This window comes from Numenius arquata, chromosome 15, assembly GCF_964106895.1.
Source record: "Numenius arquata chromosome 15, bNumArq3.hap1.1, whole genome shotgun sequence".
NCBI lineage: Eukaryota > Metazoa > Chordata > Aves > Charadriiformes > Scolopacidae > Numenius > Numenius arquata.
The window spans coordinates 13,134,604-13,206,692 of record NC_133590.1 but is presented as its reverse complement, the minus strand read 5'-3'; positions in this window follow the sequence as shown (position 1 = coordinate 13,206,692).

Genomic DNA, 72,089 nt, shown 5'->3' with positions numbered 1-72,089 from the left:
TTATTCACCAGATAAAATGAGAATACGGCTACGATTGTCTGGTGCAATCCCAGAGATATTTTCTGTCAGTCTGTTCATCATTTCTTTTATAATCAAAAGTTATTTTCTTTCAGTAAGGCAGAAATGTGAAAAAATCTAAAAAGACTTATTTTGAGACATATCCAAAAAAAATCTTTCATCATTTTCTATAATACATAAATACTTCTGTTTTCAGATCTACACACTTTTGGTCTATCCATTGGTAGATTGAGTGTCAAATACAGATTGATTGTTTGAGTGTGAAATAGAGCCAAATTTTATTTTGTTCTGAATATCGGAAATATTCTCAGCATGTAGGCAAATCACAAAAACACTCTTCTGCAAAGCAGATTTTAACCGTGGGCATTTATGGCTTGGTTGAGGAGCTTAGTATCCTCTCAGAAACCAAATTCTTAGGAACATACTCAACTATAGGCACAGAAAGAGTCCCACTGCCTGAAATTCTGGTTATTAAAAAAGGGATAACTCTTAGCTGCTAAACACTGTAATACACTTACTTGGGTGGGTGCAATCTCCATGCTCATGATTTACCATTTAAAATGTCTTTCTCCACAGGTTAAGAGATTGCAGGGCAAATCTTTAGCAATGATGAGCTCAACGGGACTATGACCATTTACGCTATGTAAAGATCAGCCTAACAAATACGTACTGGTGCTAATGGCTAATGGAATAAACATATTGTCCCTTCTGAAAGCATGAGGAACAGTTACACACTCATATTGAAGCACGTGTGCTCTTTGGGATTAAAGTTTGCATTTCTTTCATAGCACAAACACATTCCAAAACCATTTCCCAGGCAGTCGTCCAATGTTCGGTAAAGGGTACAAGAGGTTACATTTCTTCAGCAATAATTGGCATCCCTTAAAATTAACAAACCAAAACTGTTGTGATTATGGCACTGGTTACCATGATACCAAATTTTAGGAGCAGAGGCATTTTAACACCTTTTTCAAAATGGCTTTTGTTCATTTGGGCAGGTTTTTATCTGCAGTAAGCTTGGTGTCCTGTCCGTACACAGCTGCATGTGCACAAATGTCAGAGTTTATCTACCCCAGTCCATTTACACAGAGAAACTGAGTGAAGAAGTCAGGCAACATTTAGAGACCATCAGTAAAGTGATGTATATATGTACATACATCATGCATATGTACATATGCCCATTTACACACTCACTACAGCACCAGTTCAGCAAAACAGATGAGCTGATGGGAGCTGATGGAGGCGGTGGCAGCTGGAGCAACTATCGCTGACCCCAGGACATTGGCATTGCTGAAGTCGGAATGAAGATTATACTGTGAGAGATCTGCCACCCCTCGCCATGTCCCTATAAGATTAGGAAATAACATAAATAAATGCTGGGGTTTTTTCCTTTCATCAGCTAAGCAGTTGGTTGGATTTTCTCCAGCCCATTTATGATCAGAATTAAAACCTTCTATTTGGTCAGTCCATAAATATGCTCTAACACACTCCACTCCGACCTTTAGAAATGCCAATGTTAACTGGAGCACTCAGGGACATCTGAAGGATATTTGTTTTCATGGGTTGACTTGCAAAAGAGCTCGCCTTCGTTTTTTAGCAGTTTTCCCAATATACACATGCAAACCAGCCCAGATCTCATCACATGTAATTTAAAATGTACAGTTTTGTGCTTCCATAGTAAAGTGAACAAGCAAAACAACAAGCTGCTATTGAGAGCTGGTTGAGAAGCCGGCTCTGCCGTGTCTCGCTGGCTGCTCCCTAACAAGCCCTTCATTCATTGCGGTTTCGTGCAGCTGAGCTGTTTCTACCTGAGCCAGTGTTACAGACCTTTAATCAAACAAATGTACAAGGAAGCTCAACTGCTTAACTGCCGTGCTTGTTCTGCGGGCTGAGATAGCCAAATACAACAAAAAGAATTTTATCCCACTCAAAGACGAGTACATTTCCTTGCCGTTGATCCCAACAAAGGGCAGCAGGTACAAATGGCCCCACTATCTGTGTCACTGAGAAGTGGAGAGCAATTTGTTTCTATTAAACAGGATGGTTCTATTTTTTATTTTGTTGGCTTAGCCTCTCCGCAGCCTGTGCCAATCATGGTCTTTAATCTGAACTGCCCTTGACCGTTTCTGCTATGCCACAGAAGAATTTGCTTTTCTTTTTTTTCCCCCCCTTCTTCTTGCACAGGTAATTGTGAGAAAGCAAGTGAAAGCCCTGGGGTATTGGATTCAAAATACAATCCTGCCATTCTCAGACCCATACAAAGAATAAACTTGAATGCGACATTGAGTCCTCCCAGACTGCACCTGCTGGAGATCTCCCAGCCCCTCCAGTTCATGGTGGGGTCATCGCAGGCTCCCCTTTACTCCGGTGGCAGTGGAGCTACTATGTTTTCAGTTCACAGTGAGATTAGATCTACAATGTTTGACCCGTCTAATTTATTTTTTGTTTGATGAAGCAAGGAGAGCCAGGCACATGGTTAAATGCCTGCCGACTTGTTCCCCTGGAGAATCCTGCTGGTGTCTTTCAAGGACCATTGACGTGGTGGCATTTTGAAAGGTTGTAGATTTGGGTTGGTATAATTTAATGTGACCTCAGTGTACAAGGCTAAACTTTTCTACATCTCTACAGACTGGCCTGGATTCTCTCTTCTCAGGGGTGTAAGAGGAAAATCCAGCACAACCTATCCCATGTGCAAGTTCTGATTTACATGGTGGTTTGTTTTCTCTTTTTTTGATGTAGGTTCCTTCGGATTTGAAACCCGTCCTGAAAGCACTGCTAAGAGTCATTTTTCTCGCTGTCTGAATTGCACCGTCTCATTTCCCTGCTTTGGTAGGGGCAGCTATGGTTGCATGGTATAAAGAAGTCAGAAAAGCACAAGCTCAAACTAGTTGTTACTGCAGCAGCCTTACATGAAATATTGCTGAACAGGGAGCCGTGTCATACTTGTCTCATCCATACAAGGTTCATCTTGAATAGTCAGAGCAGAATCCCAAGTACTTCATATTTCTATAAGTTTTTGATACACGAACACAAGCCTACCAGATTCCTCAATGTTCCAGCATCTGCCTACATCTAGAAAGATCCTCTATTCATTCTTGTACAGAAAAGACTTTTCTCGAGTATTTTTTCTCTTTCTTATTTTATAGCAGACAAAAATGTTGATTTGGTTCAATACAGAGTATAAAACCTGTTTCTACTGGTCTCCCTCAGGCTTTTTTTCTGCTCTTGTTATTGATACCGGGAATTATGTAAACTGATGCCCCTCTAATGTCATTTCTGCTGTCTTTTCTTGCTTCCTTTTCTGGATATAAATCTTCAAAATCCATAGGACACTCACCAGTTTGGCACAGAAAAGCTGCAGATGCAACTACTGTTTGTTGACTTGTCAAATAAACCTCCTATTTCACAGACTTCTACAGTGATGCAAACACATTCAAAAGCTCAGGATATGCGGGCTTGAGACAGCCACAGCTCCCTTTGGAGACAGAACATGGACGAGAATAAAATCAGAATTTTGAGCAGTCACCAAAAAAATTCCATAATTCTTCACTTTGTTCTGGAGGTCTCACAATAAACCAAGTCTTCTGGAAGGTATTGCTGCAACCCTTGGGGACCTGGAATTAGATCTGCTCTTTCTTGATCACATTGTCTCTGATTTTGAGATAAAAATCAGAAGTCTTTGACATAAAATCAGCTTTCTGTGGAAGGCGAATAAAAGCTGCAGTTGAACAAGCTTCTTGGCTTTAAAAATCCTGTGGAAGGACATGTTCCAGTTTGAATTTTTTAGGGAAAAAATCAGGTTAGTTATAATTTTTTCTGAGTATTTTTATCTACCCCTAAGGCAAGAGATAAATGAAGTGTGATAGTACTTTGGAGAGCTTAGGAACTATTTGTGGTGAATAATTTATTCGACAAATTTTGCCCTTATTTCAGTTCATGAATTATCTGTGAACTGACTGGTACTTTCACGAATTTATTCATAATTCAAAATTATTCGAGAAGTGTTTCTGTCCAAACACATTTTGCTGTACAGTTTGCCTATGAACAGATTATTGATTCAGCTATTTCTTATCTGCGATGTATTACTTGGGGGGTGAGGGGAAATTACTCCTTTTCAGAGGGCCTGTAACTCATCCTTAAACTGCATTTCAAAGGTTTCAGGAGAGCTAACCTTTCTGTTTGCTGCCTTCATGGGGTCTCAATTCACTTCTGCTAATTTTTGTCATCGTTAGCTATTCAGGCTGCTGTCTAATTGGATGTTTGATACTGATTTAAATAAACTGGCTTTAGTACATGGTTTGTGACTCTAATCAAAACAAATATCAAATTTATAAAAGAAAAGCAAGCATTCTGTTGATATAAATAAGACAGCTAACAGAATAGGTATTGTCCTATGTCTAGGTGTGATTTACATATGATTTACATGATTTACATACCTAGACATAGGACAGTTAAAATCTCTTCTTAACCTATAGCAGTGTCCATGCCTTTGAGCTTGTTTTAAGAAGAAAAGTGTATTAAAAAGGAAAATAGAAAGAAATTTAGTGCAACTATCTTCCTCTAACTTCAACTTAGTTTTCTATGGATCTAATGCCCTGATTTAATTTGATACAATTACAATAAAATCCACAATCTAAGGCGAGTAAATGAATTTTGTGTCAAGAGTGAAATACAATCTGTTAAAATTGGTTTGAAAATACAATTTTAGGTCTAGTACAGCAAGTCCTGACATTTCAGATTAATCTGTCCTATAACAAAATTAATGACACTCAAAGTTGTTTAAGAATGGCTGTTAACTATACTTACCCTATTCATCACCGGCTCTATCAGTCTAATCCAAGAAGTCACCAGGCTATTAAGTACAGTACATCAGTTCACTTTAAGGACATTCAGATTGTGATTGTTTCAGGAATCAAATTGCCTAGTAATAGAAATAGAAGGTACCGCAGTAAATAAAAAGAGAAATACCCCTGGAAGTTTGTCCATGCAATTCTTGCGCATACATGGCACTACAGCAGATCTTTCTACTAAAAAAAAAGATAAAAATATTAAAAACCAGAGGTCATTTCTGGTAGGCACATCTGGATGATCTTATCTGGATGATCTAACCTTTTAGGACTTCAAATGGGGCAGCATGTCTCATGAGGGTGGCTTCTCCTGCATCACAGCTTGAAGTTCCTGCCTCTGGCCATGCAAAAGTCATGTCAAAGAGAGGTTCTTGCTGCTCCTGTCCCACTTCTGTCCCAGTTGGAGCCTGGAAGGAGACAAGCTCAGGTTTCATCTTGTACATCAGATGGGAGAGCTGAAGGGCTGTCCATTACTCTTTGCTTTGTTCCTCTTGTTAGCCTCAAGCGTGCAGCAGTGATTACAATTTGGGGTCCATTTGGGGCCCAAACTGGCCATAAAAACCTTTGTGAGCAATTAAGGCAGTGCAGATCGCGGGTGCGTATGGGGTGATTTGCTGAACTAGAACTGAGAAGAGCCGGAGCAAGCATTGTACTCTCCTTTCTATTCTTTTTTTCTAACTAAAAATAAGAATAAACCAAGAAATATTCTGTTTCTCTGTAAACTGAAACAGTTTACTTGAGCCATGATGGTTTCGGTATACCTTCATGATAGGCTGCTTCTTTTTTTTTAAGGAAAAGGTAAAACTAGACCTTTTCACTGAAGATGCAGGGCGTAATATTCTCCTTTGGACAAGTATTTAAGATCTGGGAGATGAGGGTGCAGCTTGGCTGCCCAGCGCAGCTGGCTAATTGAATTTGAACCCCAATCCCAGAGTTTCACTGGAGACTGTTCTTCCCAGTGAATGAACAAGCATCTTGCTGGCTGTATGGCTCAGTGTGTGTTTAAATATTGTCATGCAGAAAGGAATGTTATGCTCCAGTGTTATGGTCAGAGAAGACATTGTCCCCAGCATGGATTCACCAGAACATGTCTATGAAAGGTGGAAAATGTTGGTTCAAAAACTAGAATATAAATTTTCCCCTCTACAGGGGAGACTACACTCTCCAGGTGGGATAAAAAATGATGCTGTTCTTACTCCAGTTATTTAGTGACTCTGTCCCTGCCATCCCATTTGACAAAAGCTACCTGAATCTGTTAATTGTCACAGATAACTGAAGCTGTTTTCTTCAGAAAGTGGAGAATTCACCTCACCCAAAGAGATACCTCATGCTATGAATATTAAAATTCCTATTATAGTTCTGAAGAACTGGCTTGTTGTGAAACATACCTTTCATCTGGTGATGAAAATGGCACTCATACTTCATTTGGCTTTGTATCTCTTTTGATCAGAATTACTCAGTTTTGCATAAATAATAGATTCTCTTTTCTTGCTGTCGTGAATCTGGAATAACTTCACCGAGGTGGCTGGAATCGATAGATACGACTGTCTCTGCCCGTGTCTTTTGTGCTGAGCACATGCCACGCTCAGACACCACCTTCTCCTCCCCTCCCCACGGAGTGAGACCATTCTAGGATTTCCCACTGAAAAGTTTCATAGCTCCCATAGCTGAATTGATTCTTCTTTACTTTTGACACCGAAGGTGATATCCATTCCTCCAGGATAAAGTGCTACATTTGCTCACCTAATAGCCATACTTTTTGCCCAAATGTTGCCATTAAAAACTCAGGGATGGCCATTAGGCTCTCCCTAGAGTAAGGCTGAAGAAAATTCAGGACTAAACCTGAGCTGTAATTACCTAACTGAATGTTCGTCCACTCACACATTTTTCATCCACTTTGAAATTGCATTCCCCTATACGTCTCCTGTATTCTAATGCCTCTCCTGCAGCTTTTAGCTTGAATCACCCCAGTAATCGGTGTCCTTCGTTACAGTCTAGGCAAGACTAAATGCAGAGCTAACATCCCATACTGAAGTGGTATGAATCACATCACCACAAAAAGCCTGACATATGGGTTTACCACATAGGCATGTGGAAAAGAAAAATTGCTTTTGATGCCTCTCTCTGTTATTTTTATTTAAAAAGAAAAAAAAAAAAGAAAGAAAGAAAAAAAAAAGAAAAAAGAAAAAGAAATGAGAGTATGACCATTAGACAGAGATTTTCTTTTAAAATCGAGAAGGATGAAGTGAAGAAATGCCAGCATGGTATCTGCCTGGGTATTACACATATTACAGACAGAAGCAAATGCAAGCTTTCAAAGGGCAAGTGTGAGTTTTGATGCTACAGAAAACACATAGAAATGATAACATCTCTTTTCTAAGTGAGCAGTGTAATCGCCCTTGAAAGACCATAGCAAATCCAGAGCCCATGGGGATCCAGCTTGCATGTTTTTTCTTCTGTTTTAATAAGTACAAAATACAAATATGCATCTATTATTCAGGCATAGGAGGAAGAAAGCAAGCAGGAGTTGCATGCTCAAATCCATTTTGTGCCGTACCAGGAGTTAGGAAAGGGCTAGTAAAGGCCAACAACTGGCGTGCACCACTGAAGGGTTTACTGGTATGAATTTGGCTTTTCAAGTGATAGTCGCGATAGCTGCCTCTACAGTACCAATGAGTCTTATCTTACTGTATTGATTTCTGTCCCCTGCAAAACAAGCAGGAGGTAGGGACTGGTGTATCCACGATGCTCCCTCAACAGTATAAGCCAGGGAACACCTCTGAATCTAAATAGCATATACAAACACAAACCAGCCCTTAACAAACGAATATTTGTTTCCTGTTAGATAGTCTATCCATCAACAGTTTTAAGATGACAGTAGGGGCAATTCAAATGCTAGAAAATAAATAAATCCCATTTATTAGCGGTTGAATTTTTCATGACTATATGGTATTAAATATTAACTATATAGAATGTTTCTATATCAGTTTCTAAGAGAGTATGGAAATTGGTTTGCAAGAAAATTGTTCTTAGTTAGACATACTCCTAAGTCACAGAGACTTCAGGATCTTTTATTACCGTCTTAAAGTACAAAGACGCATGGAGATAAATTTACCTCAAAGGCAAGCGTGCATCAAATGAAAGGGCAGACAATAATATTTATTAACATAGTAAAATCCTATTTTCTGTTAGGTCTGTGTCAAACTAAATTTACAATTTTTTTTTTTTTTTATATTTTACTTTTATTATTTTAAAAGAGGTAAACATGATTAACAAACACGTTGTAGAGGAAGAGGTGAATTCAATTACATGGGACTATAGATACAGATATAGTAACAGCTTTCTGCCAAACAGGTTGCTCCAAAGAACTTGGAAGACATGGAATACATTTGAGTTCAGGAAAAAAGGGTGATCTTTTGACACTTCCAAAAGTTTGAGGGGAGAATGTGTAAACCTTTCCACCGAAATTTATGAACATGGGTTGTGAGAAACTGCTGGTGTTCTCAAGAAAAACTGAGCCTTTTTGATGTGGTGCTGGGTAAAGCTCTTCTACCTCTTGAACGGGGATGAGACAAGTGCTTGCTCATGGAGAGAAAGCAGCTCTACCTGAAAGCAGTGGAAAAGTGAAAGTGAAAGCAGTATCGATTTGGTTGTGCCAGTCACAGAGAGAGAAGGACCGCAGTCAGAAAAGGAGGGAATGCCACCAGGCAGGGTGAGGAGCCCAGCTGGGGAGGAGAGGGCTACCTGGTGCCCCTAAGTGATTGAAGACAGACATGAATAAAGGGCCACCTTGCATCACAAAAATCCATTTCAGCTACCAAAAGCACAAGTTATGGGGCAAAATCAGTTTCTGAGTACTGACGCGAGCATTCTTAAGGCAATTCCTATTGCTTTTCCCACACATAAGAGGTAACCAAAGTGACTGCACGTGCCAAGCAACACTCAGCATCAAGGTTGGGCTACTTGCTTCCATGGGACCCATCTCAAATGTCTGTAACTGCTGCTGTACTGCAAATGTGACATTGAATTATGCAAAAGACGAAGACTGGTGTTACATTAAGCATAAAGTTACAATCCAAAAGCAGAAGGGTGATCATAAAACCCCTGATGACAACCTTTGGTGCCGGTCGCCATTGGGTCACTTCTCTGGGCCAAAGGAGCTCTCCCTTCCTCTGCAGAGATGTGAGTAATTCGATAACCGTTCTACCTTCTCCTGCCAGTTCCCATCGAGGTTTTTCATTAGACGGCACATGAACCTTGTGAGCTATAAATTAAGCATGAGAACAGCTTGGCTGGCAGCGTGCAGTGATCTTGGGACAGCCAGGGCCAGGGCTGTGCCCTGAAATAAAACCAGGTATAATTTCTCTGCTGTCACGACACCTCTGCCTTTGTTTTCCTCCCAGTGTAAATCGCACCTGTCTGCCTCTTCATCCTTTTACAATCCTCAGCCACTGCCGGATTTGCATTTTTAGCTTCCCTTCATCAGAAGAGACAAATAGAGCTGCTGATTTAAGTTTTGATAACTCCCTTCGCTTTAACGCTTCCACAATAATTTTCACGAGGCAAGTGCATTCCCCAAAGAAAAGAAGAAAAAGCATAGAAGTGTTTTGCTGGATCACCATGTGACAACTCGCCGTGGCTCTTTATTTGAAAGCAGATGACATTTGTGGCTCTGACCGTAAGGCTGGAGGTACAAGAGGCAAGTGTCTTAGTGGCTCACACGTGAGTCTATTGATGCAAAGGAGCTTTGTCAGCCAACAAGATTTCAGGAAAAACCTTTTGGACTTAATTCATGATCCATCACACCAGTTTCACACCGGTCTGACTGCGCCCATGCAAGTGCCAGTGCCAGGGAACCAGGCAGCCTGCAAGAAGAGCAAATCCAGCCTTCTGCGTGAAGCATCCTTTGGCTGCTGATTTTTGTGCCATAACATGCAATTCCACCTCGCTGTATCCTTAACCTAAAGTATATGCTTCTACATGTTTGTGCTAAATTCTGAAATTTGGGCAGGAGCCAGGCTGAATTCTTTACGAGGAAATCATGATAAACTGGTTATCTTAAAAGTGGCCCAGCATAAAATGTTTGTCCGGCTGTAATTTGGACACAGCTGCTGTACTGGATTGCCTGCTGCATCTCCTGTTATGAGATAATGGAAAGAAAGCTTAAATCCATTTCACTAAATTTTCAAACTGCTTTAATGAAGCCTTTAAAAATGTCATACGCTAATTTTAAAAGCTATGAAGGTGATCAAAAAAGCTGACCCCGATATCAAAGAAACAGGAGTTTGATGGAAATCTGTTTTCATTAAAGCTCATACAAATTTAGTTAATATTGAAAACACTGAAAATCTAGCTGCATGATCACCTTGGTGACAGGGTCCCTCTCACAATAATTCAAATCAGATCTCAATTTGAAAACACAAAATCAAATAAAAGCAGAACATAAAATCTTGAAATTAATTTGAGGAATCGCAGTTACAATGTCTGAGCCCAGATTTTAAAATGCAAGTATTGATGTCAGACATACAGAAATGGCACTGAGTTATTGCTAACACATAAGAACAATACATTTTAAGTCAGGCTTAAAATAGTCTCATTTTAACAGTATTCTTATTCTAATATCAGGCTTCACAATGAATTACTGTGATGTGTCATTTTTCTTACTCCACAGAAATGTTCTTTTCCTTGAAGAGGAAACAAAGGCCTTTGCTTTTTCAAGTTATACACGTCAAAAACATCGAAACTTCATAAAACATGTGGTTCTCTCTGTTTCGCAGGATTCTTATTTGGTCACTGACTGAACTCTTATGGTCCAATTAATTAAATTAATGGCTATCTCATAAATTTAAAATATATATATCCCATGTCCTTAAATCTCTGAATCCCAGCTGGGAACCTGAAAGGCGTGAAATACACAGTAATCATCTCACATCAACAGAAACTGATCTTAAAGCTGTAATTACATGATAAATGTCTTTATGACACATGCCCACTATTTGGTCATGCCCTAGAGACAAATGCTAAGAGCCAAGAGGATGGGGAGGGGGGAGGAAAGGTAGCTGATATCCAATCCCTTCAGCCTGTTTGCAATTTCATTGGCTTTCTTTCAATGACCTGAGACTTCCAAGAGCATGATAGATATTTCCTAAATATTTTACATTCAGGTAATTACAGTAGTATATGGATTTGCTAGTCAGCTTAGAGGAGACCAATTAATTGCTGCAAATCATGGTATAAGGGATGAGCTTGCAGCAGGAGAAGGGTCACATCTTAATAAAATAGGCAGAGCTGGATGCATATGACTAAAGTCAGTCTCATGCAAGTTTACTGCAGCCTGGTAACCTCTACAACCTTTGCTTAAGCAAAATCTTTGTATATTTGAGGCTCTGCCTGATTTAGGACCATAGGTTTAGGCTTTAAATTTCTCCAGTTTGCTCCTAGCCAAGCACTAGAGTAGAACAATTTTACATCAGCTTTTATTTTAGCACAACATCCTTTATTTCATAATGTTTTACACATGACTCAAATTTGATTTTATTATTTTTTACTGTTCTGCTGTGGGCTTTTTCTCTCCCAAGATACTAAGTTGACACAAACCTTTAAAAACACCAACCAAGGCAGATTTGGGGCCGTATTCTCGACATCTCTCTCGTCCCTTAATGCATATATAGTATGCAGAAAGAGCATCAGCAAAACCTCTGCAATGATCTGAAACGTACTTGGCTTACAAAGAAAATTGTAGATTCCTAATATTTGAGTCTACTGGAACTCGCTAGGACAGACCATGCCCTGCAAAATGTTATTATCCGCTTGGGAAACAGATGGACAAGGTGTCCAAAGAGCTTTCTTTTATTTCTAACTTCTTTATTTCTGATGTCTCTGATGAAGGCAAAGTAGGCCAGATACTTATTTAATCTTGGAAAGCCTTAAATTGAGTCAGAGCACAGTTCCCTTTGTTAAAAATGCATTATCGTGTATAATACATATTGAGAAAATTGAAAGAAAGGCAGTTCCACCAGTTAAAGTTTAAACATGCAAGTCCTTGATGGTGCAGAGGCTCTGAATGCATAATCCCCTGCAGAAGCCAGTTTTGTACTTCCCAAACACTCCTTCAAAAAGACTCGAATGACTGATGTTTTATCTGCTGGAGAAGTAACATCAATAGTTCTAAGAACTGCTGTTGATACAGGCAGCTAAAGTTATCAAGGCTTGCAAAGCCCTTTCAAGCCGAAAAGTGGGATGGAAATCTCTTTGGAAGTACATTTTGATATCTCCCAGGCCCACAGAAAACACATGTGTATATCTTTTTCCCTGTCATGTTGTAAGCATGGTCACATTTTCAAATACACCTGAGTTACAAAGGAGCTTAAGTGAACCGTGCAGCACGGTAGTGGTCACTTTGATGATTACAATGATCTTGTTAGAGCATCAGCATTGCACTCACATGGCTCTCTACTTCTATTAATTTTTGCATCATAGGAAGATGCTAATTTTGACTGGAAAACAAGGCAACATGGTGATTTTTACCTTCTTTATAGCTAGCTGAACCGCATTACAAAGCTATTCTGAGCTAGCTGTACCAAATCATATCAATGACATTATTTTTGTAGCTTCATCTAACTCATTGTCAAATATGCCTTGAAAATTGTTTTTGAAGCAGTTGTTTCTCTAAAACCATTAGATCTTACTTACTGCCAGTAATCGATGATGCTTCTCAAGGTTAATGACAAAGATAACTTCCGTATTTTGACATACACATGACTTCTCCTATTGACTTCAAAGGTAATCTATCTGAAGACTGAAGCTGGCATTCAGAAAGGAATACTAAAGAGTCAGGTTAATCATTAATCAGCATGGAGATGTAATTATTTTGATGTGAAATGCTATTCCATATAAAACTCCATTAAGAGCTCCCGCCTACTGCGTAACTTGAATCCTAGCTCCCTTTTAACCTGGCTTGCTTAAAAATAAACCAGCTACTTGTTTAAAAGAAACAGATGTTAGTACAGCTTTTTAGATTAAGGCTTTAAAAACAATTGGCTTGTGCACCATGCTTATTCACACCAAACAGACAATAAAAAAAGAGAGAACCTCAGTGCGCAGATCACATTTTATAGTTTTATTGTGTGTCAAACGCAGCAATGATAGACATAAAGTAGCATGCAAAGTATCCTGGAATTATCAACCTGTTTTTCAACAACCCCTTGGGTACTTGCATTCTACTACGTAAGGAAAGCATGACCACAACCATTGCAATGGGCGCTGCCCAGGCTGTGCAGGTGGGAGCCCATCTTCTCTCTGCTGCGAGCATCCTTGGTGCAGAATGTGCTTTGGGGGAGTTATTGCCCGCCCTGCCCTTACATAAAGTTAAAGCGTGACTGTGAGTTTCCCAGACTTGAGCAAACAATAATCATTTATTCAGTAAAATGTATCCTCCCCTTAGTTTTTTCATTTCTAAAAAGTATCTCACGACATTAGGAATGGCATTCCCAGAACCAAAGAACAAGGAGGGTACCGGAGATAACGCAGAGGAGCTTCAGGTACTCAGGCAAGATTGACTGAATGCCTGAAATGCCGCTTCACGTAAGCTCTCGCTTAATGTTAAGCCTGTGAGGAGTTTTGCATGCTCAAGGTTAAAATAAGTGACAAATAGCTTTGCAGAATGGGAGCTGGAATTCAGGGAAGAAACCGAGTGTGACAAAGGGATCTATAATACAGTTATAAAAATACATAGGTGCAATAAAATGCAAATTTGAGGCATACAACAAACGGAGTATCTGTACCGTTTTTCTCAGCTGGGTATTCTTTGTGGAAAGACGAGTATGTAGAGTGGAATCAGTTTTCATACAACCTTAATCTCAAAGAGCTTTCCTAATATTAAATGCATAAATGAGGGCTTTTTTTTCACTAACAGTCTCTGGAAAAGCTGCAGTTTTAATGCAAATGAGTCCCAAAGAGACAAAGAGAAAATAAATATTTGTTTTTCATTCAATGATCCTGTTGGGTTTTATCTGCTGTGACCCTCCCCTAGCCTTACCATCAGATATCCATGCAAACAGGGTCATTAGAAACGAGCAGCTTGCTTTGAAATTAAATATAGATTTGCCTGAAAATTTCCTTATCTCTTTACATTTACATTTCTAACAATACCCGTGTATTATTGCTAGGCTCACTAGTAAAATTCAAAAAGGTCATTAATAAAAGCTTGTTCACATAAAGGATTTTAGTGACTTGTTTTGCAAAGGAAAGTCTGCTTGTTTAGCACACAGCATAATTGCTTCCTTTGGCCATCTGCTAAGCAAAGCCTTGAGTTCACGGAAGTATTTTTTCATTTACAAACTACTGCAAACACTAAAAAAGAGTATCTTGTATATATTATCTGTGCCATCCTCAGAGGTGAAGATGTAATATAGGCTTATCTGCATTTTACTGGCATTATCCTAAGTAATGAAGCGTACAAGTCTATTTCTCCAGGCCTGTCCCTGCTGATGGTTGTGCCTGACCATCAGTCTCTGTACCTTCCTCAGACCTGCTCTGCTGTACATCCTCTTTGCCCTGCCCCTGTTGAGCAGCGGGGATACAAATTCTCCTTCTGATTTCCTACTAGTCCCTTCAGGGGGCACAAGATTTGACGTTTATCAAGGACAGGGTGTTTCCAGCAAAGAGGAAATTTGACCAAGCTGGATGGGGCTTTGAGCAACCTGATCTAGTGGGAGGTGTCCTTGCCCAGGGCAGGGGCGGTGGAACTGGATGGTCTTCAAGGTCCCTTCCAACCCAAATCATTCTATGATTCTATGAAATTGGATGCCGCCTTCAAATAAACGCAGCCCTGCAAACATTTATATATTTTTCAGCTTTTATATGTGTTTAAATACAAATGTGTTTGAGATCAGATACGAAGTCCATTAAGACAGCTTCTGTCTGGGACTGTACGTATGACTGTGAGTTAAAGGTGTACTTGTGACTGCAAATACTAATGAACAGTACGTAGAGGGTGAAAATCTTTCCAGGGATGTTTCAGTGAGTCAAGGAGTACAAACACCTGAAGTGTAGAACTAGGGTTAAAAGTGAAAGAAATAAATAATTTTAAAATGTTAGAAATAGTCCAATAAAGACAACAATGTAATTGAGTAACAGCTCATGTTTTTCTGTATGGCATTTTCATAGTCCATGGAACATTTTTTAATCATCTGTGCACAAGATTCCAGTGACTTTTAACCACCTGGAAATTTAGAAAAATTACAATGGTTACAAGAATGAGTTAATGGAGTGACTAAAAAGACCTGAGAGCATGTACGGAAATTATTTAAGATCCAATTTTGTATTAAACTAGATCACAAAGTAATTAACTGACATCCTTTAAAGTTCCCATATACTCATTTTAGGCTCAAGGAGAATATAATTTCAAAGACGGCCCACTGTCTCTTTTCACAGATGAAGTGGCTGAATCATGTCATTCTCACACGAAGTGAGAAAGCAATAGAGATTTTTGCTGCACTGATGCGCCGTGCTTATACGTGGCGTACAGCTTTGTGCCAGCGGAGATGCAGCGAAAGAGGCCTCTGCCAAAGACTCTTTGGCTTTGACTCTGCCATCTTCAGAGCAATTTTCCATTGGGAGCCTGATAACATTAAATGAGATTGCCATTTCTTTTAGTGGGTTTTGGATGGCCCACAGAAGAGACGAAACGTTTTCAAATCACTGCCAACTTTTCGAAGTATCCTTTCTGAGCACAAGGCAAGCACTTACAAAAGGGCTGCAGACTATTCTAGGACTTGACCTTTCATTGCGAGGAGAAATTTGGCTTGCTGCAGCAAAGCCCAGAAGCATCTATTTTGTTGAGCACTAGATAGGCTGCCTGTGTGCTAGTCACCTTGGAAGCTTGAGGCTTTCATAAGTAAAGGGTTGGGTTTTATATGTCTCCTGAAATTATAAGGACATGGAGCCCGCTCCTGCCACTATTGAAGCCAAGGAGGGACACCTCCTTGACTTGATTGGGAACGCGTTCAAGTAATGAATCAGGTGGGTTTGGTGGAAATTTGCAATTCAAAAGCTGCCATTAGAAAAGTAGCGTTTGAAACTGTGTTGCTGTGTTATGCTTCATGTAGATCAGTATCAAATTAAATTTCCCTATTGTACCTCTTGTGTTGTTAACACAATGCAGGGAGTGTTGTTTGCCTCATCTCCATCCTCCTAACTGCAACATCCTTTTCAGTTTAAACTATACAGAAGTGAATAATTATTGAGGCCTTCTGTTTACCATCTTTAGAAGATTTAATTTATCCCAATAAACATTGTGAAGCAGACCTTTTGCATTTGCAATGACATATAATTTACTTGGAACAAATGCTTTGGGTTCAGTATAAAGACCATTCATCAGGCAAATCTGAATCAGAGGCAGCTTAGAAAAAGAATCCTTTGTCTAATTGTTTTCCATCACAAACAACATGTGGGAAAGAGATTTAGGCAATATTTTCAAACATTATAAGCTACATAATTATTGTCCTCTGCAAACCTGATGATAGTTTTTGCAATCACAATTGCACTTTATCTGTCTAATCACCTATTCACTGTGACCAATTACAGACTTGGCATTGATGAGGAGGCGTTTAATAATATTAAATACAAAACCCTAGATTTGAATAATGTTGAGTTTATGACACAAACTAACAAAAGCCAGGAAATTCAAAGGCAAGGTTTACGCTCCATCCTTAATTCATGGCATTCTGCCTAGGCATAAGAGCACATATGAGCACTGCGGAGATCTCCCCTACACAAAGATCGTTGCAGTGCTGAGTTACAAAGGAATAATAAAGTCTTGAGATTAATTTTTAATGCTTAGGTCTTTTGCACATTTACCATGTAACCGCAACAATATTCCTGTGATGTGTTATGTTTGCAGCTCTTTTTTACTGTACAAACCTTTGGGGAGAAGGAGTTAGAGCCTGGTATTTTCTACATCCATTCAATACCACTGTCCTGGTGTGAAAGAAAAGGTGAATAAAAACTGGGAGTTCCCCCTCATTTTTTCCCTGGTTGCTTCTATTGATGCAGGCTTCTCGCTGCAAAACTGTAGTGAACATTGCTGTCAAAGAGAAGAATGGAACAGATACACAGAAAGTCCTGTTCACTCACATAAATTAGAGGAATTTTGAGGCTGCTCTAAATTTAACCAAGCTGATATTAATTTCTGGGTACCCTGAGCAAGAGTGATGGAAGGAGAGTGTAGAGTAGCATCCCCTTTCCATCTTCCTGTTACAGATTCAATCCAGTTTGGCTACACCTAAAAATAGGTCATAATATTATTCCAAGCTTTCTGAGATCGCTATTGAATACAATATGCCAAAGTAATGTAGGAAACACATTTTTGGGTTTTTTTGTCAATAAAGGTGCATCTTATTTATAGCTATTTATAGTGAACAGACTGATCTTTTCTGTTTTCAGTTTCCTTCAAAGAAATACAGTGGCTCTTAGGGAGATATTCTGAAGAATCAAGTAAAATACCTATTATGATCCTGTTACTAATTTTGATGCCATATATTTGTTATGCTGTAATGAATGGCAGCTTCACAGGCAGCAAGATCTCTCACATAAATACGTACATTACCATAGCTTTAAAACTAGATTTTGTCTTGTAAAATGTAATGGCTCCAAAACAGCTGTTATGGTCTATCATGTAAATCCTTCTTAGTTTGTTCATTATTGACCCAGTGGACTCTAATGGGAGTTCTTTGGAGATGTTCAATCTATTGTATCCGTCCAGCTGCATCTGATGTGCTTGTTATTTGCCCTTTACAGCTTTAGGGCTATTATGTGAGTCCAGCTGCTGACAATAGATGCAAAAAATTCTTATAAACTATGGGAAAGTTAACCCTTCATTTGCTTTTAAACGGGCATTTTTGTGACTTTTTCCTCTAGCCACAATCGTTACTGTTTTGACAGACACTTTGGCAGAAAAGAGAGGAAAAAAGGCAGGAGCAGTTATTGATTTTTCTGAGCCTTCAGCTTGGGAAGCATGAAATAGGAGGAGCCTCCCATAGAGAAGGAGAAGCCACAAAGAAGCCTGTCCTTGTCTATCTCTTGCAGCTCTTCTGGGAACGGCAGCAAAAGGGAATCGCCTTCATTGTTCAGTGACATTGCAGAAGTGGATCAGTTATTCCAGAAACGGAGGCAGAAGGGTGAGCAAAGAACCTCACAGAAGTAACTCAAGTGATGGAGATAAAGTTACTGGCCTACACCAAAGGAGCTGGGGGCTACCAAGCCCCTGGAGAAGTGGCTAAAAATACCCCAGGAGCAGGAGAGGCAGCACAGCCTGTCCCTTTCATTGCCCCTGCTCCTGTTTTAGTCCTAAAGCACAGGAAAAGGAGTGAGTCACTGCTCTACAAGAAAAAAGTGACTAACATGCTCAGGTCTTGCAGCAAGAGAAAAAAAATAGTTGAAAGCTGCATAAAGCATGAAACTTCACTAGCAACGTTTCAGTGAGCAAGGGGAGAGAGGGAGGAGGCCCCGCTGGGTTCATGATGGGAAGTAATCACCATTTTTATATGAGAAAATAAATTTAATTACATTTTTAAAAATAATGACTGGGAATAGCTCTCACTAAAATATTATTTTTTCTTGAGGTTATTTATAGAGGCTCCTCTCTATTTGATATAGCCTAAATTCTAGATGACAACAGAGCTTGAAAGTCATAAATACGAATATATTGGCATGGTACATATTTATGCCAAAATATGTTAAAGAAGCCTTTATTTTCTTCTGAATATTATGCTCATTTTAAAGACAGACCAAAAAAAAACCCTAGAGAAATCACAGATGACTTTTCATTCATGAGGCATGATTTACCATGGCTGTAATTCTTGACCTACAATTTCTGCAGACATTTTAGAGCTATCAAACAACAGAAAAAGCAGTCCTGCACTTCTGGTGAATCAGTAGCAAAAGGGGAGAATTTTGCTTCCTCAAGAAAGAAAAATCAAAACACAAATCACCCCATTGCATAAGACATACAATTAAATTAACAAAAATAATCTATCTTAAAAAAATACATTCAAACATTTAATTTGCATAGAAACAGGCAGTGCTATTCATTTTGAGACAAGAAAATCAAAAGTCATAGCTAGCAGCCACTCTTCTAAACCAGATTTTGAGCACAACCCCCCCAGGGCTGTTTCTACCAATTTTCCAATAAATCATGTAATGACTTTTAGAAAAGACAGATATTTAATTCTTGAATTAGAACTATAGGACCATAACCAAAGACTGACAGCCCTCTTATTCTGCCATACTCCCATACAAACCTTTTCAGCTGATTGGCTGTGAAATAATGCAATAATTAGGCAATTAGATATTTGGGAGAATGTAGAATGAAGCACTGAGCGCTGACCTTTATTACATAGATCAAAATACACTGGAAGAACAGCCAAATATATCTTGTTTACAAGCCCTTATCAATTTTTTCAACATTTCAAAATTAAAAATAAGGGGTCATGCCTCCACAGCTACACATACATTTGCAGCTGATATTAGATACAAAGGAGAAAAGTCACATTATTTGTGCATAGAAAGCACCCGTTCTTTAATTTCTACTTCTTTAGTTACACATATTGATTTAAACCTGTAACATATAATGAGTAGCAATAAGATAAACATTGCAAACCAAAATGGTGTTACTTGGTAGAGTGAGGAAAAAAAATGAAAATTAATTATAAACAAAATCAGCCAGTTCTGGAGATCCTCTCTTCTCTGAGTCCTTGCTCATCAGTAGAGGGAAGCATCTCTGGACACCCAGACTTACAAAGGAGCTTTAATTCATTTTTACTCTTAATGGTGAAAAGTGTGAGCATTCCATGAGGCTGCTAAGGTGAGCTTGGGCCTAACAAAGCCCACTGAGAAATCGGAATAAATCCTTTGAAATAAGGCTGTAGGAACAAGGCAGCATTCAGGGAGAAGTACAGCTTAACAGGTAGATTATCTGAAATTCATGTATTTCAGCCGTGGGGAGAGCCAAGGACTATATCTGTTGACCAAAACCTCAACCCCACCCAAGGTAGGGGTTTTTTCCAGACGAATTCTGATAAATGTTGATGGCAGAGTGATGCTTCTGGAGCATCTGCTGATGTAGATGGACTGTACAATGGATGGCTCGTGTTTCCATGGGCTTACGTGAGTTAGGGAGCACGTGGATTTGGAAAATGAGTTTGGGCATAATGTCTCTATGGTTTCTACATTGGCATCCATCCAGGGGGGCGGTTATTTGTAGTAACCCATAGGCACTGGGTGTAAGCAAACAAGGGAAACCTTCATTGATGGAGATGGGAACTATCAAAGGAGGAAAGAAAAGCACATCACTGCAAACCTCTTGTTTTCTTCACTTCAGTGGTTGTTGGGATTTATGTGTTTAACTTTTATCTTGACTGGAAGGAGAAGAATTTGTAAATTTTTCAATTAGTTGGTCAGAAGTTTCCAATTTTCCCCCTCAGTGGCACTATGCTTGTCATCAGGGACAAAGAGCTAATTAGAAGGTGCTAGAGCTTGCCCCTTAGTGGCAGCTCCTTTCAGCCAGTCTAACTGTGGAGAAACTCCTTCTCAGTCTGTAAAAGTTATGGCATAAAAATTTTATAGCTTGCACAGCTGGAATCTGCGAACATAGAAGTTCCCTCTGAGCAAGACATATAGTGAGATACAAAGTCTCTTTAATGCATAATTTGTGAGTGAAGCTAATTTTCTAATTTAAGTTGCATATTGCTTCTTTGGGATTTTAAAAGAATATTCTGGCTCTAAAAGCAAGAAATGTGATTATCTGTGTGTATGCCTGTGGAAGCCAAGGAGAAAGGCTGGAAGAAGCAGATGCACTTAAAATATATCTATTTAAAATAAAAAGCTGGTGTCAGAAATTACAGCCCATACCATCTCCTTCCCCCACCCCCAAATAAAAATACAGTTACTTATGCAATTAGAGACCATCCTCTAACTCGTAGCTAGTGCTACTGGAACCCCTCCAGTGCTGCTGCAGACCTTGGAAAATTAAACCGTTTTTGCAGAGGTGAATTTTCATAGGCTTACATCAGTTAGAGATCATCTTGAATGTAAATAAAAATATTCAGACATCATTTGTTTAAATTTGTATTGTATACTGCTATACAATACTCCACAATCTAATACTTTTTCTAATACTCCACAAGTAGCTGAAAACAGTCAGTGGCATTCATGTGGCCAATGACAATTTAAGAATTCCATTTAGAAAAGTCATTCTATGGCTTCTAGACATTCTACACGTTCTACATCTTGTCCATCAAGACTTTTAAAATGAATACACTCTAATGTTTAAACACATAAGTATATACATATATATGTGTCTACACATTTTAGATATTATACGTATTAATGTATTATAGACATATTTTGTATATTATATAAATCTCAACTCAAAATTGACCTTCTGTATTCTCCACACCGATCCCAAGGTACTAAAGACTTGGAGAACTTCTGAGTTAACTTCACTAGGATTTAAGTTTTGTAACATTCTTAAGAGGAGGAAAAATCTGAGGTATTAACAGGTCTGTGCAACTATTAAAACTTTTACAAGTGGAACTTTGCTGTTTTCATACACACACATGAGCTGTGTCCTTCTCTCCTGCACATGTAGCTCATCCAGATGTCAAAGGACTTTTGTATCTCCCTTGTTTTCATATCATGAATATGGCTTTTAAAAAGTATACACCTCCAGATGACTCATTTGAAAATAGTGTATTGATCATATTGAACTGTTTTGTTCACTTACATTCATATTAGAGGACAAAATTAGTCAAAACTACAGATGCAGAAAATGTTCACTTATAAAAGTTTGCTAATAGACCTGGGAATTCTTCTTTCTAGAGACCTGGGATACCTAATTAGGATATCTGTAGTTATCAGTCCATCATTTTCCACGGGATGTGACCAAGTGATCTGTCCCATGGTTTTAGACCTGATGCAGTGGGAGTGACTGAGGACTGGGAGAGAACGGGACTGTCCCTTTGGGGACAGCATGAAGTCACATTGACCTAAGGTAAAATTTTACACTACCTTTAATGATTCAGAGCCTTACATAAGTCCAGGGCTTCAAAATTTCCACGTGGATTTGCAGAGAGATGGCACTGAAAGATCAGTAGTGTCTGCAGGGGAAAATACACGGTCACCTTCCCAGTCCCATGCATGTGGGGGACTGTGGGGATCAGGGGTACCGCATTTTGGGGGCTGAAGTGATTATTTATCCCTTGCTGCTCCATAGACCTTCTAATGGTAAGGCCAGGACTGTATGGCAAGGTTTTACCATCAAATGTGAAGGTTAAGAACAAATTCCAATTGTAGATTACATGTGTACAGAGTCTTCTTGGTTTGATGTCTTGTCAAGAAACTTTTTAGAATATAAACTAGATAAAAGAGGAATGTTCATTATCCCTTTTTTGAGGGTGTAGACATAATGGAAATCTCCAAGTGTGCTTTAAGGAGAGAAGTTTTCCTGGAGTTTTAGCTTCTAGACTCAGGATTTTAGTTTTATGCCCAAATGTGACAGTGCAAACTTAAGAAGGCACATTAAAAATTTAAAATAATATATCTCTGTACCAGTGTAGGCAGAGGCTGTGTTACCAAAATATCCATCACTTTCATTTCTAATTAGTATCAGGAACACAATAAAATTAAATAAATCAAGTGAACAAGTCAGGAGAAAGTATGCCCAGTTTAAGCTAAACCTGCCATAAAAACCCTTTTCCAGTATAGTACAAACAGCAAAATTATTGATTAACTTGTATTACTCCACAAGAAGAACAAATTATTGCTGATTAAAGCCATGCAGGTGATAAAGGAACTTAACCAACAAAAGCTGCCAGCTTTAGGTTAGGAAACAGCTGTGTCCCTAATTATGCAGTCTGATTTATACTCTATTAAATCAGTATATAAGTAACCCATTTCTCTGAAAGCATTTAAACCTCTTATATTCTACCAAACACAGCAATTTTATTTGAAATAAATGTATCCAGCTCTTTTGGGAACATATGGTATATTTCTCTCTTATTAATAATTCAGTTCAAATGAGCAAAAATTAGTTGGTGCAGTTACAGCTGATTTTGTCCTGAAAAGATCTGCATTAATTTTAGACGTTTTGTAAATTGGGCTATTAAATAAAAGCATTATATGTGAATTACCCTTTAAATTTTAAGCAAGTTGGTAGTTTAATGGTATTTTCTAGTCAGATTCATTTTCGATCTCTAAAAAATTATAGTCATTATAGTAAGACAAATTTTTGAAACCTGCTACTTCCATCCAATTACATATTGTACTAATAAGTAAACTAGAAAACTTTTGTGCCTCATTTTCTCTATTTTGTCTTTTCTGTCAGGTGATAATTTCTCTCTCGTTATCTCCTGTGTAAATAAGCCTCCCTCACTGGTGAGGTCCACCTCAAAGCCTCTGGGTGGCTTCTGCTTCTCATCAGTTAAACTTCTGCTAGTTCCTGTTTCCACCCATCATTTCTGGTACGTACATGTGTGTGTTTCTGGGCTGGCAGTGATATGCATCAGGGAATTAGGAGGAAAGTGAATACATATTTTGTATGAGAGAAATTTCAGTATGCTACTGTGTTAGTCTAAGATGATCATCAGCTCTTTGTGATATATTTGCCTCTCAATGCAAGTGCATAACTTCTATTAGCGTTAATGGGAGTTCTGCTCATGAATCAAGAGGGTATGACCCCGTAAGTTTAAGTTCCGCTTCTATTGCAGTGACCAAAGTGGTTTAAAAACGTGTGGGTAAAGTGGAATACGATGTGATATAATGATGTTCCCTGCTAACTACTTACTAAGCAGGAAGCCTTCAACTTCTCAAAGGATGTAGAGAAGCATAAACACGTTTATAGGGTACAATTAATTCACAAGTGTGAAACCTAAATAGATTTCTAGACAGCTATTTTTAGTGTAGGTTTTTGATCCCTTCAGAAGGTTTGTGGTCTCTGACATGCTGCCACATAGAAGTTTGTTGCTAAACATTTTATATTCATGTTTTGCATGCGAGTCTGGAACAAAGAAGCTTAACTCTTTGATTTTATTAACAAATTTGGACCTTGGAGCCAATGGCATTATCCAATACATTGTAGCATATCAAAGGGTTGGTTTTTTTTCTTTCCTGTTGCCCTGTATTTATTTTTGTAGTTTGGGTTAGTTTATCTACTGAGTGCCCCACAATTAGCAGTTACTTGTGCAAATTAGAGAACAGCCATTTAGATTTCCACATGTAAGATACCTCAGAACATTACAGCATAAATCATTCTAATTTTAATAACTGCTTTGCTCACATATCTTCATTCATGTCTGTTCCTTTTTTGTTATATTATCTACCATTTTAGAAAGCTATCTAGCTTACTTACAGAGTTAAATTCAAATAGTCTAAAGGTTAATGTGAAACACTGGCAAGACATTATGAGCACAGCAGTATATTTTAAAGGCACTGAGCTGTTGGAATTGCTGGGAGTGAATGCTCAGTGTAACTCCTCACTTCTGCACCCAGGAGGCTTACCAAAAAATCCCCTTTTCTGCATGCCGATAAGATTCTGCACTAGAGCTGTGAGATACCATCATGATCAGTCTCAAAGAGAAATATCTTGTCTTCTTTGTTTCATAAGAACCCAGTTTAAGTCAGATTTGCATCTCATTTGATCCCAAAGAGTATGCTGATGGGAATACCCCATAGCTTTCATTTACACCCAGACCTGGGTGTAAACTTGACTCACAAGTTCAGGGACTCACAGGTGGTTTTGACTTGGCACCGTTGGATCCTGTATCCCTCTGGCACCCCTGTCTAGGTGTCCTTCCAGCAGCAGAGGACAGTCTTGGGAGGGGCTACTCAGGAACAATTGTTGCTTTCAGTGGGTGAAGTGGTGATGAAGGATGTAGAGAAGGAAAAGTTACCCAATCTGTGACAGATAGGTGGTCTCCTGTCATAGGACATGGCTCCATCTTGACCCCATCCAGCAGGTCATCCCCATAAAAGTCTGTATATTGATAAGGAGCAGGGAGAGATACACCATGGAATGGGAGGGGGCATCACAGTGCTGGCATGGATGGCCACATGCTTCTGGTGTTTTAAAGATCATCCATTCTCCATCCCCCAAGTTCTTGGGGCTGGCATTTGTCTGTTGAGCTGCTTGGAGGCCACCACAGTCCTGGATTTTGTCTACTCTGGTGAAAGGTCATGAGGCAATCTTGGCAGGAGCTGGGGAGAAAAATAGTCCAGGTACCAGATACTAATGAAACTGTCCCTGACACTAAATTGTGTAAAGAAATAGCCACACGGCATCAAGAGCCAGTTGGGAGACTGAGTCTGATCTTCTGTGTGCTTTACGCTGTTTTATCTACAATTGATTCCATTGAACAAGTCCCACTTTAACAGCACTCTGAATACAACAAGAATCAAAATTGTCTTTGCTGGATGTTTACATTAATTAAGCAACTGACTTAAAAAAAATTTTCAGAATTTTTTTTTGAGAGTACAATGAAGAAAATCCTTATATTGGAAAAGAACACCTTATGTTGGACAAGAACAACAGTTTTACCTGTGCTGCCAAGTTCATAGATCAAGGGGAATAATTCCAAGTGCCACTTAAAGAGCCATATTTTTTTCTGAAAAAAAAAATAAAGCAGAAAAATTTCCATAAAATGCAGAGAGAACATACATATTTATCTTATTCTAGAAAACTTAATACCATTGAATGAAAAAAGACATCTGGCATACAATTATACCCAAACCAGCTGCGCTGGGTGTTTAAATCCACTGACGGGTACTTCTTTTTTTTTCTCCTTTAAACTGAGGAGGCAATATTTTTCCATTACACATTAAAAGCTCTTCGCAGTGATCCAGACCTATTTTCCATTGCATAGTCAGCTCCCTCCTCGCAGTGCAAGGCAAAGGCAAGCGGAGGGATAACATCAGGCTGTGCTGTTTCTTTCATATGCTCTCAGGTCGCCGTCAGCGCCGTTGGTTGTGCAGATCCCTGGCTCGGCGCCGTTTGCTGTTTTTCTTTAAAAGACACAAACAGGACTTTTATGTGACTTTTATCGGGATATTTATATGAGCACCTGTAATGTGTATGGGTGAGAGGGAAGAGTGCATCATCTTATCTCTTCCATACCTTACCTGTTCTCCTGCTGCCACTGCTTCCCCCCTGATATCCCCTGCCTCTATAGCCCACTCAGAGAGAAACCCTCAGGTTAATTATGGTAAGTACTGATAAGATGAAAAAGGCAATAAAGTGTGTTCAAAGGGGTGCTCTTTGATCTTTCGGCAATATTCTACTTCCACTGATCTTGAGCACCGTCAATACTTTAATGACATGAACAACCTGGCCCAGAGGGTGAAAAGCTGGTAGAGCTCCATCACTTTACGCTCGCTCTCAGCTAACAAACCAAAGGAACGTGGCAGATTTCCCTCTACCAAGTTTCGTGAGCAATACATCGAGATTCATGGTCCTTTTCAGTGAAATGAAATTCACATCCCCTCAGCCTCTGGCTATTCCTTCAGTAGAAAGATTGCACTTAGATAATATTGTAGTTGGTTTTATTTTTTTAACCTTTATTTGCATGGGATAAATAAGCAACGAGTGAATAGGTCCTAGTGGCATGTGTAGCTGGACACAGCCTTCTCTCTGTTCAGCTATTCCTGCAAGATCTTTCAAGTGCTTAGGGGTGTAGGGATTTTTGTCTGAGCAAGCAGAGCCTGATGGAAGAGCTGTGTAGGGCAGACTCCAAGGCGGTGAGAGGCATGAGCAGAGCTATCACCCTTAGACCCCATCTGCCCTGGGATGTCTCTGATCCCACACAAGGTGCTGTAAGGAAGAAGCATAGGTTGCTTCTGGGCTGGTTTGGAAGCCCTCCCCAGGCCACCCAGAAGGTTGGGTGCTGCTGACAGTAGTACCTGATGGGGGGAACCTCTCACCTGCACCTCCATCGTCACCCAAACATGTGAACAGTCACTGCTAGGAACTTCTCAGAGTTTCCACTGTCCTTTCCTTTACTTTCCATATCAGTAGGTTTTAGGATAATCTGGCTTCGAGGATGAAGAGGCAAAGTTTGTAACAGAAAATTCTTTGGGTTTCAGATGCTTTCCCAGGGAGGAATTTTCTTCTAATTGCACATTTTCCATTGTGAGAATATATCCAGTCTGGTGAGAGTCTAATTGCTTCATTCATAATTAGACTATCTTCACCTCCTTGTCCTTCTGCCGGCTGCTGCTAGTAATGCAAACCCATGTGAAGTGGGTGAGATGAGAGCCAGATTTTTCCCATCAAAAGGAATTTTTCTTCTGAGATAAAGAGACACAAGCGCACACTTTTATAGGAGTTAGATTATTAAGATCATTAAATCATTACAATTTTGAAATAATACATCCCCGGAAATGTTAAGATATGCATGAGAGGAAGTAACTTTCTTTCCTCATATTCCCCATCATGCCCTGAAATTAGCTATATTATTCCATTAAAAGTTACTTTTTTCATAGTCTTTCTATAATTCACTTTGCAAGTCGTCAGTTTGGGGGAGCACAGTTGTTTCATCTAACTCATCATCCCATCAGTGTGAATTCACTGTGAAAATACAAATAAATCCACAACCAGTCTGATGCTAACCTGTCCCTGACAGAGGAAATTCCCTGTTTACAACTATGGCTGCTGGTCTAGGAAAGCGTGAATACGTACATCTTCATCTCGGAGTCAACACCATAATTTGTATCAAGATTTAATGTAATAATTGAGAAAATAAGACATGTATTAATGTATTTTTTAAATGGGGAAACAATTAAGAAATACAAAATATTGTTCATGGTAGCTAATTTCTGGACATCCCCAATATTTTTTATCTAACAATTAATTTCCTTAAATGTAACTTAAGCTAGTTAAAAATAAGGAATCTCAAATACTTTTTTGGCAGATTTAAAAGCAAGTTAGAGGAGTATCAGCAAACAATTAAACTGCAGTTTTATGACGACACAGAATTTAGTAATGAGGCTTCATATTTGTCTCCAACATGCAATAGATTTAAAATAAACCCCATTCCATGTCAGAAAAAAGCAAAGCCTGAATTGACAGTGCAGCAGAGAATTTATTTTTTCCCTTTTCTCCTTAGCTGAAGTTATTATCACAACTGCTAGAGAATTTGTGAGATTGGGAGATAAGAATCATTATGATCCATTGGGGACTCGTCAATCACAGCAAACTGCTACCAGAATCGAAATTGCATCTGCATTTGAATTAGCAACATTACTCGCCAATTTAGTTCAGAGTGAACATTTTTCCATTGAAGATGGAATTAAATTAGAAAATGAGTGAGTCTTTAATTTCCAGATTATAAATCACTGAAAATAATTCAACTCCTGTACCTTAAGGCCAATTACATTATCCTAAGCGACATTTTATCTCACAACCTTCCAAGTGATTTCATGATGGGGAACCATCACACAAATCAGTTTTGCTCTAGTAGCAAGAAATATATCTACCCACAGAGTTACACATAAAATACTAGGAACAGTTTTAATGTTGGAGCTTATTTTACATGAAATTTGATTGTCTGTTTGATAGCATATTTTCATGTATTAATGAACTGATGCATATACAAGAAATAGTCAGTTTAGGTGTCCAAATCTGATACAAAATATAAAAACTTAGTAGCTGGTTTAATTTTTGCCACTACCGTGTCACAAACCTCAAAAAGAGCATACCATGGTACTTTGGGTACAAATAACATGAAGACTTAAACTCATTGGGGCAAAAAAGCTTTTTTTTTTTTTCTTTTTTTTTCCCCATGAGCCCAAAGATATTGATACCACAAGAACTTGATGAAAATGAGAATTATTTAGTTTTGGCAAAGAATAGACAGATTGTTAATTGTTCTTGCAGGAGAAATAAATTGTTCCTAAGTGCAGATATTTTTCTCTTTTTTCCCTTGATAAGGGCACAAGACAGGACACCAGCTTGCCATTTTCACTGACCTGGTGGTACATGGTTTCCACTAAAAAGGATGCAGTATTAAATGAGAGTGTTTGTGGATGTAAATGGGCATATCTGCATGTTTGCTGAGTCCACACCTATTGTGAGCTCGCCTTCCTTATATTTGCAGCCTGGCCCTGACAAATTCAGGAAATTCCTTTCCAAAATGTAAAGATCTTGGTTTCTTCTCCTTGAGAAGTCTAAAAAAAACTCCTGATGGGGTTGTGGCATCTTCCCATTGCAGCTCTTTGGATCCTGGCCTGGCTTCCTCGTGCCACCACAACTCTCTCAGGACCCGTGTCATCAGCACTTTGTCATCATTCATGAGGCCAAGAGGCATCCATGGAGCTTATCATTCACAAGATCCCACCTTCGTGACAGACCACATTTGCTGCTGAGCTGACTAACTACCCCACCCTCAAGGGCAGGCTATTTCCCTGATCATCCCAGTAGTCCTTTTCTGCACCTGAACCTGTAGGACTTCATCTTTTCTGGCCAGTTATCATTCAAGTGTGTTTAGACTGTTCAGGATTGTGAATGAGCAATTGTATTTGTTTCCTAGACAGAAACCTATTGGCAGGTGATATCTCTCTGAAGAGCAAATTACTTCTGGCTACTGAACATCCTATAGTCCCAGAAAAATGTCTTGTATACTCACACAGGCAACAGCTACTTCTTTATGTGTTGTGTGGGCCAAAGGAAAGCTAAATCATAATATTGCTCGTGGAAATTTCTGTCCCATTTCTCTGAAAACTCTGACAACAAAGACTTCATTTTCTCACCATTGTCCTCCTCCTTGACCTCCTGAAAGGCTTCTGCATCTTGTCCCGTACTGGCTTTTGCTATCTTGGTCACTGTTCTTTCTCCTCTTTCATTTGTTTCTTTCCTCTTTCTTCTGCATCTTCTTCAATGGACTGCTTCATCTCATCCCACCATACTTGGTCATTTTCATCTGCCCATGCTTTTCTGTATTTACATTTCATTTTTGTCATGATGCCAGAGAGAACGAGCTTAAATAGTAGTCAGCAGACAGTCATGAATAAAACATATGATACTCATTTTTGTGTATATAATATAAAATATATTTTATCTAGACATACACTGTATATATAAAATAGCAAATTCACTTTTTGGTAATTAGCCATCTGAGCTGAAATTTAGCTTATTCTCATTGCTAATTACTAAATCCTAATTAGGTTCATTCATTTCATCTAATTGTTCACTTCATTGACTTGTTGCATTTTATCTTTATTAACCTCTGTTCCAAATAGATTCATCTATCTTTAAACATTTTATAGTATAAAATCATGACACATATGCCCTACCATAAAATATATGGTGTAGATGACTAATGTACTTTTTCTTACCGAAAGCTACCTGACCACTCCTGACTTGTCATGTGTACCTACAACTTGTATTGCAAAATCACTATCGTGCAATACAGAAATGCTGCTGTATTTTTACTTTATATGACTTGCATAATTATATATAACCTGTATTTTTTTCATGTTCTGGAACAAACATACAATGGAGCTCACTCAATAAAATTGTGTGTCTAAAGATAGTTATTTCAGAGGTCCTAAATAGGGGCCTTTTTAGTTTGTTAACTTGGATATTTAACCAACTAGACCTGGGCTGTGAAAGATGATAAATTGATTGCAGATGACAGACTGCACTGTCTATTTGATCTAGGTCGGGTAGAGTCAGTATCAGACTTCATGATAGTAAATGGATAAATATCCTGCGTTTCTCATTTTTCAATTCATGTCAGCTATCACCGGGTCACTATTGATGTCCAAAGTATTCAAACAGAACCGATAAGGAGCCCATCTGCAAAAAACCTTCTGATATCCTGCCATCAAGAGGAACCTAGAGCAGTTCATTGGACATCCAAGCAAGCTTTCTGTACAATTAGAAAATACATTATCTGACTGGCATCTACAAAAACCACCTGCAGAACAGGAAGGTGTCATCAAGTAGGACACACAGAGCTTATTCCTTATTCATCCTATAGATTTAAGTTCCTTTCCCTGTGCAAGGTCCACATCCATGAGCTCTGTCCTGAAGTTGGGCACTTGAGCAAGCTGCTTCCCACAACGCATGAGAGAAAAGGGATAGATATTGGGCATCGTGATAGGCCTGCAAGGCCCTGATTCAGACGTGTCCTCTTGCTGAAACAACTTGAACTCCTGCTTCACCTCCAAGATGTTGCCCTCAGTGTCAACATTTTCAGTTCTGTCCTCCTAAATTGCTCTGTCAGTGAATAAAGAAGTTCTCTCTATTATTCAGGGAGATCCAGATTGGTGTCTTCTCAGCAATGAGATGACTTTTCACATAAACTGAAGTGAACATGTCCCTATCATCACCGTTACAGTCACTTGCCGTTTCCAATGTTTATACAAAACTTCTTGCATAAGGCATGCTCGGATCATACCAGCAGACTCCCATATCCCACACAAATTCAGTGGGATGCTACTTATTTTATTGATCTTCCCTGAGCTTAAAGGCAATGCTGGGCTTTTAGTGATGCTGGGTGTTTCGTCCTGGGCGGTTGGGTGCCTGGAGAAAGCATGAGTTTCCAGGGTGAGCCAAGCACCAAGAAACACTTTGATGATCCATATTTTGGAGCTGGAATTGTGACAATTTATGGGTTTGACATTATCTCATACCTCTTCCCTTTGAGCCGAGAGTCTTCCAAGGCTACTTAAAGTCTGTCCTGATGCACTGAAAAGTGGACCCCTACAACCTGAACCCCAGAGTCCCATAGTGAAGAGAGAAGTCCATCCATGTGATGGATTAATCTTTTTCCTTGTAAATGAAGATATAGTCCTGTGGACAGATAATTTTCAGACAAAATGAATTGAACCATCTTTCTGTTATATTTAGCCTCTAATCCCCTACAAACGCATTTTTGACCAATCTTTTTTTCGTTTTGTCATGCTCTACAGATTGTACCCAGAATTCAGCAATGCCACAGTAATTGAAAACTGAATAAAATTTCCCATCTAGATTTATTTGAGTTTTGTTCTGCAATACCATTCTATTATTCTATTCATTTAACTTCTGGAAGGTAGCGAAATAACAATAAATATGGAATTGTTGCACTTAATTGAACATATAACACAAAGTTGCTGTTTCTCAAGGTATTTTGTACCCTTTGCTTCTAGCACATTTAATTATGTATGAACTCTTCAAAAAAAAAAAAAAACACCTCTCAAATAATGTGAGTCGTCTACTAGGAGAGAAGATTTAAAGATGATAAATGTTATTTAGAATCACTATGATATGATTCATATTGTGATGCGATTGGGAACAATATTAAAACCCACCAAGGCTATTATACCTAAATTTTTGTTTCAATTCATGCAATATTGCTGCTGCTTAATATGATTTCTATTTACTTCTTTCCATTGTTAGTGTTTTATTGAGGTTGTGTCTGCTTTATCAAGCTAATCTCTGCTGCAAATGGAGGTCAGCAGAGCCAAAGCACTGGCAAAAAGCCTGTCTCCATTATATTCTACTTCGTATGAATTTACTTGAAAATCCTCTCTCTAATATAAACTCTTTTTTCACCATTCTTCAATTATAATATTTCTACCTGCACAAACCCTGACAGCTTGATATTTAAAAGCTATATAAACTCTCATAATCTAATTTTATATTCTTTTTTTTATAAAGAGGTACTGTACCTCATTTAAAGTAACAGTGAATGTGTTCATTGAAAGGTTTAAAATCAGGCAATCTTGGCCATCAATAAAAGCTTGAATTTCAGGTAATTTGAATTATAACTTAAAAACATGCAATGCTACTCTTAATGACAATGACAGCGAGCCATTAATTTGTGTTCTTCTGGTGTCAAGGATGAGGTAAGTAATCCTGTCATGCCCTTGCTAGAACACAATTTGGTAAAACAGGATATTGTAGAAGCTTTATAAATCTTATATCTCTATTTCTGCTTGTCCTGGTCTAGGGAATAATGAAAAAGAGCAACACATAAATTTACCTACCAAATGGGGTATGCTCTTTCCCTTGAATACCCACACATAACTTCCATTAACATTAGTATAAAATATACATGCATACCAAGAGGAAGAATAGCCTACCAGATATCCAGAGGTCTAGAATATGAGCAGAACTATATTCCCTTTAGTAGCTGCTGATCCATCCCAGGTCACAAGGATATATTTTCTTTCAATTTGAGTTAAACATTGAACCTAAAACATTTGCATAAAAATAACTACAGCTAAACTGCAAAAGAATAAACTGTACATCAGAGACAGTCTTAAATCTTTTTTTGTCCAAGGTTTTATGTTTGCGTAGTTCTAGTCACAGTTTAAAGTCAAAGAACCCCAATAAAAAGCAAACAAAAACCTTCAAAGATGGGGTTTTTTGGGACTCTTTGCAGTAAGTTTCTAAATATGTTATTGGATAGATGATTGAAATCTGACAAAAAAACACGTTTTATAATAATGTCCTGCAGCAAAAGTATGGCACCAATAACTAAACAATACTTTATCACCCTTGCCACTCTCAACAGCTCCCATTAATACCGAGATCATAGTGTTAGGCCTTCTATTCCCCTGCTGACCATGTTAGTGACAGCCAGGGCTTAGGCAATGACATTGAAAAATATTTGCAGTGACACGGCCACAAATCACTACGAGACAAGTTTAAAACTCAATATTCACTAAACTTGCATCTGTTCTTTTCTTGTTAGAACATCTACAACACATTTATTATAGGCTGAATTCCTCAAAGAGTCAAAACATTGATGGAAAGTGATAAAAATTATTGGTTGATAAAACTAGAAGCACAGAGGGGCCTTTGTCAAGTCATTTATTCATATGAGGTTGTTGTTTGAGATGCAATCAGCTAGGACACCTGATGAAGAGATGTTTTCCTAAGATTAGTGTTTGTGTAAAATGCACCCAGTGAATGAACACAAGTACCTGAAAGTCAAATTTTCTTAGCGGTCTCATCATACATGTATTGATTTTTATTTTCATCTCTCCCAGGGAACCTAAGCAGACATTTGACTACTTAGGAACAGCCACGGGACATTCTCTCTTCCACGTGGTTCAGATCCTCTCTGAATGAGCTGTGTCTGTAGATTCCTGTTTTCTGGGCATGGTGGTTGGCAGATGTCCTACATACATCTCCATTCTCATATTTTAGCTTGAAATCTTATGCCTCTTTCTGAGAGCACGCAGAACACTATTTTTCCTGTTTTTTTTCACAGACCTGTGTTGCTAAATCACTTAAGGAGGACACAGAAGCTTCTGAAGGCTAGCGATGAACTTCTGCTCAAGTCCTACTCCCACCCCTTCAGGAGAAGGGACAAAGTAGACTTGGTGACAAAGTCACAGCATTACCATACCCTGTCCTCGTTCACTGCCTTGCCTGTTTCTACCCTGTCCTTGGACTCGTGAAACAAAAGATAGCCAGACCAGAGCATTCCCAGAGCTTCTACACCAGGCCTGTCCCCTTGCCTTGTTAAAACATCCACTTGTGCTAATCCCAATAGGTCAAATGTCCTTGTAGGACATGTGGAAGGAGAGAGCTATGTAAGAGAGGAGATGGAGAGAGGCCTATCATGTCTGTAAGGATTTGATGGTGGCAGGACGACTGAAGTTTGCAAAATCATGAAGGCAATGGGTAGGGTGAGTGCACAATGGATAGTTATCAAATCTCATGGCTCCAGGAGAGGGAATTCTTTAAAACTAGTAGATCTGTTTAAATAGAATATAAGACAGTCTGCATTGGGTAGTCACCTTCTGGCATTCCTCCCTATAGGAGATTGTGGAGAAAGAGAGCACCAGCAGAATCAGAAAGGCACTAGGCAAACTGATGGATGACAAACTCATACATAGACACATGATGAAAGTTGGTAGTGGTGTATTTTGTGACATCTATAACCAAATGGGTTTAAAAGTGGGGTAAATAGGAGGGCAGTGGACTGCAGATAGTGGCCGAACCTCCATAGCCTCCCCTGAGGAGCGTCTCCTATTGCTGCTGTCTAATTACTGGGCAAAGCTGATCACTGGTCTGATGTAGCAAGGACTCTCCAAGGTTGTCACGGGGCAAAAGTTGTTTCTAAGGCATGCTGAACTCCGTATTAATATTCTGTAATTAGTTTTCTTCTGACCCAGACCCTACTAGAGCAGATGATTTTCCTGACTGGGAATATTTTCAGAAATGTCAACTTTTTGGAGTGCATTGAAGAGACTGCTCAAGAAGGGGAATGATTAATTCTTAATACCAAGTTTTGCAGCATATTGAATGACAGATTCTTACATTATATATTGATATATAACACACTGGTCCTATGCCATGCTGACTAGTAGTTCATTTCCAACAAGGCATAGTTTATAGATAATGCAATACGTAAGGGACAGAGCCATAAAACTCTGGCTCTTTCAGTTGTACCAAAATCTTTTGGAACTTCATTTTGGTTTGAGTGATGACTGTCTTGGATGTTGATATTAAGCAGAAGCAGCAATAAATGTGTGCAATGCCAATCCTGTCCCCGCTTCCCTGAGGCAAGAGGCACAGCCCAATAGACTTAAATTTAGATGAACCACAGAAAGTCAGACACCTGTCTGAGGATTAATCAAACTACTTTGTTGAGAACTTTCTTACTCTTTAGTGTGCCTTACTTTTGTTTCAATTTCTTTTGTGTAAATTTAAATTTGTAACGAGTGTATTAGTGTTTTTTGCATTTACCAATCCTCATAAGGCCTCGAACCTAAAGTAAAGTTTGAAAATCCAAGGGTTGCTGTTTCCATGCTATACACCCAAATCTGTACAGCCGCTTCAAAAACACACTTTCACGGAATACTTAAAATGTTTACATCGTCTTTCTCATTTTCTCATCACAAATATTTGCCCATTTCTTCTTATGATCTGTCTTCTTTGAAACCTGGATTGTTTGGATAGGCTGGAAAAGTGCGTTACTCTCTTACTCTGTTTGCATGATGCCTCTTCATTTGCGTGGTGCTGAGCTTTTCATGATCTCTGTAATTCTTCCACATAATTCTTCTAGTGATTGTTTGGAACTGAGGTAAATCAAATAGTACAGTAAGACAATGAAATGCAATGTAATAATGAATAAAATATTTGTAAATGTATTTGAAGTATTTCTAAATACCAGTGGCAGTTCCATGTCTGTCTATATTTTAGTTTATCTATTCAGGGCATCTCAGCTATTTCCTCCCTGGTGGTCCCTGGGTGAGGTATCCTGTTATGGGGTAACGCTGGAGACAGCATTCCCCCCAGTAAGACTCCTTTCACTGCAGGGGTGGAGTCCACACTGCTGGAGAGTATTAGATAGAGCAGCTCTTCATTTGGTTTTCTACCCTCTGAGCTCTTCTGTCAAGATAGGCAGCCCCAAAAGGGGAAATGGAAGAGGACATCCAGATATTCTGTTAGAAGAAATGTTTGTATGAAGCCTTAGTTGAAAAACAAAGCTGCCACCTCTTCTGTTGTAGCTCCCTGCCTACGTTGGGCAGGCTGGGGGGGTGCTCTTCCAAACATGGCCCCAGCCCCAATGGTCGGGGTGCCAAGGAGGACTGGGGCTCTACTTTAATTGCTCTCCCCCATCATACAGCCCTCAGAGGATCGCAGAAAAGTTCGAGACAGTTTACAGAGAGAGGCAGCAAGAGGCTACATGTCAAAGAAGTGGTTTTGTTTCCTTTTTTGTGCCAAAACAGTATCCAGTAAGTTCCATAGAGTAGTTTGATACATCTATGCACGTATAAAGTTATTTCCATGCTTCTTAGTCCCTTTGCTAAAATCAAGCGCAGTGTTCTTTTCAAACTTGTAACTATATCTTGCCTTGCCAGTGGGGTGACCCAGAGACCTAATTGACATTTCCACCCATTTTACAGATGTCTCCAACCCTTCAAAGCCTTCATGAAATTTCTAAAGGAAATACCTGAAAAGTTCAGCCTTCTGTGAGCTTTGCAATGAAATAGCCCAAATATTTTGTTACCTATTTTGAGGAACAAATCTTCAGCTTTTCTCAGTTAGGTAATAAAGCATTTTGTTCTTTTGCCTTTCATCTAAAATCAAGACAAAAGATACATTTTTAGAGATGATATGAAATGAAATTGAAATGAGTGAGTACTTGGGAGAAAAGAAACCTTTAGTGCTAGAAATGTTTTGTTACGACTGAATAAACTAAATATGCTTAATATGAAAGGTAATGATGCGACTGATTGAATAGTTTGACATTACTGCGCATGAAATATCATTAACAGGTTCACGATGGTTTTATATCAATACCACATCTCAGAATAAAATAAATGGAAATATGGGACTACAATGATTTGTCACTGGAGCCTTTCAGTGTCATTTAAGAAAATATTTTCAGTGAAAGACTAGTCAGCATGAGCTGGAGCAGCAGAAGAAATTACAGCCTTGTGTAAATTTGAGAATGAGCCCAGTTAAACAATTTAGGGCAGCTGCAATGTGTCTATACCTGTGAGAGGACAAGTAAGTGCCTGTCAGCGCTGGTGTCTTTGACTTCACTGGGCATCACCAATTGGTACCGCTGCCAGTTCTCATCATGTGAGTTCTCAGCATAACTTCTGCAAGAGATGCCTGTGTGGATGTTGTCTCCCAAGCGTACCTTGATGGTGCCAGGCTCACTGTATGATTTGCCGGGTGGGCATACAAGCAAAATATTACACCTCAAACTCATTCAAAATCTGAGATGCACAGCCTGCGTTAGCATTTTACGGAGTCACTATGAGGATTAGCTTGCGTGATAAGGATCCCTTGGATTTTGGCATAGATATGGTTTTCCCTGTCACCTTACAGAGACATTGGAGGCAGAACTTCTGTATCCACCCACGGGACACAGATGCTCATAGCTATCTCCATCAGCATAGGCCATTGCCTTGCATAAAAGCATACAATACCAAAGGTTAGCAAGCTGTAAATCAGGACAGTAAATCTGACCTGGCGTTTCACGGCTACTACGTGAGTTTCAGTTGCTGTGCGATCCTTTGGTTGCTCTCCCACTGCTGACAGTAAGAGAGGTCATAACAACTCTCCCTATACATTGAGATGTACAGCCTCAAGATGCTAATCACCGTTTCTGTCCTCTTTCTATTAGGAAATTTCCTTCTGACAGCTCTGTGTTGGATGGTGAGTACTTAACGTGCCCTATACCTAACTTCCAGGTTCCTGTTACACCTCTTTGTGGGCGCACACCTCACCCTTCATGGGGATTTGGTCTCAAAGCTGAACCAAAGACAGGAAGAAGCTTTAAAATATTATAAGCCACTTAATTCAATCACCTCCATCTTCTGTTTAAGACTAGCTAGCCAGATGCAGATGTTGCCTACCACAGCTTCACTGACTATCACTCTTTTCTTACCAATTTATGTCATTAATAGATGACTACTGAAACACAATGTTTTTTCCTATTGAGGAAGCCACTGATAAAACCTGAGGCTGACAAGAAGACACAGAATATGATGATAACTCTCCAAGTTTCTTGTGCTTTAATTTGGGAAGTTAATTTGATCGGATCTCGTTATAACTGAAGTATATTTTCATTTACCCATACACTTTTGAAGTGGCGGCCATTGGGAGCAACAGAGTACTGGATTTCACTTGCTCTTTTCAGAAATCAAAATCAAAAATAAAAAAAGCAAATACAATAATACATAAATAAACTGAAATAAATTAACTGTTGAGCAGTGCAAGCCTGGTTTTACAAGCATTGGGAAGAAGTATACTCTGGTTATCTGCATTTTTATAAAATTTCCATATATAGCACTGACTGTTTTCCCTATTTGCATTTTTCTGATATTTGCAAGGATGAAAAAGAACAAAACCTAGGACAAACATCTTAAAATCCCAATGCTCTACACGTTCTTACATTCTTATGCAAGTATCCAAATAGAAGGGTACATTTTTTCACATTTTAAAGTAATATCACAGATTTACATGAAAATAAAAGGGTGTAGAGAAAGTAATAGATAAGCTATTGACGTTCATAATATTGTATTTAATACAGCTACATATTGTCAAGTATATTTGACAGCCAAACCTTCTCTTTGGTAGGAAGTGGCATAACATTGAGTATAATGTTAGTGTCAAGCCTCAGTATATTTATGAAAACATCAAGATTTGGAGGGACAAAAACAACGTCAAGTTTTATAATTAGTTTCAACTTCCCTACCCAAATGACAGACTTCTTTAAAAAATATTTCATTCTCATGGTTTCCAAATCAAAGTTTTTAATTTCAAAATGGCATATTCCTTAATTGAAGAGGTAGCATGATGAAGATTTAAAATAAAAATTTAAATTGATTCCCTGCCCTTATTTATTTTTTTATTGTTTGTCATGCTGAAAACTTGGGAGACCAAAGAGTTTGTATTTTCTTCTTCCAAAGCAAAATATACTGTTTTTCCCAGCTATTTTCATGCATATGTTATTTTTAGGCAATTTAAGGATACTTCTTTTTGCTAAATCATGAGAAGTAGGAAATTTTGCTTAATTAAAAATCAGAAGCCCTAATGTCATTCCACTGGGGAAAAAAAAAAAAAATGTAACAAGTTGTCACACGTGCACAGGATTAATGTGGAAAAGTTGTTAACTCTGTGTGTATTTTTTACTACCGAGTCCTTCTTTTCTTCGATTTCTTTGACAATCCTTAAAACTTTATAAGCTGCATTTATGTTAAGCTGTTCCTGATATGCTCCAATAAGTGTGCTTTAGACACATTGTTAACATAAGGCCAAATCTGTAATACAGCATGGACAATTAAGTGCACAATTTTTGTATAAATGCAAAATCCCTCACTGTGAATTATTTAATTAATGCTCTACAGTTCATTTAATAGCGCTCTTTCAAAGGCCATTTCACTCACAGAAAACTAATTTCATTCTTCGGGTTGATTTAATTAGATTGTATGATATATGGTATTGCTAATTCAGTGGCTCTCTTTGCAGTGTCTAGCCCGTTGCTCCTATTGTCGGCAATCTGTCAGCCCCATTTTTAACAGTATTGAAAAATTCAAGCTTTATTATTGCTCGCTCACTCTTTCTCTCCCATCAGGAGGAAAGTAATGAGCTTTTCTTCTTATGAGAGCAAGCAGAGAGTGTGGTGCCCTTAGCGCTTCAGGCACCGAGCAGTATTAACAGCCTGATTCATGAGTTAAGTTTCTAACTGCCCGTGGCTATTAGCACTCAGTCCTTTGGCTGTCATTTAGTTAAAAAGACTCTTCGGTTAATTCACTCTTTTAATGAGACTGTGCTATTCAACTAATGTATTTTACTGTATGAAAGGTCACACCAGGAAGCAAAACAGATTGGAGGGAATGTAGCGGGAAGCCTGGCTGTCAAGAAACAGTTCAAGCCTCGCAGGCATTTCGCCATCGCGGCGCCCGTAATAGGCTATGGAACTGATGGGCCAGCGCTCACCTCAACAGTTGAGCACCATAAATCACGGCTAAATAGAAAGCAGATTAATCAGAGCCACAGACAAAAAGAGCACGTGTTTCATTACCCATATAATCACTAACATGATTGCCAGACAAGCCGGGGGAACTGTACACAGGGCTGACAAAATGCAGCGCGGTGGCAAGTGGGGGAACTCGGCTCCGCCGAGCTGCGGCCACTAAATCTTTTCATTAAGTAGCTGCTCTGTGAGACCCTCTCGTTGGAGGGCTGCTCACTCGGAGGGTGGTGCGGGGGGGGTGGGGGACAGGCATAAAACAGGACTATAAGGGGTTGTGTTTGAGTGAGAAGGGTCAGAGGCAGCAGTGGTGAGGCTTTTCCTCCCCATAGTTCGGTTCCCGCATCATCCCCTGCCTCACCACGGCTGGGAGAAGCACGTGGGATGATGGGATGACCCGCTCCTCTTCCTCCCATCTTCAGATAAACCCACAGCGAGCTGGACCCAGCTCCCCACTGTTTTCTGGTTCAATGTGCTGTGCCCGTAGCTGCGTGACACATGCCAAGTCTTAAGATGCAAAAGAACATCTCATTTTAATTTATTCTGTGCTTCTCCAACGTCATTTCCTTAGTGCACCCCCTCCTCCTCCTCCCTCGTGCTCTTTGCGTCATCGGGAGTTGTGTGGAACACACGTGTCCACATCCCATAGCTTCTCCCTGCTGAGCTTCAGAAGAAAGGTGTGGTTGAAAATCTGCTTTATTTCAGCCTCTTTGCTTGGGACATCCAATTAAAAATGTTTTCCTGAGTGTTGCTCGTTAATTTACAAAAGGAGAAAATGAGAAGAACCTCTGTTTTTAATAGCTTTGCATCTGTCTACCGAGGTGTTAAACATCTGAATTATTGTGAGGGTATGTGTGTGTTTTGCTCATTTTTAATTAGTGTCATTGGGGGGAAAACTCCAGCACTTTAGGGGCAAAAGTATATTATTTTTTAGAAATTGTAATTCCCTCAAACTATGGTAAACAAATCATTCTGATTTAAATTTCCCGAGCAACATCCAAACAGGGAAACCGTATGTTTAATTACTAAACATCTGTTGCAAAGAATACCCCTAGCTTTTGCAGCACTAATATCACTGTATGAATTTTAAAATCTGTCAGCAAGGGATCACGAAAGCTTTGGGAGCAAAGAGCTGCTCACTTTAACCCCTGAACCAGATAATCTAACAGTAATCCATTCAAAACTAATCAAACATTTACAGAAACGCACCAGCACTGAGGAAAACAATTCATCATCTTCATATGCTCATTACACTTCCAACATCTCAATCTACCTATGTAAATGAGACCGGGGATCTGACATCAGGTCCATGTACAGAAATTATAAACAAATATTCATCCATTATGCTGCTGAAATTTAACAGCTGGAGCACTAACAGTAGCTGAACTCCAAGCCCCGAGTATCAATTATTTATGAACCTAAAACTGACAAGACTGTCTAGGTGAATTAGCTGCATATGTCAAGCTTTGTTATAAATCCCAGCCTACTGTAAAACTCATTTTCATAGAATGTATGTACAAGGCTGACAATATATCAACAGTACGGCATTAATAATTTAGAAGAATGGTACCATAAGGGAGCACCTAGAAACTCTGCTCTGCAATATAGTTGATATTACAAATAAAAAAGTCAAATAAAATGAATTTCCCATAAACAGAGAATCAAATAAAGCATTTCTCTATGATTTTATATTCAATTTTCAAAAAACTTACCAGTTGATACTTGCATTTTTAGGAACCGTAAGCGTCACCTGAAGTTGTTTAATTTTTTTTTTCCATTGCTAAAAATGCCTTTGAATTTTTAGGCCCATTGAAGTACACTGCATTGCATTTATTTTATTTTTACAGACTGAGAACTAAAAGTGAGGTGAGGGTAAGAGGTGGAAGGAAAGCATTGTTTGCAGCAAGCACTACTGCACGCTGTGGTTCAAGACTCTGTAATAAAGTGTAAGACTACCTGCAAATAAATGCAGTTAATTATAGGCTAAACTCTGCCCTTTAATATATGGATGGGACAACACAAATTGAGGTAAAGGCTGCTCTGCTCTGATAGTGGAGTTTGATTTCATATCTTAACCATTGATCCCATTACAGACATCATGAAATTTCTTTGTGTGAGAAGTCAATACAAAAGCTGTTGGACACCCTACATATGACCACCTACATTTCATAAGCCAAACAAAAGGACAAGGTCTAAAATGGAATGTTTCTAAGCTTAAGGAAAATTCTGATCTGAATGTCTGTAGTGAGATCTGAAAAAAAGGACACATCAAAACTTTACCCAGTGTCTGAGAAATTTAAGATGCGTCTGAATTTTGATGTTCTCTCCCACCTCCACCAAGCACCCACTCGCTGCTTTGATGGAGCAATGCAAACTGAACTTTTTTCAGAAGCTACTGGTTTATTCCTGTGTACAATTTAACCTATGCCCATGAAGGCATGGCTGGTTGCAGCAGCTTTTTGCTATTCAGAAAGGTTGTCCACAAAAAAAATGAATACACACTCATATGAGAATCCATGACTATCAAATAAACAAGATTTTATCTCATATACAGAAGTAGCCCAGGTTTTGATCAACTGTGAACATCAGCTGTCCTTTTCCCCACAACACAACTTTCAGATTATTAAGAAAAAGGGAAGGGGGAGAGAAAGGAGGGGGGAACGGAGGGAGACTCAGTCCCAGTCTTGAGCACGGGGAGGCACCAAAGCTGAGGGATGGTTAAAGGGAATCTGTAACATTAAGCTCACGAGGATGCCAATGACTTCATGAAGATTGCTCCCACACTTGAAGTTACCATCTGTTTTGTCTACTCTTAGCTGGGATTCACGCAAAGAACATACCAAGAATCCATGAGGATGTCTTTTAAGGCAGAAAAAAATCACTTTAACCTCAAAACTGAGGAGCACAGTGTTTTCAAAAACATTTTATCAGTACAAAAGGTAAAAATAAATCTGCATTTTGAAAGAATTAGTAATGGTTCAAGAGGAGTTGACAAGAAAGTTAACAGAGCATTTTTGAGTCAGGAGAAAGAGAATTCAGAGGAGTAAAATTGTCCTTCATGATGCACACTTATACATCACAGCAGAAAAAAAAAACAGTTGTTTTTAGGAGTGAAGTGTGGAAAATGCTACAGGGCCATCTCCTCATCTGCAGGATACTGCCGCTTCTGACTCAGGAAATACTCGTAAGAGACTGGGAAAATTTAATAAATATTCTGTATTAGATAAAGAAAAAAATAGAGATAAACATGTGCCTGGTTAATACCTGATGCCTGATACATCAGAGATTTATGAAAGAAGAGTTCATTCAGGAAGCTGCTGGTGGTGGGATCAGGGAGGTCCCATGGGTCATCCCGTGTATCCTTCTGTAGTATGGAAGGAGGGTTTGTGTAGCAATTCCTGTGTAATTCTTCAGACTATTAGGGCTTTCCATTTCCCTTTGCTTTAGTATTATCTGCATGGGTTGCTTGCCTTATGTTGTCAAAAGTAGAAAAAAAATAATTAATAATAATAATAATAATAATAATAATAATAATAATTCACTAAGGGTGAAATTCACTTCTGGGCAGAAAGCCCAAGACAAGACCTTTGCATCACTCCAGTCATGCCCAAGTGCTTAAAATAGGGCTTCATTTGGCTTTGAATGTTGCAGAGATCTTGCCCTGGCTCTCTAAATATGAATGAACTTTACCTTGAATGCCACTTAATGCCGTGGTGCTGCCTTAGGGACATGAAAAGGTGTTTTCTGTTGAAATCCCTAAAAATTTTCCCCACAGACTTCAAATGCAGAATGAAGATCTCACCATCTGCTCGAAACAATGAACAAGCATTATAGGCAATCCACAGAAGAATTATCCAAGTTTAATTTTTGGACTTAATTAACTGACTTGGTGTCTGATGACATCTTTTACTCTACAGGTGGCTCTTCTTGCTAATTGATGCTTTTATTAATACTTCCAGTGTCGTGTTCACATCTATGCACCTTTCCCCATTAGCTCTTTCTGTTTATATTCTAAATCCTTCTTGAACACTTTCTCTTTTCCAAAAGTCATGACTTTGCACTGTCACATTGCAGCAGAGGTACAAGCTGGCACTCCTGTTCTTTCTGCTACACCTCTCACTACAGCAGGGGTAGAGTTACCCATGTTTCCCCAATGTCCTGGCAGCGCTTGCTGTCCTCACCACCTGCCTTGGGCTCTGCTAAGCCCTGTGCTTGGGGGCACAGCATCCAGCAGGATCCCTTTGGGATTTCCCTGCCTGCCACTGGTAACAGGGAGCTGTGCCCTTTCGTCTCCAGCAGAGAAAAAAGATGGATTCACGTTTCCTTTTCTACTTCCATCAAGGACTGGGGATATTCAGTGTCACTATTTTGACTTGAAGTCACGTAATAACTATTCTAGTTATTTGCTATGAAATGTTACAGCAATTAGGTAAAATCTGCTCACCTGGTTAAGAAAACATTTGGCAAAATCCATACCTTTCTCCTCAAAGAGTTAGCTCGCTGTCTCCCAACACCACACCACCCAAAGCCAAACCAGAAGCCTCATCCATGAGCCAGAGGGATGAAGAAACTCACCTGGCAGTTTAGCCACCAATCTTCGAAGCCTCGTGAAATAAAAGTCATGATTCTCTATTGCACAATAATCTCTATTTACTGAAAAAGAGCTGCAGTTACTCATATTAGAAAATTGTTTAGGTTGAGTTAAGGTAGAAAGGTACGTGAACATCCAGACTCCAAATATAACTCCTTTGGGCTTTTGCAAGTGCGGGTTAAGCTTAAAAGATACAGGTCAGCAACAAACAAAGAGTGATTTGAGTACTTGTGTGAGTTTGAGCTAACATTTCATGTGAGACAGGTTTTATGAGGGCTACATGGTGCATTTCCAAGGCATCACCTCAACAGTTGTATGTTTTCCTTTAATTTCTGAGAGGGCTTTTCAACACAATAGTTCTGTGATTTCTTGAAAATTTTAGTTAGAACTGAGCCTAGAGCTGAGAGTCTCATAACCATAACTCAGAAACTGGATTTGGAGCTGGAAAATAATTCAAAATGAAAAAAAAATGATTTTTTTTGAATTGGCTATACTTGGTGATAACTCTTGACTTATTCTTCTGTGCCGCTGCAATAAGCTATGATTCGGGGAACCTGCTTTTGTGACTAAAAAGATAACTCTCTTGTTGGGAGGAAAATTGCCTCTCTGACATAAATCTTTGGAATAGGAGTTTACAGAAAAGTGGAAAATATGAAAAAAAAAAATCAAATATCTCAAGCTAAACAAGCACTAATTTATGAACATACTGCTTTAATTTAGTGATTGCTGAGTGGAGCATTCATCTGATGTGCCCACAAAAGCAGCATTAGACCTTGGCTCAGGCCTTGGTGGGGACAACAGGAGACCTGAAGGACAGAAAAAGTGTAGTCAGGGAACCAATGAGACCATCTGGGCCACTGAATCCCACCCTTGACTACAGCAGGCATTTTACATCATGTCTTCAACTCATGCTGAGTTTCACTGTATGGGTAATTAAGCTGCTTTCCTTTTTCTTTCACTGCTCTCTCTCTGATCTCTCTTTGTACAGTGTCTATATTACGTTGATGCAATAGTTATATATCGGTATACAATCACTGCAGTTACTAGTAATTTATTTGGATAGTTTCTCACTGTAAAATCTCACTTGCAGCAAATCTGGTTAATGAATATTTTCATTTTTCATTGGCAAGTGATTTACTACTGCAGAAGTCATGCTGGCTACTGTCTATGAGTAGTTGGTTGCTATCTTAACTCTCATTCTCTGCTGAGACTGTGGCCTTATTGCTTTGTGCATTGATGGTAGCAATAATGAGCTTTAAATGGAGCATAAAAGAAGATGGACAAAGTTTTGCATTGAATGAGCCATGAAGATTGCATAGTTTCTTGACTGCCATTTTAGTTTTTAACTGGACTTTGCAACTCATAACCCCCAAGTTTTTTGCCAGCAAAAAGACCCCATGTTGGCACCTCTTCATACTATGAATAGAGCTAAGAATGAATTAGAAAAGTCTAAAAATCCCAGAGTCTTATCTCTTCCTCTTGAAACTGTTGTCCATATTCAAGGAAGCCTACATAAATATCTGTGAATTAAAGTGATCTAATTATAAGGCTCAAGATCCTCTAAATGTCAGAAGTAGACGGGAGTGCTATATAACAGAGTTTAACATGACGCCCAGTCACAGTCAGATAAATTACAATACCCAGAAAGTATAGAAAAGGACTGGCAGGAAACATCTTCTAGACCTTGATTTATAATGACATTTAACATAAGTACCTGCCCATCAACAGCTAAGATCTCCGAAAGAATGATGATTCTCATCAGCCCAAAAAACAAAGCAGCACCATTAATTATCATTTTTACATAACACAAGGGGAGTCTGGAGCAGGAGAGGAAAGGGATTCTCCGTTTTCATCTCCTGAGGCTTAGAAGTAGTAACAAGGGGTGACTCAGCCAGATAACTTTTCCAAAGTTAACTGGTGTGACTGACATCCCAAAACACTTTCATTTTTGACCTACTAAAACGTGTTCACTGCAGTGATTTTCACCATGCCTGACTGCTACTATGTTTAAAATGCCTCAGGGGGTATTTCGCTTGCAATAAAGCACATTAGACCTACTTGTCTAAGAAACAAGAGCTGCTAATCTTGGCAATGCTGTTGATCGTGCATGGCCTGTGCACACCCAGTACATGCACAATTAAGTTTACAAACCATTTCAAAATTACATGCAGCTAGCAACAAAAACGAGGTTTGCAATATTTGGATGGCTGAACTTGATGCCTGATAAATCTCTCTTTTCTGTTTTCTTTCCAGCTCATTCAGAGGATGCAACACATATATCAGAAGACAGAAGTTCACTTCTTTTTACTTTATGTACTTTATAAAGTACTATGTCCTTTAAAATTTAAAGGTCCTTGTAATGATGCTGACTTTTTTTGATGACGTCATCGCAGATGATGCTTAAGATAAGCAAAGCTTCTGCATTACTGCCACTGCTGGCGAGCAGCCACCTTTCTTAGGAAGTAAAACGAACAGAGAAATACCAGACTGGTACAAGTAAACAAAGTAAAAATAATAAAAAAAAAAAAGTAAATTGAAGAGGAAAAAAAAACCACCTAAACCTACAGAGAGAGAGGAACAGGTTTGTGGCTGAGACTGCTAAGTAGAGCCATGAACTTTAAAGATATCTAGAATCTACTGACTTCTGTAAGTCTTTTGCTCTGCCTCACCTTCTAATAAAAAATGGGCAATGAAAAGGGAAGAGGTAAGAGTGTGTTGACAGTTGTTCTTTCATTTTGATGTAGTTTTTAGGTCTGACATGAACTGTTGCCCTAAATGTGTATGAATCCTTGTGATGGCCTTGGTCTTGCACTATGGTAACTTTTAAGTATCATATGTTGATTTGATTATTGGAAAGTTTTTCTGTAAGTTGTTTGAATTCAATGAAAATCTATCTTGGGAAGCAAGTGAGGGAGAAAATGGACCGATAAATACTTAAAAGTTTTCAGAGAATGGTGTCATAAGTATAGTCTTTGATGATTTTAATTCTACAACACTGATTTCATCTAGAACAGGAAAAAAATTTGTGTCTATCTAGAGTGACCCTTCCCCACTGCATCCAGGTTGTGCAAATATCCCTCTGAGTAATGCTGTGTGGCTCCACATTCCAACAGAATATAGCAGAGCATTTAATGGCAGGGGAACAGACTGAGTAAGTACAGTTGAATGTAATGGTGGTGTTCCCAAATGTAAAGGTTGCAGAATGAGGAATTAAGAAATATTCTTCTGGAAGAAGGGTTTGTGTGTTTGTCTGCCTAAATATGTGTAACAGCAGTATATTCTCTAATGATGTAATGTAAGGGAGTCAGCCAGAAAACCTTTTAATGGTAGGTAATGCCTATTAATGTGAATAAAAGCAAGAAATAGGATTCATAAAGCATATATTGTCTGCACAAAGAACTGAGGAGATTCTTTGCTGGTATTTTTCCAGTTATTGAACTATCAGGTGTGACTGTATAACACGAAATATGGAAGCCCAACAAATGTCATACTAAGTACTTTTCAAAGATGTAATTGATCATCAAATTCCAATAACAGTTTAGGTACTTTAGTTGCTATTGAGATTAATATACAGCTTGCTGCAGCAAGAACCTCTTCAGTTTCTGACCTTGGCTGGTAGTAAAATCCGATCGATATTTAGACCAAGCAAGCCTTCCAGAGAGGATGCATTGAACACATTAGTTTTCTAAAAAAAATACTGTCATCAGCTAGAAAATCTAATCCACTGTGAGGAATATGATGGAAGAGAATTGAGCAACAACCTAAAAGTACATTAATATTCACCTGAATAAAACCAGGGTTTACTTCAGCTCTGGTTTCACTCTTCTGGCTTCATGATTTTCTACTGCTACTTCCTTTCCATGGAGAACGTAGCTAGCTCCTGCGTAAAGGCAGGAGTTTACTTTGAAACCCTGATTAGAGGACAACAAATCAGCAATATGATATAACTGGTATGTCCAATCAGGACTGACCAGTGCATCCTAAATTTCAAGTTCCCAGGTACATAGTACATGCAAACATTTCATTGGCCAGGAATTATTCTTGGGAATTCTCTGAGTGAAAAATAACAGATTCACAAACGCTTTAAATTTTTTTATCCAATAACAAGTTCACTGACAATGTAACATAAATGTAATCAAGTAATACCTGGTATTTGATTGGAAAGGTGTTTTCGTCATACAGATTATGCCTTTTTTCCTTCTATATATATTAGTTATGTCTATATAAGAAAATAGAGCATATTGTTAAAATATATAATGTTTTGCTGAGTTTTATTTAATTAGTCTTCCCAATGTCTTTGGGATTTTAGTTAGAGTTGATTATCTCAAGCATGTGCTAGGCTGATGGAAGACTTGATTTCCAAAGGGCTTCAATCTAACTTAATCTTGTGCGGATTTTGTGCAGATTATTATGCATGGCATACAAAGTTATGTCTGCAAAGTACCGGTGATGCCCTTCTGCAAGCACGTAGAAGTGATGGAACTCATATGAACAAAAACAGTCCTAAGTGATTTCTTCGACAAGACTGATTTCAACCAATGGGATCGAGTAAGCTAAAATACAAAAATAATTACTTTCTATTCCATATATGTATATATATGTATCTATTATAGTTCGTTTGACTGCAGGATTTTCATTAATATAATGATAGATTTATTAGATCCTGTCCAATGTCTTGACAGCAAAATCAACCTCTGAGGAGCTATTCAGAAGTTTGAAAGCCATTTATAAAATCAGAATAATTTTATCAGATTTAGTCCTTTTCCCATCCTTGCCTTCACTATAACACAGTTCCTAAATCGGGTTGCAAGATTTCTTTTTTTTGATCTGTAAATCTCTGATACATCTGGGGCTTGGCCCTGTGACACATGCAGTTTGATGACTTAGGCACCAAGCAAGCCTTAGACAGGCAGGCTAATGTTGCCTGCCCATCCCAAACAGAGCAGAACCTTACCGTAGGCAAGGAATCCTCAAAAGAAACTCTTGAGGCATGAAACTGGCTTTTATTATGTGATGTTCTGCCACAACCTGGACTGACAACACCTTTAGCATCCTGATTGCTCAAGGCTGCCTCAGGGAAGGAGAAGGAGGCTGAGCCATGGGACGGTTTTCAAGAGGCACACATAAAATTAGGAACACTGTATCTTGAGAACGGCTTGTTCCACTCTCCTTGCATTGCTTAGTTCAAGTTTGAAGGAGAAACACAACGCTTTCACTTCCTCTCTTTTATGGATCATCGATGGGTAAGGTTTATTTTTATAGTCAGCTGCCTTCTGACACGTGGCAAGGACTTCAAGGAGCTGCTCCTGTAAAACAGTGTGTGCTGCATCACGCCTAGAGCAAATACCAAAAGGGGACATCTCCCAGTCCTCTCCTCCACTCCCCTCACAAACCTTCACATGGCACCTCCACGTTGGCTAAGGTGGTATCAAGAAAAAGAAGGAAAATGTGAAGGGAGTTCAGGGAAAATTAATTTTTCTTCCTTTGGACTCATGAATCTAAAAATGACTTTGAACAATTACTTCTTCTTTAATAGCCATTTATTGGATTAACAGTTTTATAAATAATCATCTAATGCATCTGGACAGGAAATGGATGAAACACTACCATTTGCATGGCTTTCCTTAATGAAATGCACAATTCCCTCTACTGCTGGGCAGTGAAAGGTCTAGCCTATATTCAATATACACTGGAGTAAAAGTAAATAAAAATAAGTGTAGCAAACACAGCTGCTAAATCTCCATCTTTTCCCATCCCATTCCCTTCAGTGGAGACCATCAATTATTTCTAAGTACAAGATTAGTTCAAGAAGAACAACAGAGGGATAGAAGCTGGAGCAATTCTGTGCTTTGGAGGACACAGGTATTGTGCTTAGCACACATCTGCAAGGCTCGTCCTCTTAAATCAAACGCTGCTCCACTGCAGTATCTTAATTGTTCCAGGTGTTGTAGTCAGTAAACATTTGCTCAGGATTTTATGTGTGTACCATTCTTTGAAGATTTGTTTTCTAGTTAAAATACTTGGTTTTCCTTCTGCGTAAAAGCTTCTGTTGCACTGGAAGAAAAATTAACTCTGGAAAATCTATATGGGGTCATGAGTTGTTTGTTAGCCTGTCCTGGTAGAACTATATTTTTCCATATGAATTGTTTTTGTAATATTCTCACGCCAGTGATATCTCCCTGTGAGCAAATGAAGCCAAAAAGGAGCACAAAGAGTGAAGTGAAACTGCATGGACACCACTGTAATACTCTGGTTTTAAAAAAGAAAGGTAAGCGTTCCATAGCAAATGATAAGAATACATTCAAATTTTAAAATTCTTTATGTGGGTCATTACAGAACCAAGCTTTTTTACATTACAGCACAGAACTGAAATAAAATGGAGTCTAACAGCAAGGATAGTAACAGTAATTCCTCTGCAGAACATGCACAGAAACTTCATCTGTATTCTGGCGTAGAGCTTGTGTTCAAATGCACTTTTTAGTTTTATTGTCATTGATTGCATAACAAATAGAACAGCAATATCCAATACACTCAGATTGTTAACTATATCTGATATCTGCTATAGTTTACCTGAAATGTTCCATCTTTTTAATCAGTTCATCTCTCCCCTCCAAAAGAAAAGTGAAGAAAAAGGGAGACATTATCAGCTCGTTCCCAGAAGCCTCTGTTTTTTTTCACATCAAAAGATCTGAAGAAGATACAAATAAAAAACAGATGGATCCTATTCAAATCTGGGGGTTAACTAACCAGGAACACCCAGAGATCTATTTCTAATTAACTTGACTCTCATCTCTTCATCTCACATATAAGCACAATATCATATCATGGTCTAAACAGGCTCCCTCTTTTCCAGCACATATAGAAGAAACTGCTTGATTTTGCTTTTTCAAAGCCCTTCACAGCTGGTCTTCATCATCCTCCCTGCTGTGGTGAGGTACCAGCTCTCCCCCACATTCCCAGGAGACCAGCTTTCCTGTCCATCAGTTTCCATATAGCCAGCCCTTCTGCTTCCTCCAGTGCTCCCCTTGTACCTGGTACAGCTCCCTCAAAGGTGTGTAAATCCACTTACTGTCCTGGGGAGAGCAGCAGACATGCTGACTAGCTCTGCCTTCTTCTCATTGAGCATTGGTGGTGGTTGTTCTCATTTATTCAGTAAATACTCACTGTTGGGGGATTTTCTTTTTCCTGCCCAATGTGATGGAACAATGTGGCCCAGACACCCTAATACTTAATATAACAATTTATTTCCCAGACTTTGGCCAATGTATTGTTTCAACCTAGTCCAGAGCCTCCTGGAAAGTCGCTCACCTCCAGAAAGACATGCTGTCCCAGGGCAAGATCCATCCCAAGGGCTGGATCTGGTGGAGCTGACAACAGTGGCAGCATCTTGGCCTCTGCATCCTTCACATTGCTCCGCCACGCGAAGAGGCACGGGCATTGCCGTGTGTAATGTACACTCTGTTCCTCTCCACATAAGCAACACCTCAGATCATTGTGCCTGATGCACCGTACATTAATGATTAGACATGGGAGGATGGTTCTTCCATGCCGATTCTCAATGTAACACAGCACACACGGCCACCCGGGACCACTGACACCTCATCAGTTGTAGAGCCTGTGGCGGGGCTGAACGGCCTGATGTTCCTACAGAGCCATAAGTAGCAGCCCCACAAGAAAACCACTAGAGATGAGCCGCCTGAAACAACATCATGTCTGTCTTTCAAGAACACAGCCAGTCATATACATCAAAGTGTCTCTACGTGGTTTTAAAACCAGTTCCACACCAGTAACCCACCTCTGGGTGCTCCTTATGGGTTTGGTTACACAGACCTTGGGGGACAGTTTGACTACGTGCAAAAGACTGAAATGCAGTCTAGTGGTTTTTTTCAGTATTCAAATGAAATCATTTGCAAGCACTTCAAATAGCACTGTGTTTAGCAGAGACTGGGGCGGGATTTGGGAATCTTGCAGACATGGGGCTGAGGGAAGCAAAGGAGAGGAGGAGGCTGGTGATGGAGGGGTGGGAGGGATGCCTGCGTGGCAGAGAGGCAACACGTGGGCAGAAATGTGGCAAGAGCATTCATTACACCCACAACCTGCTCTCACAGGTACCAACCCCAAGGCACACACACAGCCCAGCAGGGACTCGCCTTTAAAGTGTCTGCCTGGGGGGGACAGGCACCGAATAAGCCCATGGAGAAGCAGGAACGTGGGGAGGAAGGACAAATCTCCTTAGACCTTTGGTGAGCCAAAGCTGGTAGACCTCCTCTCCCTGCTCAAAGCTGGACTGATGGCAGCTTTCAACCTGCCTCTGGCTCAGGCAGGCAGCCTCCGAGCTCCTTGCAGCCATCTGGGGGGGTTTATAGCTCCATCTCCCCATCCTTCTCAAGCTCGGCAGCCGGTGGGTGACACCACCAGCGCAGGAGGCCCCAGGGATGCTCGCTGGGGCTGAGCTACCTGCCGGCCCCTCCAAAGCGGTTTTGCATCAGGCTACCGCTGCCTTGCCTTATGGTGAGTAAAAGTCATAAAACTACCATCAGCTCAATGACTGTAATGACTACTCTGAAGCTTTTTATAGGCGATAAGCTACTGTAAAGGTCTGCTGGTAATTTGTGGATAGGGTACATTACCGTTATCCTTGAGGAATTTCTGCTTCCTTTTTATATGCCTTTTTTCTCTTGAGGGGACTCTGAAATTAACAGGAGACGTTAGTCTGAAGCTTTGCCAGAGCCTCTCGCTGAGCACAGACTGCATTTATTTCTCTTCAGACATGATCTGGTGCTCCTGAAGAGAGCTGCAGCCTGCTGATTCGGGGCTGGATGTCTCCCTCTACCCCTCTGCGGTTCCAAGGATGGCAAAGGGGCAGTAAAGTGAATTGAAATTTCCTGGAAATGGTATAAAAGGAGGGGACAAGAGATTCTAAATAGCATAAACCAGCAAAAAGCTTTAATGGTCACGTATCATCGCAAACCCCTCCGAACCAAGCAGGGGGAAAAATGTGGGAGGTTACTCGGTTTGTGAACTGCCTACATTCGCAAAATGCTTCTGGTGGCGTCTGTGAGAGAGACTGGGTGAAGAGGGTGGTTTTTCCATATAAAGCAAGCTGCAGTCCTAGGTTTGGGGCAGTTCTTCCCATAAAAGTCAGCCCAAATGAAAATTGACAATGATTGAGTAATTTACCCAGTAATGATAAAGCTCAAGTAAGTGGCCTCAGTGGAGCTTTTCTGGGCTGGATCTGACACGACACGACTGCCACGCCACTGATTTTTTTCCAGCAAACGCTTCGCACTGCAGGCAGTATTGCTACCAACAAAACAATCTTCCAGAGATCATAAAATGTTAAGAAGTTCATTTGTTTAAAGCATTATGAAATAGTTCCCTTGCAGATCTCATTCTTTAATTTCCTGCACTGGGGCTGAGGTGTGGGACACCAATACTGATAGATCAGATTAGCACTGCTGATGCTCGGATTTTTCCACCGCACTACTGCAAAACACATCATCACCGTTGCAATATGAGCTCTGGATTCTGGACCTGTTGCTCTCAGGGGACTCAAATAAACCAACATAAAGTAAAAATAACATAAGTGACTCCTTCCAATGGGGAAACTAAGCCATCTGGGTTGCTAATTTGCCTTTGGGGGGAGAAAAAATCAAGGAGATGACTTTTTCTTCTTTATCTTCTCAATAAATCCATTTTCTCACTGCAATGCAAGGCTGCAGACAAATCCAGTAACTGCAGCAAAAAGCTCAGTGTGAATATAGTGGCTGAAATTAACCACTGACTGGAGACTGAGGGGGTTTATAGTTGACAACCACGGTCTAGGGTCTAGCAAAAACAATCTGTGTGATTACCAAGCGAAGAACTTTTGGCACATTATTTGATATGTTACACACAGAACGGTGCTATTTAAAACAAACTTTTATTTAGGGTAAAACAAGAAACAGACGTGGGGGAAAAACAAAAAAGATCAGGAAGTCAGATATTATCCATATCACAGCGGTACTTTCCAGCTCTCAGACCTGGGGACCATGGTTTCATCGATGTGGGCTTGGACAGCCCAAAAGCAAACCAAATCTTGCCTTGCAGTGATTAAAGTTTGTTCAGTAATTATTCATCTTTGATGCTTACAACATATGTATGATAGATTTTTAGAAGTTGCCTATATTTGTGGAGAAGGACAATTTTGGAAAAATTAAGACTTTTTACTACCTAATACCTATCTAAAAGTGTCTATTTCTGAGATTCACCCTATTTCATCATAAAGATGATTTTTCTGAGTGTCTCTAACATTTTTAATACACTTCCCAGTGTAGCACCAACTAAGAGAACATGCAGAAAGTTCATTGTGCTCTTCTGGTGCTCTGGGGAGCAAATCTTGGGAGATGTGAGTGGTTCCACAAACAGCACAGAGGTCACAATGCAGGAGATAACTCAGTGTTACGGTGTGGTGAGTGACAACAGCATTTTTCAGGGAATGATTCTGCAGCTAAAACTCCATACCATCCTATAGTAAGACCAGAAAAATATGTAAGATTTGAAAATATTGTGTCTTAGAGTATATCTGTACAAAATAATGCAATCATACATTGGTAGAGTTTCATGGGTCATTGGGAGAACCAAGAGGAGATTTTTCCTGATATTTGATTCAGAGTTTGCCTTGCCCGGTTTTACTCCATTGCTCCATGTTACCCCTTCCCCATGTTGTCTCCTTAACAGTGCTCTTTGGAGCTCAGCTGCCTCCTCTGCACCACCACTGCTTCCTCCTTCCAGTCTTCCTCTGCTGAAAACATCACTCAGAAGCAAAATATTTCATCCTCCATCTTTATTCATTCTCTCTCCACAGTAATTTTAATAGCAAAAATACAAAAGAATGCAACTTTGGTCCATTTATATTGTATATTGCAATAGTGGGCAAACAATGAAGCAATGCTCTAAACCTGAAAAGGGTTTTTTTTCATTGAAATGGTGTTTGGGTGACTTGTCCCTTACCTATGCTCATTGGAACATTGGAAATCCTTCATCCTTCAATACTTTCAGTGCCGGGTAAGTGATGGGTGAAGTCCCAGCTAAGCAGTACTTTTTATCAGTGTAATTGTAAACTTGTGAGGAGCCAGGCAAAGAGCCCAAGAGCCCGTGAGGGAATCACCAGAACGGTCCCGTCCTCAGATTTTCACTTAAAGAAATAAGTATATGCAAAAAAGATAAATATTGAGTTTAAACCTGGGAAGCTTAAATTAAAGCATAAGTCAGACTTTTGTAACTTGGGGTTTGTTTTTTTGGTGGTTCCAGATTAACCACAAGAGGACAGCAGTTCATGGCAAAAAGCACAGTACGCACTGTTGCAGGTGACAGAAATGCGTTATTACGTTGTGCGTATATGCAAGGATTTCCTGCATGAAAACAAGTCACGTCAGCTACACACCAGCGAGGGATTTCACAACTGCATAAAATTCTATGTTCTATTTCTAACTAGCGACATTTACCTTGTCATCTTCCCTCTGTTTTATGGTTCTAGTGTGCGCTGATGCCTTGTGGAAGTTAAATATCCTGCTTGCTCTCCTTTCCCAGCCTAGGAGCTCAGCCTTGCATCAGGGCAGGCTTGTGGATCTAATCCAAGGAGCTGCTCTGCTTGACTAATCCTGAGGATGATTTTAAAGTCATTTTAAGGTCATGAATAGCTCTAGGAAAATGCTCAAGGTCCAGGCATGCTCATAGCAGTGATGCACCTACCCTTGACAGCAAGCAGAGCTGCTCTCCCTCTCCATTGGAGCTCAGTCCGCTTCTGCAGCAACACCTGCACAATATTCTGACCCGTTCCCACCTCCTTTCTCTGAGAGAGAAATCTCAAACCCTACCAGGCTTTACCACTTCACAGCAAGCTCCCAGGGATGAGGTGACACCCCAGCATCTCCCAGGCGTCCAGGAAGGTTGCTGCTTTCTCTACCCCAATTACCTGCTCCCTTTCACCAACTTCCCTGACAGAAGGGGGCTACTCTACCCAACCAGGCTCCCAAACTATGATTCCCCCTTGATTCCTGCTCGATCAAGTCTTAGACCAAAGACACCAAAATAAACCCCATGCTTGCAGCTGAGAACTTGTCCTATAGATCTTGTTGAAAGATTTACCAGCATAAGAGTGGAGGACCTGGCCATAACCTGGCCAAGTCAGTAAACTGCAGAGCTACATAATATGCCCTAAAGATGCTTTTTGGTTACCATTTCAGAAGTAGAGCACCCTTCCCAACACACATACAGTGATGCAGCAACAAGTCGCTGCCTTGCTGAACCTTGTGTTGCCTGAGAATTATGGCTGTGCTGTGCTTTCTGTTCCCACCAGCCTTAAAAACAGTGACTTCAGCCACTTTGTTGCATAAACGTTGAATTTTTGAAACGTGGCTGTGAGCTCGCTTGTTGTGAAAATATTCCTGACTTGCTTCAAAGGCCTCATTTACAAAGGCTGGGGACTGAGTCCAGCCGCTCTGCGGGATGAGCAGAGGGAATTGACTGGGACAGACCTATTTAAAGCTGTCAGGGGAAGAATAAGGGGCATTGCCCAAAATCAAGGGGAGAAAAAGCCCAAGACCTTGTGAAATGGCAATTGGATTTATTCAGTGAACTGGAACTAAGACTTTTTGTAAAGGGTTTCAGTTAATCTTGTGTGAAAAGCTCCCAATTTCATTATAAATGACTTCTAAAACAATTTAGAAGTAATGCACTTTACACCAATACAGTTTCATGAGTGCAACACTAATGGCTTAGTAACATCCACCAGCCCAGAGCTGGAGATGCATCTACAGAAAACCAGCAAGAGGAACCACAGAGACCCTTCAGTTCCACTGAACGAAGCACCAAATGGCTCTCCTTCCTTCATCGCAATCCTTTCAAAATCCTGGAGCATAATATTTCTCACAGACAGAGTGAAAAAACACTAACCCTGCCAGAATAGCAAAGTTTATTTCTATTAAAAATGGCATCCAAAACTGGGAAATATACAATAAGTCTTTTTCAATACCAATACCATTGATACTGTCCTATCAATCAGGTTTTTTTCCTTTAAAACTACTAGTGTTCTCTCAATCAATATTTTCTTCTCTATGAACCCTACATGAAGGAACCACATGTACAGAGATATTTGGTGTGGGGAGTTTCTTTGTTTTACTTCATTTTTGTCATTGCTATAGCTCTATTCTTGCTTGCCAACTAGCTGGGAAGCCAAGTTAATTGATGATTCTGAGTCAGGTTTTGTGCCAAAGGTAAGTCCACTGCATTAAAGCGTGGTCCAGAGAAATGCCCTTCCACTAGGGCTGCCCCTCCTCAGTGTCAATACCAATTTTCTTCTTCCATTATGACCTTTTTGGGAGTGCATCCATGAGTAAAGCCTTAGATCCAGCACACAGTGCAAATGTTGGGAGCCCATTTGCCCTTTTTCTCGGAGAAGGAGAGAAGCCAGTCACGACTACCAGCTACTCCGTGTTACTTTTACAGGACAGCAATTTGTCTCTGTAATGGAAGAGAAAAATGCTATTAATTCAGCCAATATATTATGTATTAATTACCAAAATTATTGAAATAAACTTTTAAAATAATATCAAGGAAGTAATTATAAAAGTAACTTTATACATAAGACTTTTAGATCTAGAATGAGAAATGTATGTGACTACTAGGGGCCAAAACATGGCACATTTAATTTAAACCCTGGCAGCAAGGGGCAGGTTCCATTGCAGCTATAATAAATTACATACAAGTGCTACAGAACAATAACAAAAACTGTGAGCCATCCATTTCAGTACCATTTACAAGAAATCAATATCAATACTTAATGCAATACTGGTGAAAAATGAGCAAAGATACAGAAAGCATAATAAACCAGTAATGAAAGACCTTGCAGTGTTTCACTTTGGAAGAAAAAACTAACTGTCTATATTTTCATGTAGAGGGATATTTCACTGAGGCAATGTGCTGGAGGTATGAGTGTTTTGCAGATCTAAGTTTAAAATAACCTCTTTATTAAATTTAAAAAAGTTCTTTAAACTGTGGATTACTAGCTTGGTAAAACTCATACATATGGAAGGAGGCATTTCATCTTCCTACGGTCCTGAATATTTTTCATCGGATTGCCTCAGATCAAACATCACCTTGTTACATACCTCTGAAGGCACAGGCAAGGCCACTTGCTTCTAGCAAATTTTGACATTCTGTTTTGGAGGTGCACAGTTTAAATGTTCTACCACCAGTGAGCTAAACAGGGTACTTCATCAGGTAGCCCCATTTTCTCCACTGGTTTCAGTCTGCAGCTAAGAAAAATGTGTTATAATACCTTTCAGAAAGGATCTATTGCAAGGTGGAATGTGGGACAAAATAATCCTGAAAATAACAAGTGTGAAGTCCCTGTCTAGTGAGGGCTGCCGAACGTCAGTGAATTGCCATTTGTCACCACAGACACCATCCTCCTCATCAACACAATCACCATCATCCCTTTGCTCTCCATCAAGATAGAAAGCCTTTCAGGAAAGCTTCAGCTCTCCTAGATTTTTCTTCAGCTCCCTGTGTGCCTCAGAGGACAGTAAGAATTATAAAATTAGAAGCATTATAAAACTAGAAGAATTACAAAACTAGAATGTAAAGTTGCATGCTTAAAAAAATGGCAAAACAAATGGTAGGAAATGCATTACGGTTATGCACAGTGTTTATAGGTAGATAGATAGATTGATAGACCGACAGACAGACAAACCATCCTATTGTCATCACTTAATTACCATGGTCTGATTGCTGTGACCTTCCTTAGTATTCCCATTTGAGCTCCTCCAGTGGTTTCTCTCTCCCTTTGCCATTAGCCACATGTATCCTGCCTTTGTCTTTGCAACCTTTTCCTTCACCCAGGAAAAGCCCAGCACAAACATCCCCACCACCTCTCATATGTTCCCTCCATGCCACGGCAGCGGAAATCAACCCACTTCAGTCACGTGGCTGTCCTTCTCCTCATGGGCAGGGTGACAGGAATACCTAGAAGTCTGTCACAGCAGACTACCAAGAAGCAAGGAACATCTAAACATACTTTTTGGGCCAGCAAAAGCTCTGCTTTACTATGATCAAAAGGGAATTAACAATATGCTTTCAAAATGGTTCATAAGCCTTTTGGAACAGATCGATTTCAAAAGGATCCTGCAACACAGTGTCCAGTCTTTAGCTGATACCAGGCATCTAGTAACAAAATATGCTGATATTAGCTATAAGAAACAAAATGCCACAATTTCATACCTCAAAGACCTGCTTTGACCAAAGTTCTGCCCCATCCAGTTCAGACCTCTACTAACCATGCGTTGGGGAGAAAAAAACCCTTTCTAATGAAACAAAGAGGAAGTTCATGTTATCCAGAAAATAAAGCCTCAACAAGAAATAGCTTGGTCCAATTGCTGTATTTATACTTGTACAAATATAAAATGTTTCTCACTGGAATATATCAAAGATTTACATGCAAGCATTTTCCAAACTTGAAGCTTGACCTTGCAGCTTCTCTTTCATGAGCACAACCACAGAAAACTTGGTCTGAGGCTGGGTTCATCCTTCATTCACACTAAAACCAGCCTGCATAAACTATTGGATTATCTTATGCAAAGAATATAGCTTTTCATGCGGGGTCTTCACCAGCAGTGAAAACACAGGATTCCAAGCAGAGACATATAACAGCCATCAAACATGTTGAAGCCTTTCACAAAAAAAAAGGAAGATGAGAAACTCGATGGGTTTAGTGAAATAATAAAGAGGTTTAATTGCAGAAATGGAAGGTTTAGACATCAGGAGGAATGTTCTGGTGGAAACTGAGGAAGATCCAGAGTCACACTCAGTCAAGGGAGGCCCCTTTGATGATTTGCCACAAATGCACACAGCCAAGTCTATCAGTAACAATGACAAAGGCACGCCATAATCCTATTGCAAGGCTTGTATGACTGGATTCAGTGGAGATAAGGATACCTTGCAGCACTATACTTTTCCCCCAGTACCAATCCTGAGGATGCTGAGGAAAAGGTGACAATGCTGAGGATGGCTGCTTAGGCCACCATTACCAGTTGTCCTTCAGCTCACACAACTGGAAGAGTTCTTCTTGGCTGTTCTGAAATGAGCAAAAACAACCACACAAATGAAGATGCAGCAGTGAGAGCTCATCCCTAATAACCACATGTGAGTTTTTGACGTCTACTTCATTGCTCATAGGGTTTCATTTTCTCACCTGGATAGTATTTTTTACCACCTCACTTCCCCACATCAGTGTGATTGCAAAGTCTTAGTTAATAGATTTCTGGTTTGACTTTTTTTTTTTTTCCATTGGAAAGTGTGAATTTGTCTTCCAACAGCACAGAATATCCCAAGGAAGAATTCATCAAGAGTTAGTATATGAAAAGGGCAAGTGAGTCTGCCCTTTTGGACTCAGACCACCTTCTGGGGTTTGTTCATATAGTTCCTTGGCCAGTTTAGAGCTGGTACATGACTAGAAGTGATGGAGAACAAGGTCGATCAGGAGGGGACGTTTTTGTACTCGTTCATCCATCACAGCATAGCACAATACTGTGGCCAGTCTCTCTATGTACTAACAAATGGGAATGGAGAGGAGGAGGGCTGTGAGGTGTTTTTTGGGGATCACCATAGGGCTGGGGCTGTCAGACCTGCCATCCAGGAGGTCCAAAATACAAATTTTGCCCCAAGGACAAGGGCTCCAGCAGGAGGGAACTTCCTGAGTCAGCTCCTACTTTTGCCAGCTCTGTTAGTAAGAGCTATATTCCAGTCTTTCCCCAAAATTTCTCAGATAAAGGGTATAATAAACCTATTTATGGGCACAAAATAAGAGCACTACCTACTACAAAAGATTTTGCATTACAGGATTTAGCTGTTAGTGGCTTAAGGATCATGGTACTAACAGATGGCATACACACTACTCAGATGTTAGCAGGGTTATGTCCAGGACACTTACAGCTGTGTAAAAGTCAGTGGGAGCCTGGATTATGTGCAAAATGAACAATCATTAGGGAATGAAAATATTCTAAACATTGCTTCCACTAATCAGCTTTTAAACATATTCCCTCTCCAGGAGAAAATCAATTTTTTGCAAGTAATACAAGGGATTCCTATTACATCATATGAGTTAAGTCTAACTGATTAATCCCTTAAGTAAAATTTCTTTCTTTAAATTAATTCAACACTTTCTGCTGCCATTCAGTTGCTTTGCCTGAGGACATCACATTTGTTTGCTTACTCCTACCTGTCTAGGCACACCCATTCGGTGCTATAATGCCCTTATTAGTTAAATGGATGATCCCTTGTTATAATTATATGAAACATATTGCAGTAAATGTGCTACCTCGCTCTTTAGATCTGTTTTTCATCACTGAGTCCAAGCTGGTAATTTAAATATGACTCTCAAACTGAGCATCACTGGAAAGAGCCCAATCCAAATCCCCCTGAAATTAATGAATCTTTGCACTGATTTCAACAGCCTTTGTGTTCAGGCCCTAATGAAATAGTAATTATTATTTTTTCCTGGAATCATCTTCTGCAAGTGGTCCTCTACTTTTACTGCAACAGAAAGAGATACCAGGAAGGGTTTGGGGAAATAAGAAGTTCAATACCCAGTAGATGGTGCTGTAATCAAATCCTAAAACCTGTTACGCCACAGCCACTTAGCTATGTGTCATGGCAAATTCCTGCAATTAATAAAGAAAGCGTGTTTATTTTAAAGACATGTGTTACTGCGTTTAAAACATACTTATTAATCTGAAGCAGTCATTGTCTAGGCACTACACTGAAAAAACCCAAAGAAATATGTAGCATGTGCTTTACATGTCTTGCAGAGAAATGGTTTGTGGATCTTTTCTCATGTCACTCAGGCTCCCTGCTCCTAGGCCTGCGGGATAATTTAGCGATAGCACAGGGAATGCACATCTCTCATTTTAGGTAAGCAAAGCAAAATTCTTCCATCCACGTTATCTTGTGTGTTCCACCCAGGGGTTGGATTTCACAGGAGCAGAAACGCGATCAGCTGATAAGGCAGGAAAGGAATATCATTTCCCAAGTGAATAAATTATAAGTATTTTGGGTTTTTTTTAAAAAATGCTTGGCTTTCTTTCAAACTCTTTGACTTTGTTCCTAAAGTCCTCCACCACCTGCACTTGCATATCTGATCCTCAAATTCCCCTGTTTTGTAACTGGAACTGAATACAATGGCCATGTCCTGGAATCAGCCTTTACTTTTCTCCTCTACAATCTTCATTAAAGCTCGCTGCTGTTGATAACCTTTGATCTCCTCTCCGGTTCTGCCTACTTCTGCTTAACTTTTGAATGGTACGCACCTATCTGATATTGCAGGTTCTCCCAGGGAGGGAACTCATCCTCTTTGTAGACATGCCTAGGAGAATAATCTTTCAAAAGGAGCCGGGGAAAATTCAGCACTCGAGAGCCAGGTACCTTGATCACACAGACACTGACATTGTAGAAAGCTAGGGACCATTGGGGAGACAACCATGATGGCAGTTGCTGGGCCTAAGCATTTGAGAATTTAGTTGCATCTATAAATTTCTTTAATTTGACCTGAAAGTCAACTTGGTGTCCTGGTTTGAGGTAAAACAGAACCAGTTTTCTTCCTCAGCGGGTCTGTAGTTGGACTTGGATCCTTTGTATCCTCAAGTGCTTATGCCAGTACAGGTGGTAGAGTGGCTTGTGCTGGTAAGACCATGACACTTAGGCAGATGTCTTTTCTAGTGGAAGCAGCACCTATGCACAACTTTCCTGGCCAAGACCTCGATTTTAAACAATGTGCCAAACACAGAGGCAACCTTCCATGTGATAAAATACCAAACCAGGTCTTTTGCTATTCATTGCCCCTCTGAGCCACCTGGAAGTCGTGGCCAGACCAAGCCATTGAAGAACTGATCATCCCTGTGATCAGCCCTGGGGACTCTGCACCCGACACAAGTCAGTGCATTTTTAAACAAAGCTCCCACTCATTTCAGAAGCAAATTTCATCCAACACTTGCTTAAACAGTGTGATCACAGATGCTAGATGCCTACCTATGTGGACAGCTGAAGTCTGAGAAAACGACCAAAACAAAGAAAACTTTTTCTCATAAATCATGTTTCCTATAGTAACAGCTTTCACTTATGCAGAATGAGGGGTTGCAGCAAAGATTCCTTGGGCTACAGAATTTCATTTAACACACAGCATGGTTTTTAAAATAAGAAATACAGCAGGATGAATTTATATACTTCTTAGAGCATGGGACTCCCTTCCCAGCATTATTAATACACACGCACCCAGGGCCACATTCTACGCGTGAGTACACATGCGGGTTTGCATTGAAGTCAGTGAAAGCTGCACAAATGTATCTGAGGACAGGAATTTCCCCTTATAAATTTTTCAAACAATGTAATTATTATGTATGATAATTTTAGCTAATGAATACATTTGTATGATTCATTTGTTATGTATCAGTCATTTATAAGGTATTCACAGCATGTTTTATTAATTATTATTAAAACCTTGTATTTATTTTAATTTATATTTCATCAGGGTTACTTCTTTGAAATGCTGTAGACTTTCTTTTTAGTGTTTTCTAATCTCAGACCTGATTTCTGCTCCTGTGAGACTCCAGTCATCCGGTTTCTATAGAAGACAATGGCGCCTTTTAATTATTTCAGTGGTCTACAGATCAGGCCAGTTATACCTAAAAGGATATTATTAGGTCATTGGCCTATACCAAGCATATATATAATACTTTGTAACATGGAAGGCAGGGGTGGAACTACCCTGAAGAATCACTGAGCTTTACCCTCTTCATGCAGATGAGAAAGACCAAAGCCAGTCCCTGGAGAGGGATGTGGTGTAGGAACCATCACTTCTGTTCTGTGCTTGTCCAAGACCTGGAGGACTGTGACTGTTTTAGTGACATTGCCTTCTTTAATTCTTTAACATGAGGATCTGCTTCATCTTCCTATTTTATGTCACGTTATTCTGCTGGTTCTTCTGCTGCAACGCTCTGCTGTTATAAAGAAAGAAAATTCTGTTCTCTGTAAGATTTGTATTTTTTCCTTAGGAGTTTTTATGGAATGTAACTATTGAATAAAACAACCTACCTTTATACACTCTGTATTCCTTTGCAAGTGTTGCACACATGCAGTCTCATTCCTCTCTATCACCAATTTTGGACCAGACCAGGACTAAATGAGGCAAAATTCTAAGAAATGAGGAAAAGGGAAATCCCAGTTCTTTGCCACTAAAACGAGCCTTCATCTTTGACCATAAGATGTGTAAGTAGTTTTCATATATATCCGTAATATAAAATTAATTAAATTCATATTGGGGAGAAAAAAAAAAAAAAAAAAAAAAAAGAAATGAGAGACCTTGCAAAGGGATGAGGCATGCCTATGCACATTTTGCTTTGGGAGAGTAACCCCAAACCTGTGGACCTAAAACAAGAAACAAACCTCAGGAAGGGCAAGAATTAGAAATCTGGAGGGGAAAAATTATGAGAATTTCCAAAGCCTGCAAAAAAAACCAAACCATTAATGAGCTACTGTAAAAAAGGAGACACACAGAGGCTAAAGGTGGTCATATGCAAAGCAGACTGCAAGAACAGGCTGCCCTTTCAGCTATCCCAAAAAAAAAGAAAAAAGATAAAGCATGCTGAGCTGGTAGAAAACCCAGAGCTGAAAAATCACAAAAGAAGCAAAATAGATCAGATTTTTTTCCCTGATATTCTTGATTCCTTCCAGACATGCCGCTGCAGGGCTCACAGGACCTGCTCCAGAGACTTTTAAAGAAGTAGAGAGGTTTCCTCCCATTTCAATAGACTTTCAGCTAAATCCTTATGGTCCACTCTTCACTTTGGTGTGCAGTGATACCTCTGCAGAATCTCGGTTGTAATGGGGAGAGGCTTCAGTCAGTTGTCACCATCTACAAACGCCTTCCAAAATACTCCTTGCAAAAAGGCCAGCTCATTATTAAAGTTATTTGCCTTTCAACACATTAGTTTCCAACAAATACTGAAAAATGTTACAGATCTTCTTCATTTTTCACCTTTAAGCAACTTCAGAAAAAGCCAAACTGGTTTTGGAAGTAAAATGAGCAAATACATTTGCTCTCCACATGTTTTTTTGTTGAAATTCAAGTCAGGCTGAATTTTTACAGGTAAATTACAATCTCTGGAGAAAAAGAGGGTTTCTATTTGGAGCCCTAATACAGCTTTCATAAGAGTGATCCAACAGTATTGCTGTGCCTTCGACCCTTTATTCCTGAGGTGCAGAAATGCCTGGTTCCAAATGTAGCAAAATGAGAAATTACAGAGCCTGTCTAACAAATCAAAAATAAATGAAGTAACAACATAAAGGTAAATTTACTGTTATTTATAATTTACCATTTTTACCTTGTTTTCAATTGTCTCTTAGTCCTCTTCATTCTCGGAGCCCATTACATTTTATTATGCTAAACCCTATCTTCTGTCACATAAATTACAGTTAAAGATCTTAATATTAAAGCCTCTTAGCTCCCAGACCATATTTCAGGCTTTGTTCAAACCAGACATTAATGCTGAAATTGAACACAGATCACTTTGTCATCATTACCTATGATCTCAAAAGTATAATACAATCTTTGCTATATATGGCACAAAAATGCTTCTTTGTATAACACTGAATTATGGAGATATATTGATATTCTTAATATTTTGACAAAACAATAAAACTAAATATGTTAGCTCTTTAGCAGATACCAGCATACCAGCCCAGCTATTATAACAACAGTTACAGAGGTAAAGGTTTATTTATTCCAGGTAAAATAGGAAATTAATCATATAGTTATTTTAATCCTAATTTTTCCCTGGTATAATTTATCCTTCCCTCTCGCTGATACAGGAAGTCTGTTGCCAATGTTCATCATCATCTGCTTGGGTTCACAATATCCACCTTTGTTACGGGAACAATATTCTCTTTTCAGTGGTCGTGACTCCAGCAAGGAGAAACACTGGTGCAGACTGTCTTTCATCTTACTGTGTGTCTTTTCCTGCTGCCCTGGAATTACCCTAAAAGAGGTGTTCGTGAGCCCGGACTGGGCTCTGGGCTGTGCACAGGGATGGAGAGGAAGGAGCGCAGCGCGGTCTCGGCGTATTACCACAATCCTCTCCCTGTTTGTGCCTACAGCCCGTATTATTATTTCCAAAGGGCTGTTCTTTCATTCCAGCAGAGACTTTTCACACGCCCCTGGCTCGTGTTCGGTGCTTACCCACCACTCTCAGACCCTTTACAGACACATACATACTGGGCCAAATTCTGTTTCTAGCTATTACCACGTCAGTCAGGAGAAACTCTGCTGAATTATCACGGGGGTAAGCAAGAGAAAAATGCTGCCTATTGCGAAAGAAGTAAGTTATATTACCAGTGTAAACGTGGTGGTATCTTCTGCAGGGTATTTTTACCTGCATAATATGTATTCCAATGAATGAAAAACAATAGATTATTTCTTCTTATCCTGGCCAACTAAAAAACCTCTTTCTGTTGGCATCCTGGCAAGGATCTAGCCCCATCCTGCCACTGTAGCAGTGAGAAAGGTGGTCCTCAAAAAGCTCTTCCCAAGAGAAAAAAAATGCCACATCTGATTTTTCCTCATCTTTTAGGCTCTCCCATTCGTCTAGTTACTCCTGATTAGTCACCGGGCGTGTGAGGGCACTGAAGCCAAGAGGCACTTCTTTCTGCAGTTTGGTTGGGTTTGAGAAAGGAAGAAGAGCTGCTTCTCAGCAATGACTACTTTCGTCTGCCCGCAAATTAGCTTCATAAAAAAAGACAAAGATCCATGTAAAAAAGGTCAGGCTGATACGTCTCAGTACAGGTACATACAGAAAGTTGAAATCACAGCTCTCCAAATGGAAGCAAACCCTCCCAAACACTGCTTTGTACAGGTGCTCGTTTGGATGTACAGACCGCCTGATGATAGTTTCTCCAATGGAATATGTCCTGCAATACTTCAAAATATCTCTGTCCACTTGTATTAGAGTTTGGGGTATTCCAACGTCTTTCATTATAAAGAGAGGGTTATTTTTTTAATATATACCTTTTCATTACAACTAGGAGTAAGGTCATGAGTTCTTCTCATGATGGAGGTATAAATATTACATTGTATGGCTGAAATAGTCTGCCTCCGTTCCTGGAGAATACCCTTGGGTAAAATACTGTGTCAGGGCAGCTGATTGCCTGCTCATTTCAGTTTGCTTACTTTTTACAAATAAATTGCTAGACAAATGAATAAAAAGAGAGCGTTAACTTCAGACAATCATATTCATAATACAGCCCTGTTATGGCTTTAGAGGCTTTAAGCCTAAATTAGAGTTATTTCTGAAATTAGCTCTATCATTTTTTGGCTCATTTCTTTCCTTCTAGAAAAGATGGGGGGAATCTTATAGTGACAGCAAGAACATGGGATGCAGGAGAAATGGATTTTGTTCAGTTTTCTTGTATGAAGCTGGGCAAGCTACACATGCTCAGGTTAGAAAACCTCCCAGCTCCGCTTGGGTCTTGGGAGTTACCCTGGGTGGCTTTGAACAGAAGATGGTATGCAACCATGTCAGCCGTGCATACAGGCTTTTAGAGGCCTATAGCCTGACATAATCAAATCAATTTTCTTCCATTTTTGGGGTTTTTTATCTTTTTAATTCATCCCCCCTTTGTAGGCGTGAGCAATTTTTTACTGGCTGTGCGTACAGGACCTAACACCATCAGCTCGTTTCAAGCATGAACCAGAGTGCAGAGACCCTGCTGTTTTGCAGGTTTAAAACTTTTTCTGTTTCTGTCTTCCCATTTTTCTCATTCGTATCACTCTGGAGGTGCCACTTTCTGGTAGATTTTCAAGTATTCCCTTTTCGATAGTTTTTAGATCCTGTTATTATCCTATAAGTGCTAAATGATAATGATTCATCTGGTCGTTTCAATAGATACACAGTTATTTGCAGAATGGTTATTAACCAGGGGCTGTTAATTATATAAGAAGATAATTTCATGTAAACGTTGGTCTTAAAAAACAAACCGTCTCTCTGTTTATTGCCCAACAAGCAAGTATTTGGGTTTGAATTTTTTTAATTTTGTTTTTTGTTTTGTGTTTTGTTATTCCTTGTTCACACGCAAGTGAAGCGAGCGATTGATTCATTCGAGTGAATGAAAAATGTATCATAATTGCTGCAGTCTGTCCAGCCTGAATTATGTGCTGCTGGCACAGGAACAAGTAAATAATACCTCATCTGTTTACTGCTCTGATCAACCTTGCCATTTGAACCGGTGGCTAACAAAAGGGAGAGGAAATCCGCAGTTTGCAGCTAGCATGAGCCAGGAGTTGGCAAACAGCAATTACGTGTCCAAAAAGGGATCTCGGGCAGATTTTGCCTGGCTATTCAGTAAGACTGATAAAAGGGGGGGCTGCCTCCTCAGTCTGATTTAAAATTGTCACCTTTGGGAAGGGTTCGTGTGTGTGTGTAAGGGTTAGGTCTGCACTGATGGTGAGTGAGGTGTCTTCTCCTGGTGGGACCCTCCTACCTGCAGTGCTCAAGTGTGGAGAAGAGTAAAGCACAAGTGGGGAGTGTCAGGCTCACACAGACTTTGGGACACCAGTGATGAGACATGGGGCCTCTTTGGAAACAAGGGGATCCAGCCCCAGAAGGGTTATCCTCAGCTTATCTCCTTCCCAAGGCTGAGGAGCCGTGGTCTGCTCTGTTGGTCTAAGATGCATGAGGTGCTCCCACGCGCTTTGAGGAGGTTGATTTTATTTTCTTTAATTTCTGTATCTTAAGCAGTGTCAATCCTCAGGTTTATCTGTATGAGACCACAAATCTTTACAGAAGACCTTCACTCTTGATGTCAATGTTTATGATACAAATAAGAGCAGCTGATAGCACAGCATCTCTCTGTGTCACTTGGTCCCTTGGATGGGTTGGTGCAGTCCTTCTTCCACAACAGGAGCATCTTTTTACCATGTGTCTGAGCTTAAGAAAAGCTGGAGTTAATGAAGTGATATTTTCCATCTAGAACAAAGCCATCTCTAGAAATCCTTCACCAAGTGACTACTGTTCTGCGTTCCCACCTGCACGTGACTTCCCCGTGTCCTGTTCTTATTTATCCTTTGAAGACACAGGCTGGTTTAAGGAACATAAAAATATCAAATTGAAAACCAGTTTCTTTACCATCTGCATTTCTATTCCTGACACTGCTAATCTCATTGGCAAAAATCCGTGGCTGTGCATAAAAGCAAAGAATACCTAAAACACAAAAAGACACAAACTGATAGCTAAAATCATAGACAGAAAGACCAGAGAACTTTAAAATAAGTATTTGACCTCAGTGGCAGCAAGTGCAAAATTCCTGGTGGTGTTGACAGGCTGGACTTAAACACAGACTTCCACAGCTCCACGTGGGTTTTTCCCTTTAAATCACATCGTTGTTGGATATAAAAGCTTGAGCTGAAATCCACAGTAAGCAATGAGAGCTGGAAACCTGACTCCATCTGACTTTAGCCTGCTCAGTTAAGATCTCAGCCTTTAACATCCATGCTACAAGAAAAAAAGTGTTTGCTCATGTTTTTCTCCCATATTCGATCACCGATTTTTCAAATTCTTGGGTTTAAAATTCACATCAAGCTTTTACGATTTTTGCTACTGACCTTCATTACACTTTTTTCTTTTGCAGCTGTCAAATTAAAGTGATTTATATTTTCTAAAGTTAAAGCATATTTCCGATGATCGTGATAATTATCTTCCAGATAAGAGTCCATCATGTTTAAGACATTAGGTCGACAGGGTGTTGTAATGGCAGCCATAAGTCACATGAGGACTTATCTCTTGGGGACTGTCTTGATGTACACCCAGAGGAAGATGCCTCAGTGGGCTCTCAGCTCCGACACAGAGCCAGCAGTACCAAAAGTTCTGCATTTCAGCTGCTTCAACAGATAATCCTGTGTATCCAGACAATATAAAAATTATTGTTAGAATACATTTTGGGATGCTACTTAAAAATAACAGTACTTCAGTCTTTTTTGTAAGGCAAACATGACAGATGTCATTCCCAGGCTAGACAGCTTTTTTATTTACTCCCTCCCTCAATAAAATCTTATTTGTCAATTAAGTAACTGCCCGCATAATTTGGTAGACAAGGATGCTGGCTTTTTTATTTTGCAAGGAATATCTACATTCACAGAAAGAATACTTTAATGTGTTATGTTTTCAATATAAATTTGTTGTTTCATATAAAAGGAAAATTTTATTTAACTTTCCACATATAAATTAGATCTAGTAAAATGCAATGTACTGTGAAGTAGATGGAAGTTCTTTTATATGGAAAATATTCTTTCTATGAAAATTAGTTGGTCCTTACTTTAAAATTTTTGCACTGGCAAATATATGTTCTCTGTATATATGGTGTTATCTGGCAGTAAAATTTATTATCACCTGAACTATTCATCCCCATATTTCAGGACACTGAAAATCATAAAGATTGTTCCCTCATGCTGAGGTGAATGCTTGCTCAAAGCACAATCATTTCAATTTCAAAATGATGAAAGATAGTGAGTGAAAATGCATGAGAAGTTTCAAGAACTGTGGAACAAAAAAAATAACCTTTTGAACTGTTGACTTTTACCAGCCAAATAGTAATATATTTGCTGATTTCAAAGGTGAATTTTCACAGGTAATATTATATGGGACCCAAATCCGATTTTCCAAAATACTGGGTATACATCATGAAGATCCCCAAGAGGTAAGTCCTCGTGTGATACAAAAGGCTGTGGGCTGATTTCATTGGAAGCTCAGCATCAACAAGTTTCTGGAAATTCAATTATCCCCAGTGAAGCCCCAAAATACCTGCTCCGAGGTAGCTAAATCCTCTGGCAGGAAGAGCCATCCTTGTCACTCCCCAAGCAAATGCTCCCAAACTGCTACTCCTGCTTTGCCATATAAGCCATGAGAGCTTGCTTTCTCTGGTTTTTCTCTTCCTTCCTTAAATAAAGACAGCCAGCCTAGTTTTTGCTCAATTACTTCACATGTGTGAAGAATATGTGGAGTTCAACCAGGAAACTAGCACAGAGCTGTAAAAATGATAGGAGTAACAAAATCACTTTGGTGTGAGAATCCC